This window comes from Lampris incognitus, chromosome 6, assembly GCF_029633865.1.
Source record: "Lampris incognitus isolate fLamInc1 chromosome 6, fLamInc1.hap2, whole genome shotgun sequence".
Taxonomy (NCBI): Eukaryota; Metazoa; Chordata; class Actinopteri; order Lampriformes; family Lampridae; genus Lampris; species Lampris incognitus.
The window spans coordinates 1,856,778-1,918,666 of NC_079216.1; the positions used below are offsets into that span (position 1 = coordinate 1,856,778).

Sequence of the window (61,889 nt, forward strand, 5' to 3'; positions counted from 1 at the left end):
TTACTCTGTTCTGTTCAGACACCAGAAACACACTGCTGTTACTCTGTTCTGTTCAGACACCAGAGAGACACTGCTGTTACTCTGTTCTGTTCAGAAACCAGAGAGACACTGCTGTTACTCTGTTCTGTTCAGACACCAGAAACACACTGCTGTTACTCTGTTCTGTTCAGAAACCAGAGAGACACTGCTGTTACTCTGTTCTGTTCAGACACCAGAAACACACTGCTGTTACTCTGTTCTGTTCAGACACCAGAAAGACGCTGCTGTTACTCTGTTCTGTTCAGACACCAGAAACACACTGCTGTTACTCCGTTCTGTTCAGACACCAGAAAGACACTGCTGTTACTCTGTTCTGTTCAGAAAACAGAAAGACACTGCTGTTACTCTGTTCTGTTCAGAAAACAGAAACACACTGCTGTTACTCTGTTCTGTTCAGAAACCAGAAACACACTGCTGTTACTCTGTTCTGTTCAGACACCAGAAACACACTGCTGTTACTCTGTTCTGTTCAGAAACTATAAAGACACTGCTGTTACTCTGTTCTGTTCAGACACCAGAGAGACACTGCTGTTACTCTGTTCTGTTCAGACACCAGAAACACACTGCTGTTACTCTGTTCTGTTCAGAAAACAGAAACACACTGCTGTTACTCTGTTCTGTTCAGAAAACAGAAACACACTGCTGTTACTCTGTTCTGTTCAGAAACTAGAAAGACACTGCTGTTACTCTGTTCTGTTCAGACACCAGAAACACACTGCTGTTACTCTGTTCTGTTCAGACACCAGAAAGACACTGCTGTTACTCTGTTCTGTTCAGAAACCAGAGAGACACTGCTGTTACTCTGTTCTGTTCAGACACCAGAAACACACTGCTGTTATTGTGTTCTGTTCAGACACCAGAGAGACACTGCTGTTACTCTGTTCTGTTCAGAAACCAGAGAGACACTGCTGTTACTCTGTTCTGTTCAGACACCAGAAACACACTGCTGTTACTCTGTTCTGTTCAGACACCAGAGAGACACTGCTGTTACTCTGTTCTGTTCAGAAACCAGAGAGACACTGCTGTTACTCTGTTCTGTTCAGACACCAGAAACACACTGCTGTTACTCTGTTCTGTTCAGAAACCAGAGAGACACTGCTGTTACTCTGTTCTGTTCAGACACCAGAAACACACTGCTGTTATTGTGTTCTGTTCAGACACCAGAGAGACACTGCTGTTACTCTGTTCTGTCCACTTACTGCAGCAGCATGACGAAGGAAATATAAATCACAATCCATCAACACACACATGCACACACACACACATGCACATACGTACACACACACATGCACACACACACACACATGCAAACACACATGCACACACACAACACACACATGCAAACACGCTTGCACACACACACACACACACACATGCAAACACGCTTGCACACACACAACACACACATGCAAACACGCTTGCACACACGCACACACAGACACACACACACATGCAGGCACACAACACACACATGCAAACACGCATGCACATGCACGCACACACACACACACACACACACACACACACACATGCAGGCACACAACACATGCACATGCACACACACAAAATAAACGCACACAGGACACACACGCACATGCACATACACAACACACATGCACATACATATACATGCACATGCACACACACATGTGCACATGCAGATGCACAGAATGCAATGATACACACAGCCACCTCCAAACACTTCAACTCAGAGCCACACAGTTGTAGCCAGCTACAACCACACACATGCAAACACACAAACCAGCCCCTGGTCCGCAGGGACCCTGACTACTGCGATGGGGTGACATTAGTTCCCCTATCACATCCTCTGTCTGCTGCTGGGGAGGTTGGGGGGGGGGCACCCCCATTGTCACCGTGCACAACAGGCCCATTGGCACGCCAGCAGCAGCTTACCACCCTGAGGCTGCTGGGACACAATGGACGGCAGGGCTGCTGCACGGTGAAAGAGAGACCTCTGAACGTCACACACACACACACACACACACACACACACACACACACACACACACACACACACACACACACACACACACACACACATCGGGGCTAATCCTCCTGCCCCGTACATCTGCACCCCGAATCACAAGGCAGACCCCCACTCTTTCTGTTCCTCGTAAAATCACCGCCTTTGTTTTCTTTCACAGTAGTTGTGTTGTGGAGAAAGCACCGGCTTTGAGGCACCAGGGCCACAGTGCCACGTAGACACTGTGTCTGCGTAACACTGTGTCTGACTGTGTCTGTGTGTCTGCGTGACACTGTGTCTGACTGTCTCACTGTGTCTGTGTGTCTGCGTGACACTGTGTCTGAGTGTCTGACTGTGTCTGTGTGTCTGTGTGACACTGTGTCTGACTGTGTATGACTGTGTCTGCGTGACACTGTGTCTGACTGTGTCTGACTGTGTCTGACTGTGTCTGTGTGTCTGCGTGACACTGTGTCTGACTGTGTCTGTGTGTCTGTGTGTCTGTGTGTCTGCGTGACACTGTGTCTGACTGTGTCTCACTGTGTCTGTGTGTCTGTGTGTCTGCGTGACACTGTGTCTGACTGTGTCTGACTGTGTCTGAGTGTGTCTGCGTGTCTGCGTGAAACTGTGTCTGACTGTGTCTCACTGTGTCTGTGTGTCTGTGTGTCTGCGTGACACTGTGTCTGACTGTGTCTGTGTGTCTGTGTGTCTGCGTGACACTGTGTCTGCGTGACACTGTGTCTGACTGTGTCTGTGTGTCTGTGTGTCTGCGTGACACTGTGTCTGCGTGACACTGTGTCTGACTGTGTCTGACTGTGTCTGCGTGACACTGTGTCTGTGTGTCTGTGTGTCTGCGTGACACTGTGTCTGACTGTGTCTCACTGTGTCTGAGTGTGTCTGTGTGTCTGCGTGACACTGTGTCTGACTGTGTCTCACTGTGTCTGTGTGTCTGTGTGTCTGCGTGACACTGTGTCTGACTGTGTCTGTGTGTCTGTGTGTCTGCGTGACACTGTCTGCGTGACACTGTGTCTGACTGTGTCTGACTGTGTCTGTGTGTCTGTGTGTCTGCGTGACACTGTGTCTGCGTGACACTGTGTCTGACTGTGTCTGACTGTGTCTGCGTGACACTGTGTCTGTGTGTCTGCGTGACACTGTGTCTGACTGTGTCTGACTGTGTCTGTGTGTCTGCGTGACACTGTGTCTGACTGTGTCTGTGTGTCTGCGTGACACTGTGTCTGACTGTGTCTGACTGTGTCTGACTGTGTCTGTGTGTCTGCGTGACACTGTGTCTGACTGTGTCTGTGTGTCTGCGTGACACTGTGTCTGACTGTGTCTGACTGTGTCTGACTGTGTCTGTGTGTCTGCGTGACACTGTGTCTGACTGTGTCTGTGTGTCTGCGTGACACTGTGTCTGACTGTGTCTGACTGTGTCTGCGTGACACTGTGTCTGACTGTGTCTCACTGTGTCTGTGTGTCTGCGTGACACTGTGTCTGACTGTGTCTGTGTGTCTGCGTGACACTGTGTCTGACTGTGTCTGTGTGTCTGCGTGACACTGTGTCTGACTGTGTCTGACTGTGTCTGCGTGACACTGTGTCTGACTGTGTCTCACTGTGTCTGTGTGTCTGCGTAACACTGTGTCTGACTGTGTCTGTGTGTCTGCGTGACACTGTGTCTGACTGTGTCTGTGTGTCTGTGTGTCTGCGTGTCTGCGTGACACTGTGTCTGCGTAACACTGTGTCTGAGTGTGTATGTGTGTCTGCGTGACACTGTGTCTGCGTAACACTGTGTCTGTGTGTCTGTGTGTCTGCGTGACACTGTGTCTGACTGTGTCTCACTGTGTCTGTGTGTCTGTGTGTCTGCGTGACACTGTGTCTGACTGTGTCTGACTGTGTCTGCGTGACACCGTGTCTGACTGTGTCTGTGTGTCTGCGTGACACTGTGTCTGCGTAACACTGTGTCTGAGTGTGTCTGTGTGTCTGCGTAACACTGTGTCTGACTGTGTCTGTGTGTCTGCGTGACACTGTGTCTGACTGTGTCTCACTGTGTCTGTGTGTCTGTGTGTCTGCGTGACACTGTGTCTGACTGTGTCTCACTGTGTCTGTGTGTCTGTGTGTCTGCGTGACACTGTGTCTGACTGTGTCTGACTGTGTCTGCGTGACACCGTGTCTGACTGTGTCTGTGTGTCTGCGTGACACTGTGTCTGCGTAACACTGTGTCTGAGTGTGTCTGTGTGTCTGCGTAACACTGTGTCTGACTGTGTCTGTGTGTCTGCGTGACACTGTGTCTGACTGTATGTCACTGTGTCTGTGTGTCTGTGTGTCTGCGTGACACTGTGTCTGACTGTGTCTCACTGTGTCTGTGTGTCTGTGTGTCTGCGTGACACTGTGTCTGAGTGTGTCTGTGTGTCTGCGTAACACTGTGTCTGAGTGTGTCTGCGTGTCTGCGTAACACTGTGTCTGACTGTGTCTGTGTGTCTGCGTGACACTGTGTCTGACTGTGTCTCACTGTGTCGGTGTGTCTTCGTGACACTGTGTCTGACTGTGTCTCACTGTGTCTGTGTGTCTGTGTGTCTGCGTGACACTGTGTCTGACTGTGTCTCACTGTGTCTGACTATGTCTGTGTGTCTGCGTGACACTGTGTCTGACTGTGTATGTGTGTCTGCTTGACACTGTGTCTGACTGTGTCTGTGTCTGCGTGACACTGTGTCTGACTGTGTCTGACTGTGTCTGTGTGTCTGCGTGACACTGTGTCTGACTGACTGTATCTGTGTGTCTGCTTGGCACTGTGTCTGACTGTGTCTGTGTGTCTGCGTGACACTGTGTCTGACTGTCTGTGTGTCTGCGTGACACTGTGTCTGTGTGTCTGCGTAACACTGTGTCTGACTGTGTCTGTGTGTCTGCGTGACACTGTGTCTGACTGTGTCTGTGTGTCTGCTTGGCACTGTGTCTGACTGTGTCTGTGTGTATGCGTGACACTGTGTCTGACTGTGTCTGTATGTCTGCTTGGCACTGTGTCTGACTGTGTCTGTGTGTCTGTTTGGCACTGTGTCTGACTGTGTCTGTGTGACACTGTGTCTGACTGTGTCTGTGTGTCTGTGTGACACTGTGTCTGACTGTGTCTGTATGTCTGCGTGACACTGTGTCTGACTGTGTCTGTGTGTCTGCTTGGCACTGTGTCTGACTGTGTCTGTGTGTCTGTGTGACACTGTGTCTGACTGTGTCTGTGTGTCTGTGTGTCTGTGTGACACTGTGTCTGTGTGTCTGACTGACACTGTGTCTGACTGTGTCTGTGTGTCTGCGTGACACTGTGTCTGTGTGTCTGCGTAACACTGTGTCTGACTATGTCTGTGTGTCTGCGTGACACTGTGTCTGTGTGTCTGAGTGACACTGTGTCTGACTGTGTCTGTGTGTCTGCGTGACACTGTGTCTGTGTGTCTGCGTAACACTGTGTCTGACTGTGTCTGTGTCTGCGTAACACTGTGTCTGACTGTGTCTGTGTGTCTGCTTGGCACTGTGTCTGACTGTGTCTGTGTGTCTGCGTGACACTGTGTCTGACTGTGTCTGTGTATCTGCGTGACACTGTGTCTGACTGTGTCTGTGTGTCTGCGTAACACTGTGTCTGACTGTGTCTGACTGTGTGTCTGCGTGACACTGTTTCTGACTGTGTCTGTGTGTCTGCGTGACACTGTGTCTGACTGTGTCTGACTGTGTGTCTGCGTGACACTGTGTCTGACTGTGTCTGTGTGTCTGCGTAACACTGTGTCTGACTGTGTCTGACTGTGTGTCTGCGTTACACTGTGTCTGACTGTGTCTGACTGTCTGTGTGTCTGCGTGACACTGTGTCTGACTGTGTCTGACTGTGTCTGTGTGTGTGCGTGCCACTGTGTCTGACTGTGTCTGACTGTGTCTGTGTGTCTGCGTGACACTGTGTCTGTGTGTGTGCGTGCCACTGTGTCTGACTGTGTCTGACTGTGTCTGACTGTGTCTGTGTGTCTGCGTGACACTGTGTCTGACTGTCTGACTGTGATTCGCACTGTGTCTGACTGTGTCACGCAGACACATGGCCACTGCACTGAGCCGCCAGCTGCTCTGCGGCTCTCAGCTCTCTTTGCTCAGTCTCTTATTCCAGGCTTGGTTGTAAAGCAGGCTCTTATTCCAGGCTTGGTTGTGGAGCAGGCTCTTATTCCAGGCTTGGTTGTAAAGCAGGCTCTTATTCCAGGCTTGGTTGTAAAGCAGGCTCTTATTCCAGGCTTGGTTGTAAAGCAGGCTCTTATTCCAGCCTTGGTTGTAAAGCAGGCTCTTATTCCAGGCTTGGTTGTGGAGCAGGCTCTTATTCCAGGCTTGGTTGTAAAGCAGGCTCTTACTCCAGGCTTGGTTGTGAAGCAGGCTCTTATTCCAGGCTTGGTTGTGAAGCAGGCTCTTATTCCAGGCTTGGTTGTAAAGCAGGCTCTTATTCCAGACTTGGTTGTAAAGCAGGCTCTTATTCCAGGCTTGGTTGTGGAGCAGGCTCTTACTCCAGGCTTGGTTGTGAAGCAGGCTCTTATTCCAGGCTTGGTTGTAAAGCAGGCTCTTATTCCCGGCTTGGTTGTGAAGCAGGCTCTTATTCCAGGATTGGTTGTAAAGCAGGCTCTTATTCCAGGCTTGGTTGTAAAGCAGGCTCTTATTCCAGGCTTGGTTGTGAAGCAGGCTCTTATTCCAGGCTTGGTTGTAAAGCAGGCTCTTATTCCAGGCTTGGTTGTGAAGCAGGCTCTTATTCCAGGCTTGGTTGTGAAGCAGGCTCTTATTCCAGGCTTGGTTGTAAAGCAGGCTCTTATTCCAGGCTTGGTTGTAAAGCAGGCTCTTATTCCAGGCTTGGTTGTAAAGCAGGCTCTTATTCCAGGCTTGGTTGTGAAGCAGGCTCTTACTCCAGGCTTGGTTGTGAAGCAGGCTCTTATTCCAGGCTTGGTTGTAAAGCAGGCTCTTATTCCAGGCTTGGTTGTGAAGCAGGCTCTTATTCCAGGGTTGGTTGTGAAGCAGGCTCTTTTTCCAGGCTTGGTTGTGAAGCAGGCTCTTATTCCAGGCTTGGTTGTGAAGCAGGCTCTTATTCCAGGGTTGGTTGTGAAGCAGGCTCTTTTTCCAGGCTTGGTTGTGAAGCAGGCTCTTATTCCAGGCTTGGCTGTTGTTCCTTTTTTGTCTTTTTTTTCAGGCACCTGGAAAGACTTGAGACGCACATGGACGCTCTTCACAGTGGACACAAGTGAGTTGGAAAGCCGGCGTGTGAGCAGCCCGGCTGCAGGTGTGACGTCACACATCTTCTCACAAGACCAACGCTGCATCGCAATACTGCATTGCGTCATCGCAGCGCTGTCTTGGCTTAAACACGCGGGTGCGAGGACGTGATGGACGCGGTGCAGGGGAACAGTCACGATCAGCTGATCACCACTGGCCACCTCACTTAAAATCCACCAAAATGCATCCAGGGAAAATATGAAGGCAAACAATTTTCCCTGACTTGGAATCACATAACCCTGAAACAAAGCCAGGACACTACTGTGTGTGTGAGTCAGTTTTATTTGTGTAGCCCAGTATCACAAATTACAAATGTCCCTCAAGGAGCTTTACAGCAACACAACATCCTGTCCTTAGACCCTCACATCAGATAAGGAACAACCCCCTAAAAATCTTTCACAGGGAGAAGAAGACGGAAGAACCCTCGGGGAGAGCAGCAGAGGAGCATCTCTCTCCCAAGACGCACAACGTGCAGTGATGTTGTGTTGACACAATTTATACAATACAACACTGAAAGAGGATAACACAATTATAATGGAATTATAAGATATATGAAGAACATGATGAGGAGGATGTCAGGCAGTGTCCAGGCGCCACCAGAACAGCCCAGGACCTGAGCCATGTGACCACCATCACCATGGAGACCTGACAGGAGGACAGACTACACATGCACACAGGGAGACTCACACCACACCATTCACATTCACTTTTTTTGGATAATGACCTCAAAATGTGTGTACGTAGAGCAGCCAATGCGAGCTGAAAACTAGCAGCAGTCAGAGTGGAGAGGACGTGGACATCACAGATACGAGGCCTTCGGTCTTCAGGAAAACTAGCAGCAGTCAGAGTGGAGAGGACATGGACATCACAGATACGAGGCCTTCGGTCTTCAGGAAAACTAGCAGCAGTCAGAGTGGAGAGGACGTGGACATCACAGATACGAGGCCTTCGGTCTTCAGGAAAACTAGCAGCAGTCAGAGTGAAGGGGACGTGGACATCACAGATATGAGGCCTTCAGTCTTCAGGAAAACTAGCAGCAGAGTGGTGTTCAGTGTGGAGGGGACGTGGACATCACAGATACGAGGCCTTCGGTCTTCAGGAAAACTAGCAGCAGTCAGAGTGGTGGTCAGTGTGGAGGGGACGTGGACATCACAGATACGAGGCCTTCGGTCTTCAGGAAAACTAGCAGCAGTCAGAGTGGAGAGGAAGTGGACATCACAGATACGAGGCCTTCGGTCTTCAGGAAAACTAGCAGCAGTCAGAGTGGTGGTCAGTGTGGAGGGGACGTGGACATCACAGATACGAGGCCTTCAGTCTTCAGGAAAACTAGCAGCAGTCAGAGTGGTGGTCAGTGTGGAGGGGACGTGGACATCACAGATACGAGGCCTTCGGTCTTCAGGAAAACTAGCAGCAGTCAGAGTGGTGGTCAGTGTGGAGGGGACGTGGACATCACAGATACGAGGCCTTCGGTCTTCAGGAAAACTAGCAGCAGTCAGAGTGGTGGTCAGTGTGGAGAGGACGTGGACATCACAGATACGAGGCCTTCGGTCTTCAGGAAAACTAGCAGCAGTCAGAGTGGTGGTCAGTGTGGAGAGGACGTGGACATCACAGATACGAGGCCTTCGGTCTTCAGGAAAACTAGCAGCAGTCAGAGTGGTGGTCAGTGTGGAGGGGACGTGGACATCACAGATATGAGGCCTTCAGTCTTCAGGAAAACTAGCAGCAGTCAGAGTGGTGGTCAGTGTGGAGAGGACGTGGACATCACAGATACGAGGCCTTCGGTCTTCAGGAAAACTAGCAGCAGTCAGAGTGGTGGTCAGTGTGGAGAGGACGTGGACATCACAGATACGAGGCCTTCGGTCTTCAGGAAAACTAGCAGCAGTCAGAGTGGTGGTCAGTGTGGAGAGGACGTGGACATCACAGATACGAGGCCTTCAGTCTTCAGGAAAACTAGCAGCAGTCAAAGTGGTGGTCAGTGTGGAGAGGACGTGGACATCACAGATACGAGGCCTTCGGTCTTCAGGAAAACTAGCAGCAGTCAGAGTGGTGGTCAGTGTGGCGGGGACGTGGACATCACAGATACGAGGCCTTCGGTCTTCAGAGATCCCGGAGGAACAACAACCACCAAGTCTCGTGTTCTCCGTGTAGAAGAAGAGAAACCTTTACAACTCTTGATGGATGTGAACTGGTCACAGTGCTTATCTGAGAACCGTGAGTAAACGTGCCAAGGCTCGTGTAAAGCGTCTGTCAGTCTGACCATCAGGCAGCGCCCCCTCGTGGTGTCTACTGCCGCCTACAGCCTGAGCTCTGAACATCTGCAGCCCATATAACTAACCGCTCTGTTTCATACTGAAGCACATTATGTTGCTGGGCGAGAAACGAAGCGATTTAGAAGAATCTACAAATATCTCCATATTAGTAGAGTCTTTATTTACATTTTTAATCATTTCCCACAGCTACAATCCAAAATACACTGGTGAGTGTGGGCTGAGCTTCATTCCAAATGAATGAGAGTCAGCAGGGCTGTTGTGTCAGAAACAAACATAAAACCTGGTGGAACCTGAGTTGGACTTATGGATGCAGTGCTGGTATGTGTTGATGAAGGTCTTCTACCAGCTTGTTCTGTCATATCTGCTGGTTAGACACAACACCTTCACTTCTTCTTCTAACTCAACACTACCTGCCTTCTTCTTCCTCATCTGGCTGCTATGATGAAGATGGAAACACTATGCACCCTGTCAAGTTTCCTGGTAAAGTCCTAGCAGACACCAGCCGTCCACATCACACACCGCTGCAGTCTGCAGGATGTGGGCAGATTAAATGAGGTGTTGTGGAAGTTGGGAGAAAACATAGATGAACAACTTCTCTCTGTGATCACATGAACATATGTGTCGTTTATTTTATCATTTTACAACCCTGTTTCAACCACATGCTGCTCCTTTACCATGGCTACACCCTGAGTCCTTAAAGTGAGCACGTTAACTTAATACAACAACAAGCTATGGTGAATTATGTCCATACATCCAGTCCACCTGTCTCCCCAGGATTCACCACAGGAAGAGTTACCGTGGCGGGGGCGGATGGCCCAGGCACAATGGCTCTGCCAAACAGGAGCAGGGGCCAGGGCTCCCGCTGGAGGGGCCTTAGGGACCCTGCGGCGGTGTGGGGGTAGGGTGGGGGTGGAGGAGCCTTGGGGGCCTTGTTGGGGGGTGGGGGTAGGGTAGGAGGGCACCCCCGTGGCGGGGACTGGGCCAGTCCAACAGGTCGGTCCTAGTCCAGGTGAGCCGGTTTGTGCGCCAACCTGCCACCGACGTCCATGACAAAATGCTTGTTCTTGGTCTCCAGGACGCGGAACAGGCCATCATAGGGAGGCTGCAGCAGACCATGGTGGACACTGTGGAGGATGAAAATGCAGTCTGCTGACTGCAGACTTGCGGGGACGAGAGAATGTGGGAGGCCATGTTGCAAAGTAGGGACTGGTGCGAAAACTCTGGCATTATCCAGAAGCGTGGTCCGTTGATGGGCTGCAGACCAGGGGGCCGTGGTGCTGGGGATGAGATCCTCTGGCACCTGCAGCAGCTGGCCGTAAACCAGGTCAGCAGATGAGGACTGGAGGTCCTCCATAAGGGCGGTCCTGAGGCCCAGCATGACCCACGGGAGCCTGTCGACCCAGCTGCTGTCCTTGAGGCTGATAGAGCGATAGAGCGATGAACCCACTTAGAATGTTACAGGTGCATGTCACGTATTTGTTTGTAATTTGACAAATGTTTTTTGTTAAAAAGATGTCAAATCTGTTTTTGATTATTTTTTTGTTTAATAAACACTTGTTTTAAAAATTCAAAATTCTGTCTCTCTGTCTCTGTCTCTCTCTTTCTCTCTCTGTGTCTCTCTCTCTCTCTGTCTCTCCAATGTTTGTCTTTTCTGCAGGGCAAAAGAAACAGTTTTACAGTGTGGACGATTTGAAATGCTGCCTGGTTTTATAAATACTTTGTTGAACCACTCAGTGAGACGGTTGGGTGGTGGTCAGCAGGTGGACCGGTCAGTGAGACGGTTGGTTGGTGGTCAGCAGGTGGACCAGTCAGTGACACGGTTGGGTGGTGGTCAGCAGGTGGACCGGTCAGTGACACGGTTGGTTGGTGGTCAGCAGGTGGACCAGTCAGTGAGACGGTTGGGTGGTGGTCAGCAGGTGGACCAGTCAGTGACACGGTTGGGTGGTGGTCAGCAGGTGGACCGGTCAGTGACACGGTTGGTTGGTGGTCAGCAGGTGGACCGGTCAGTGAGACGGTTGGGTGGTGGTCAGCAGGTGGACCGGTCAGTGACACGGTTGGTTGGTGGTCAGCAGGTGGACCAGTCAGTGAGACGGTTGGGTGGTGGTCAGCAGGTGGACCAGTCAGTGAGACGGTTGGGTGGTGGTCAGCAGGTGGACCAGTCAGTGAGACGGTTGGGTGGTGGTCAGCAGGTGGACCGGTCAGTGAGACGGTTGGTTGGTGGTCAGCAGGTGGACCGGTCAGTGAGACGGTTGGGTGGTGGTCAGCAGGTGGACCGGTCAGTGACACGGTTGGTTGGTGGTCAGCAGGTGGACCGGTCAGTGAGACGGTTGGGTGGGGGTCAGCAGGTGGACAGGTCAGTGAGACGGTTGGGTGGAGGACTTGAGCTGTGGGACTTACCGCAGGGCATGATTACTGCAGTCTTTTTACTGCAAGCAACTCACAGCCAGGGATTCACACTGAGAAGCCAACTGTCGCCTGCTATATATACCTGAGGATTGTTGTTGTTGTTGTTGTTGTTGTTGTGTCGTAGTGTTGTTATTCTACGTGAAGTACACTGAGCGAACCAGTCACATTCCAGACCCACATGGCCAGTAAACATGGTTCTGATTCTGATTCTCTGAGACTGTTTTTTGTTTTCTGGGCTGAACTGTGTGCTGACAAACTGAAGATGGCAGCCCCGAAAGCTCAGAGGGCGCCCCTGAAAGGTGCTGGCTGATGTCTTTAGAGACAGTTTTCGTGTCTCTGAGACCCTCCAGAGAGGTGCTGTTGTCCTGCTGATCTCCCTGTGTGCGCTCTACCAGCAGCTTCTCCATCTCCTTTAGACGGGACTCCACTTTAACCAGGAATTCCCTTCTGCCGCCCTGGCTGTAGAAGTTCTTCATAGGCAGCGCATGGCGGGCGGCGTCAGCAGCTGTGGCGAAGGACTCGCAGTTCTCCGTGAACTGCCGAGAAGCTTCGGCCGAGGGACTTAATGCAGCAATCTGCAAATCCAGAAGCTTGTGCATCTGCTGACGATCCTTCTCCATTACGAGATACTGCCGTTTCTCCTCCTGGACTTCTGCATGCAGCCTCGTCTCCTCCTCCATCACCTCCAAGTTACTGGCCTCTGCCTTGGCTTTCAGTGTCTTGGTGCTGGTCTCCATCCTAGCTGTGAAGTAGGCCAACAGGAGCGCTTGCATTTCAACGATACCTCTGTAACTTTCTGGTTTTCTCTCTAGTTCAGCTGCTTTCTGACTCACTTCTTTGTCTTTAATGACTGAAATGTCAACATCGGGGCGAATGCAGGATCCATCAGAAAACATGGACTGCAGGAAACTTTCCCCAGTACTGATGGTTCTAGAAAACTAGAGGTGGACTTTTCACCACATGTTGGTAAAGCCTAATGAATAAATTTGAATAGTTTGACTGGACCTTCAGTTCTCTTTCCTCTTCTCTTCTCCTCCTCCCATATCCATCCACAAGTCTTTGGATCCTCAGGCTTTCCCCCCTCAAAGGTAGTAAACTTGTTGTTTACCGTCATGTCCTGAATCCACTTCCCAGGCCGGTTCAGACCTGCAGCAGCACAAACAGACCGGACGGGAGGCGAGGTGGTGTTCTGAAACTGTCTCCAACTCTGCACATGCTGCGTTTTATATAAACCCCCAGCTGGACCACATCCTGCACACAGTCACAAACAGTCTCACACACACACACACACACACACATTCTGCACACAGTCACACACACACATTCTGCACAGTCACACACACACACACACACACACACACACACACACACACACACACACACACACATCCTGCACACAGTCACAAACAGTCTCACACACACACACACACACACACACACACACACACACACATTCTGCACACAGTCACACACACACATTCTGCACAATCACACGTGTTCTACACACACAGTCTAACACACACACACACATACACACACACATAAACACACAAACACACAGTCCGTGGTGTCAAGCAGAAAATAGAAACATCCCAGCAACCTCACCAACCATTCAGACCCAGAGTAATGACGTCACACTGTGTGTGTGTGTGTGTGTGTGTGTGTGTGTGTGTGTGTGGTCCCATGGCTCAGGCACCTGGGGATGTGACAGAGCTCCTGTCAAGTAAAGACTTTCCTCTTGGACAGTCAGCAACAATACCGGACTTGTTTCAGCGGAACTGTCTCCATGCAGGGGAGCTGGATGTTGGATGCTGGGGAGCTGGATGTTGGATGCTGGGGAGCTGGATGTTGTATGCAGGGGAGCTGGATGTTGCATGCAGGGGAGCTGGATGTTGGATGCTGGGGAGCTGGATGTTGGATGCTGGGGAGCTGGATGTTGGATGCTGGGGAGCTGGATGTTGGATGCTGGGGAGCTGGATGTTGGATGCAGGGGAGCTGGATGTTGGATGCAGGGGAGCTGGATGTTGGATGCTGGGGAGCTGGATGTCGGATGCTGGGGAGCTGGATGTTGTATGCAGGGGAGCTGGATGTTGGATGCTGGGGAGCTGGATGTTGTATGCAGGGGAGCTGGATGTTGGATGCAGGGGAGCTGGATGTTGGATGCTGGGGAGCTGGATGTTGGATGCAGGGGAGCTGGATGTTGGATGCAGGGGAGCTGGATGTTGGATGCTGGGGAGCTGGATGTTGGATGCTGGGGAGCTGGATGTTGTATGCAGGGGAGCTGGATGTTGGATGCTGGGGAGCTGGATGTTGGATGCAGGGGAGCTGGATGTTGGATGCTGGGGAGCTGGATGTTGTATGCAGGGGAGCTGGATGTTGGATGCAGGGGAGCTGGATGTTGGATGCAGGGGAGCTGGATGTTGGATGCTGGGGAGCTGGATGTTGGATGCTGGGGAGCTGGATGTTGGATGCTGGGGAGCTGGATGTTGTATGCAGGGGAGCTGGATGTTGGATGCAGGGGAGCTGGATGTTGGATGCAGGGGAGCTGGATGTTGCATGCAGGGGAGCTGGATGTTGTATGCAGGGGAGCTGGATGTTGGATGCAGGGGAGCTGGATGTTGGATGCAGGGGAGCTGGATGTTGCATGCAGGGGAGCTGGATGTTGTATGCAGGGGAGCTGGATGTTGGATGCAGGGGAGCTGGATGTTGGATGTTGGATGTTGAAAACTTTGCGCGGATACTCAACACGCGTATTTTTACAAGTTTTTAAAACACTTTTTCATCCATATGAACAAAACCACTCACAGCAGCCCCTTATTTCACGCAGTGGACCGGAGAGATGCCACACCATGTCCAGTGGACCGGAGAGATGCCACACCATGTCCAGTGGACCGGAGAGATGCCACACCATGTCCAGTGCCATCTTACACTGGTCTTCTCAAGCACGAAACGGGTTGTACTGCTATGAATTAAAGTTCTTTTCCTTACATCCATCTTAATATTCTGCTCCTCATCTGTTGAGCACTTTCATCAACACTGCTGACGGTTTCCGAAAAAAACCTCTGTCTGTCTGTCTGTCTGTCTGTCTGTCTCTCTGTCTGTCTGTCTGTCTGTCTCTGTCTCTCTCTCTCTCTGTCTATCTGTCTGTCTCTCTGTCTGTCTCTCTCTGTCTGTCTGTCTCTCTCTCGCTCTCTCTCTCTTTCTCTCTCTCTCTCTCTATATATATATGTATAACATTAGCAGCTGACGAGTGCACGACGCACGAAACAAGCTTGTACTGCCATGTACTGAAAGTTTTTTTCTTACATTATCCTGAAAGATGATATTGCTAATTTAAGGTTACTGACAGCTGACGACTTTGCTTATGATTTTTCGTTTTGTTTTGTTTTTTTATTCATTTTTTATCTTTAATTTCTTTTAACTCTACTTCCTCCCCCTTAGGTGAAGAGTACATGTTGCTGTTACCACAGAATAGGAAGTACGTGTTGCTGTTACCACAGAATAGGAAGTACATGTTGTTGTTACCACAGAATAGGAAGTACGTGTTGTTGTTACCACAGAATAGGAAGTACGTGTTGCTGTTACCACAGAATAGGAAGTACGTGTTCACGCCCTGTGCTCTGTATTCATCCGTTTAGTCTTGCGTCTGATTCCCTTTGACTGGGCTGGGAACAAATAACAACAACTATTTCACAACCTGTTTACCGAACGTTGGGATGACGTCATATGGAAGCGACGCAGGCTTTTTCCTGGCTTGGTAGCGAGCATGCGCAGATTGCGGAGTCCTTGGCCGGCTGAGTCGTCCTGAGAGCGGACAGATTCAGAATGCAGAGCTGCAAACAGCTGTACCGTACCCTGGCCACGGTAAGGAAAGACCCCCTGGTCCAACTCTACCGGCTACACGGCACCAGGCAGGCTGCTGGGATTAGTTGTTGCTCATTTGATTCCAGTTTTGTGACGTTATTCGGTTTTACTGGCGCCGTGGCCCTGCTAGCAAAACGGCTAACAGTTATGGTAGCGTTAGCTCGCCAAGTTAGCGAGACGTGCTGGCTTTGCTCGTGTTGTAATTTAGGACACAGCCTGCTCTCCTTCTGACCTCTGACCATGCACACCAGATGACCTGTTACTTGCTCCACAGTGGTACTTTCCCAAAATAATGTCTACCCTTTGCTTTCGAGTAGACCCAACCTACGTCTCTACTGACAGATCAACGAAGCCTCAGTCCATGTTGATCCTCGGAAGGAATTTGTTTTGCACCATAGCAGGACAACACACTGTAGCAGAGAGCACACCACACAGTGTGACATGGCAATAGAATCATTACACAATCCTGCATTTGCAGAAAGTCTTGAAAATCCTTAAGAAAAACTAATATTCAGTTATCCAAAGGAATTGAATCAAGTGCAACTGGACTTGGTTATGTGACCTGGATCAATGAGAACATTCACAGACATAATATTCAGTTAGCAGTGGCGATCTGGTCCACAGACACTTTGTTGCATGGTGTGTTTAAAAACCCATATTCAATAGTTATTAACGTTATCCAAGTAACTAGTCAGTTTTATATTTTTCACATGGTAACCAGGCTGTGTGACCCATGACGTTAGGTTATCTGATTTGCACTCTGCTATTATTTGGTCGCCTTTCTTTTAATGCGAGTAAACGTAGCAGACCCAAAACTGGTATTTATGTCTTGGTACTTGGTTTGTTGCCTTCCTCTGATATGTCTCATTTTCCTCTTTGTTTTCCCGGCACTGCACCCACAGCGCGGCCACCTCTCCTGCAAACTCCAGGGTGCGTCAGTTCTGTCTGTCAGAACATATGCTGACAAAGCTGCAAGTAAGCTGAGATTTATGACCCCCAATCTACTTAGCTGATAGTACCAGCATCCATCTCAACATGGGTCAGAGTGTAAATGCACAGACAGCATGAAACTTCTACCATAACACAGTGTTGATTTGTAGCATTGTCTGTTCACTGTTGGGGGGGGGGCACATGTATGACAGGGAGAGAGAAATATGAATCAGGCTTTTGGCTTCAGTCATGCTGATTTGTGAGACATGTCTCGTTGTTGTCCATAACTTTTCTAACTTACATGAGCCAACCACTCGGTGAGATTCTAAGAATAGAGTAAGACGTCCAAAATTATCAATGGTTACCTGGCAAACTGGTACGTCAACAGGATGGAAGCTGTTACTAGAAAGTAATGGTAGGGCATCTGGGTAGCGTAGGGGTCTATTCTGTTGCCTACCATCGCGGAGATCATCGGATCGAATCCCCGTGTTACCTCCAGCTTGGTTGGCATCCCTACAGACACAATTGGCCGTGTCTGCGGGTGGGAAGCTGGATCTGGGTATGTGTCCTGGTCACTGCACTACCGCCTCCTCTGGTCAGTCACGGTGCCTGTTCAGGGGGGAGGGGGAACTGGGGGGAATAGCGTGATCCTCCCATGCGCTACGTCCCCCTGGTGAAACTCCTCACTGTCAGGTGAAAAGAAGCGGCTGGTGACTCCACATGTATGGGAGGAAGCATGTAGTAGTCTTCAGCCCTCCCTGAAAAAGAAAGTAATGGTAATTTTCTTTACCATACTAGCCAGTCTACCCAGCCTCACCCAGTAAACCAGAACGCATCTTTTCAAAGTGCGGTCATTCTGTTGTTGTATCAAGAGCATGCATGTGTGCCTTGCACCAACTTGTCCTTGAACAAGTGAATTAGTTGTCTGTCTGTAGATAAAGTGAATGTGTTGTCTTTCTGTAGTCGATGCTGACGTGACCGTGGTCGGCTCTGGTCCGGGTGGCTACGTCGCTGCCATTAAAGCAGCCCAGCTTGGCTTTAAGGTATGACAGATAATACAGAATAATTATGAGTCTCAGAATGTTTTAATTATGATAGGAATTCAGTTTAATGTTGACAAAGCTTCTTCTAAGATTGTCTTTTTTAAGAATTTATAAAACCACTTGAGTTGAAAAGTGGGATTGTAATGCTGTGGACCTAGTCGGCTTTATTAAATGAAAATATAACCCCCGGCACACAAGTTGATTTATTTTTAGACCAGTGATTCTTTACAACAGCAGGAAACACTGGTCAGTCGGCCATTTCAAACAAATTCCGGTAACACTTTCTATGAAGCTTGCATCCATAATGCCCTATAAGGGCATTAATAATGTCTTATAATGTAGCTATAAGTCATTATAAGATTCATTGCAACCATGTATACGCCCTCATAACACCTCATAACCACCTTATGATACATTATGTCAATTTAAATAGGATTTATGCATTATAAATGTGTCATTGTTAGCCTGTTTATCTGTCAAATGTCATAATGCATTGTAATACATATTATAGGAAAGTATGGGCGTTATAGATGCTTATAGGGCGTTGTAGATGCTTATTGGGCGTTATAGATGCAAGCTTCATAGAAAGTGTTACCCAAACTCCCATTGCCATCTCATTTACAAATCCCTTAGTGGTGATTTGTAAATACCAGCAGTCAGTACTGAGTTAGAAATGATAAATCTGTGTTCATAGGCACCACATGTGAAAATAACACAGGTGTGAAACCGTCATGATTTATATTGCACATTTTCCTGATGCTGTTTTCTGTCATAGACGGTCTGTGTTGAGAAGAATGTCACGCTGGGTGGGACCTGCCTCAATGTCGGCTGCATCCCTTCAAAGGTAATTGTGTTTATGCTGTATTTAACTGGTTAACTGTTGTGTTAGAGTGTTATGCTGTATTTAACTGGTTAACTGTTGTGCTAGTGTTTGAGCCACAGTAGTGAAGAAGGAAGGGCAGTCTGACACGTCTGTACTGAAATGTAAACTCATCAGTCCTGCTACAGACATGTCACAGTGGTATGAAGCATTTATATAGTAGGTTTGCTTCTTTAATTTTTGTGGGAAATTGAAAATTAAAATGTCACCAGCCATATGAATTTTGATAGTTATTTTATCTTTCTTTTCACTAGTAGAACTATTTGTTCAGGCACCAGTTAGATAAGTTACGTCCTCTGGAACTCAAATTAAACACAACGTTGGGTAACAGTAAGTCACTTTTTCCATCAGGTGACTGGGATTTCTTTTATTCATCATGTATCCAAATGTTTTCATACTGCAACTCTGCAGTGGGTCTGTGGATCACTGAGTCTCTGATTTTCCAGATGATCCGCTGACCTGCTGTAATTTTAGTGGGAGCTGGGATATAAAAGGTGACATTTCTGTCCTGTTTTACTCTGTAGGCTCTGCTTAACAATTCCTACCTATACCATATGGCTCACGGAAAGGACTTTGAAAGCAGAGGCATTGAAAGTAAGAAGTCTCATTAACCGGAATGGCTTTGGTTCAGCTGGTCCTGTTGGTCTCGGGGGCGACAGGCATCTGTACTTCTAGGATTACGAATTCTGTTTCTTATGTGGCGCAGAGCATGACATGAACAATGCCAAATAAGCTGTCAAAGTCAGATGATACCATTTCCCCTACTGACCCTGCCGACATTTTTTCTCAATCATTTACGACAGTGTTCTGACCTTCACACACACACACTCACCCCTGCACCAGTACACAACATGTAATGGCAGAGTGAAAGCCAGCAGAACCAGGGACACACCCCTGCACCAGTACACAACATGTGATGGCAGAGTGAAAGCCAGCAGAACCAGGGGACTTGATGACTGAGCTTATATTGAATCAGCATGATAAATCATGGTCAATTTAATTTCTTAAAGACTGAGTGTTTGTCTCTTGTCCGTCAGTCTCGGGGCTCTCGTTGAACCTGGAGAAGATGATGTCGCAGAAGAGCGGTGCAGTCAAAGCCCTAACAGGAGGCATCGCACATCTCTTTAAACAAAACAAGGTCAGACCTTTTTCACTGCACTCACATCCTGCACAGAGAGCTGGTCTTATTTACAGTTTCTTCAAAAGCATCTTTCCACCATTCCCCTTTCCTTTAGCTGTAGTATTATCTGAAGACGACTCCGGTAAAGCTGCTCTCTGGTGATTTCAGTGGGGTGTCAGAGCACATTGTGAGAGGAAGTAGAGGGAATTACTGACTGCTGGCTGGTGGATTATCACGTCAGTTCTTATTTTGCAAAAGCTCAGTTATAGAGAAAGTCTGGGGGGCAGACAGCTGCCCTGTCCTCAGTAGGGCTGTCAAAATTGGCCAAAAATGATGTTCGATTATTCCTTCTAAAAAAAACAGGTTGGAGCCCATTCGACTATATTTTTGTGCATTATGTCCATAAGAGGGCGAGCCAGTACAGCGAGAGACATGATGACTCGTAAATGTGTATTTATTTCACTGTAAACTACTACTACTACTACTACTACTTTTGGTTGCTCCCGTTAGGGGGCGCCACAGCAAATCATCTGTTTCCATCTCTTCCTGTCCTCTGCATCTTCCTCTGTCACACCAGCCACCTGCATGTCCTCCCTCACCACATCCATAAACCTCCTCTTTGGCCTTCCTCTTCTCCTCTTCCCTGGCAGCTCCATATTCAGCATCCTTCTCCCAATATACCCAGCATCTCTCCTCCACACATGTCCACACCATTTCCATCTTATCTCTCTTGCTTTGTCTCCAAACCGTCCAACTTCTTTTAAAAGATCTACATACTACACATCACAAAATAAAGAAGTAAATTGATGTCCTATACCGTAAAACTTCATTTAAAGACCATAGACACGTCCGGGTAGCGTGGTGGTTTGTTCATTGCCTATCTACACGGGGATCGCCGGTTCAAATCCCCGTGTTACCACCAGCTTGGTCGGGCGACCCTACAGACACAATTGGCCGTCTCTGCGGGTGGGAAGCTGGATGGGGGTATGTGTCCTGGTCGCTGCACTAGCGCCTCCTCTGGTCGGTTGGGGTGCCTGTTTGGTGGGGAAGCGGAACTGGGGGGGGGAACAGCGGGATCCTCCCACACGCTACGCCCCCCTGGTGAAACTCCCCACTGTCAGGTGAAAAGAAGCGGCTGGTGACTCCACATGTATGGGAGGAGGCATGTGGTAGTCTGCAGCCCTCCCCGGATCGGCAGAGGGGGTGGAGCAGAGACCGGGACGGGTGGAGTGGGGTGATTGGCTGGATACAATTGGAGAGAAAAAGCGGCAACCCCCCCCCCCCCAAAAAAAAGAAATGAGAACGGGTTGTCTTGGAGCGAGATGATGACTGGTAATTGATGATGATGTTTTTAAACAGAGTAGGTAATATTCATACTGGTTTAAACAGACAGCTTGATAGTATCTTGGTAAGCTAACTGTAGCTTACATAGCTTGCATACGACTTTATCTCAAGGTTCCACAATTTTTGGTTTTCTGACCAAAATGCGAAGTGTTTCCAAACGGGGCTTTGTAGATTGTTTGGAGTGAAAGTCACTCTGTCTGCGGCCGAGCTGGGGTGTGAAGAGTCTCTGCCGTCTTCACCACACGCTTGTTGTGGAATTATCCGCTTGTTTCAGCTTGACTTACATTTCATTTTCCACTAATGAAAGTGACGTTGTGTGACTCCTGTCCATCATGCAGCGTATTCAGTGCAGCGGCCAAGGCCCTCGCAAGTATTCATGAGGCAGACGGCCACAGTAGTGCTGCTTTTTTCACAAATGAATATTAATTTTCACACTCGAATGTCTTTTTTTTTTGTACAATTCGGTTATATATTCAAATTTGGAATATTTATTGACAGCCCTCAGCCACGCATGAGCACACATTTAAGGGTCCAGACATACCAAACTGAGCGGCGACGAAGGTTGACTGTTGTGTCGCCTCACGTCGCCTGCCGTCTCGGCCACAAAGTAGCACCTGAACACACCGCAAAGACTACAGCCCGCGGCCAACTAGCATGTACGTTCAGCGCTGATTCACTAAGCTGAACAGCCAATCAGAGTGATCTCTCTCACCGACAGGCTCCACTGATTCAACATGCTGAATCGGCCGAAAAGCTGCAGACAGGGGTCTGACTAGTGCCGACGGTGCGAGACACACCGCAAAAACTAGGGTCACAGACGCTCACCGATGGCCGACATTGGCTGACGGTCGACCGTCGGCCTGGTGTGTCAGGACCCTAATGGAGCTGTCCTGTCATTACACTTATGTGAGATTTATTTTTGTTATCTTCCTCCCAGCATGGTCAAGTTCCAGGAAAGGTAGATTTGTGACAAGGTTAACAAGACATGGTTGTAATCCAAGTGTTTGAGCTCATGTTAGAACATCCCAAAACCCCACAGAAGGTCCTGTTGGCCGGTTTAATGGAGCGCTCGTCCAATAGGCAGTCTTAACTCTGGATTTACTCTGCTGTTGGTAACCGGGTGGGTGGATCTCAGTGTAAATCTGGTCATTTAGTTTGGAAGGTTTATTACAGCAGACACAATGTGTTCTGCCAGATAAGTACGACTTAAACCAGAGACACCAAAATTACAATTTAATCTGTCTAATAGTACACAGTGATCAGTGGTGTGAAAGGCTGCACTGAGGTCCAGTAGTAGAAGCACAGAGGTGGAGTCAGAGTCCATAGCTAGTAGAAGATGGTTCACCACTCTAGTCAGAGCAGTTTCAGTGGAGTGACAGGCCCGGAAAGCCGATTGAAAAGGTTCATATAGATGGTTTTCTTCTATATGGGTGGAAAGTTGTTGATACACAACTCTCTCTAGTACTTAAGAAAAGAATGGAAGATTCGAGACTGGTCGATAGTTATTGAGAGACCCTGGATCGAGGTGCGGTTTCTTAAGTAGAGGTTTGACCACAGCTGTCTTAAAGCTGTGGGGAACAGTGCCAGCAGTAAATGATAAATTAACAATGTCTATCTAGCATTGTAGGTCCCAGAAGAGGCCAGAGGTCTTTAAACAGTTTTGCTGGTAAAGGGTCAAGTAGGCAGGTAGTTGGTTTAGAAGCTGACACGAGCTCAAAGTATCAAGAAGAGATAGTCTCAAAAGCTGTAATAACAGGACTATTAGGACTCATTGTACATGACCGCATGTAATCTGCACGTGATGGTGTGCGTCTTGTCAGTATTTATGACGTGTGTTGGTGACATCATTTCCTTCGTGAAGTTCGTTGCTCTGTCCTAGAAACACACTAGCGTCCTCCAGTGCAGGCAAATAGTCTAAACTTGATTTGTGATTATGTCCAACATGTCTGGGTACAGACGCCGTTACAGACGCACCGTGACTACCACCGAGGCCTTGCAGTATTTACAGGCATTGGACAGCAGCCATTTTAAATTGTTTAAAAATAGTATTAAAGTTGTTAAAATGTTAATTTTTGTGTCAGTTTCTTAACAGATATACTAACATATGTAATGCATTAATATCTCAACTGGGTATTAATCTTGACACAATATAGAGTTTAACACTGGCCGCCATGTTGACCACCCATGGTGGTTTTAGGTAGGAGTGAAATCCTGGTGGTTCTGGTGTTAGTGTTGATTAAGTGAGAGAGATACGCTGCTTTTACAGCAGATAAAGCACATTTGTATTTCAATAAACACTCGTGCCACGATAGGTAAAAAAAACTTCCAATTTTGATTTTCACCATTTACGTTCCAGTCTCCTGCAGGCCCACTTAAGAGCATGAGTCTCATCATTAAACCAGGGTGTAGGCCTCTTTAGTTGCCTACCTCTGGTAGCGAGAGGTGCAAATGAATCAAGGAGACTAGAGAGGGCCACATTTAAGTCACTAGTGAAATTTTCAACAGAGTCAGTCACTACAGTGAAAGGAGCCAAGACTCCATGCAGCTGCTGGCCAAATGCAGCTACAGTGGAGGGACCGATATGGCGAGTGGTAATTACATCTGTGCTGACATTAACTGGACAGGCCATAATGCTTCACATGTGATGAGAAAATGATCTGACACAGCAGATGTGGTTGGCAAGACATCAGATCAGAAACAGCTATCTCTTTAGATAAAACCACATCAAAGGCGTTACCACTGCAATGAGTTGACTCTTGAACAAACTGAGTGAACCCAAAAGTACCAGCTAGTGCCGGAAAGGCTTTACTTAGAGGATCAGCAGCCTTATTCACATGAATACTGAAATTACCAAGAATTAGAATCTCATCAGAGGGAGTAACAAGACCTGAGACAAATTCTTTCAAGAAATAGTAACAGCCAGGAGGCCGATAAGAGTATCACAATCTGGACTGAGCCGAGACACTACAGAAACACTTACACTCCACAGCTTCGGTCCTCGGCCTTTGCGAACATGTATACTGAGTTTACTCCGTGTGACGTGAGAATACGGATATTAGTGCTTTCGCTCAGTGTCGAGAGAAAGCTCGAGCTCTCCACTCCTGGTCACGTGAAAGTACGAGGATACTGCAACACTACCAGAGGGGCACTCCATCACCATTTTAACCCTTTGCTTCCTGTTCTGTCTCAGTCACTCCAGTAGCAATAATAAACGACATTGCATTTCATTAAGTGTTTTGTTTAACTACATGTCTACCCAGGTAACAACAGGTTCTTTTCTTAAGCTGGTTTAATGGCTGTATTCTTATCATGGATTACACGTGTTTTATTTCACATGTAAAAACTGTTTCAGCCTGTGAGAAGATGGAAGGTGAGTGTATTGATGGACTTGAATGATGTTGTAGATCTTATTTGTTGCTGTATGGTAGAAAGTGCTGTGACTGCTAACCACAAAGTCCTGCAGTGTTTTGGAGAAGAGAAGTCTGGGTTGATGCTCCACAGGGCTGGATTAGGATGTCTCTGCATGGCTAGTCCTCATAGTCTGCTGTCCCTCCACTCAGGTGACTCACGTCAATGGCTTTGGGAAAGTGACGGGGAAAAATCAGGTGACAGCTATGTCAGCCGATGGCAGCCAACAGGTCATCAACACCAAGAACATCCTGATTGCCACAGGGTCAGAGGTCACACCCTTCCCCGGGATCGAGGTACCACTCATTTGGACAGTTTATACCAGTAGCCCCTTCACTGAGTAGCACAGTGTGTATTCAAGTACGTGACTGGCTGTTAATGGGTCTTCCAGAGTACAGCTGTGTGTTAATCTGTGCCAACAAGGTGACAGTGGACAACAGAAACTTCTAGTATCTGCTTCCTGAACTTGCTGGCAGTGTCAACATTTTAAAAACAAGCCAGTCATAGAATGACTGTAAATGTACTTTCAAAACCAAGTCAAAGCTGCACAATTAATATTGGAACTTGATGCCCAAAGAGCACATGGTGAACATTGCTGTCATATTTACACACCTGTACACACTTTTACACACCAGTTTAAACTCAGTTTCAGCGATATTTTGCCATACAACAATTGAGAGATTTTGAGATACTTTTATTGATCCCGTGGGGAAATTCCTCTCCGCATAAAACCATCCTAGCTGTGTAGCTAGGAGCGGTGGGCAGCCTCCATGCAGCACCTGGGGACCTACTCCAGTTATTTCTTTCCATTGCCTTGGTCAGGGGCACAGACAGGAGTACTGACCCTAACATGCATGTCTTTCTGATGATGGGGGAAATCGGAGCACCCAGAGAAAACCCACCACAGACACGGGGAGAACATGCAAACTCCACACAGAGGACTGCAGGACATTATCAGGTTATATTTCAGTTTTTGAAAGTGATTTTTGTCTTTTTTCTCTCAATCTAGATTGATGAGGACACGATTGTGTCATCTACAGGTGCTCTGTCTCTCAAGAAAGTTCCAGAAGATCTCATCGTCATTGGAGCAGGAGTCATCGGTGTGGAGCTGGTCAGTATGACAGATCTCCACATGGAACCATCTGCTGTGACTTCCGGCTTTTCAACCATAAGAATTTACTTTTAAGGGGGCGTCCGGGTAGCGTGGCAATCTCTTCTGTTGCCTACCAACACGGGGATCGCCGGTTGGAATCCCCGTGTCACCTCCAGCTTGGTGGGGCGTCCTTACAGACACAATTTGCCGTGTCTGCGGGTGGGAAGCCAGATGTGGCTTTGTGTCCTGGTCGCTGCACTAGCGCCTCCTCTGGTCAGTCAGGGTGCCTGTTCAGGGGGGAGGGGGAATTGGGGGGGAATAGCGTGATCCTCCCACGCACTACTTCCCCCTGGTAAAACTCCTCACTGTCAGGTGAAAAGAAGTGGCTGGTGACTCCACATGTATGGGAGGAGGCATGTGGTAGTCTGCAGCTTTCCCCGGATCAACAGAGGGGGTGGAGCAGCGACCGGGACGGCTCGGGAGAGTGGGGTAATTGGCCAGGTACAATTGGGGGGAAAGGGGGGGTATTTACTTTGAGGCATCAAGGTGACTCTTAAGGCCTTTACACACTGGGGTTGTGACTAATAAATGACAGGAAAATGCGCAATACTCGCCTGCGAATATTTCTTATCAAAACTATTCATACCGGCACCAACACGAATGTGCCCGTAATTCTGTCAAAGCAGGAAACACTGCATCCAGCTGCGTACATATCAGAATACTTTATTAGGCTCAGTTGGCTCTGAGACTTAGAACAGATCTGATTTTAGGAGGAGGAAAACTTCTTGAGATGAACATAAATCCAAATCTTTTCTACCTGGCTGTCCACAAAAACATCTTGTTACATGGCTGTGCCACCGCACACTGTCTTACTCTGGGTGCCACCGCACACTGTCTTACTCTGGGTGCCACCGCACACTGTCTTACTCTGGGTGCCACCGCACACTGTCTTACTCTGGGTGCCACCGCACACTGTCTTGCTCTGGGTGCGTGCATGTGTGTAGGAGCTGTGTTTCTCCTGCATGTAAGGTGTAAACGTATAGGCCATTTATTGTGACTGTCTTGTCTGTTGTCCGTCTCTGCTCATCATTAGTATGCAGGCTACAACAAGGCTGTGTGTGTAGGTTGTGTGAATGCCTTGCCTGGCTCAAACCTCAACAGGCCCACCCGCCATCGTCATTAGGATATGTGACATGACGTCCGTTCCACAAAACAGGAATGGTTGATGCCTTTACTGGTGTTGTGAAAGCTCAGAGAAATCAATCTTGTTCCAGAAGAGAAATATGACTTTTTCACCGTGTAATATTCACATTTTGTGTTAAAGTAGTTTTGACAAAACCGTTCGAAAAAATATATTGACATGTGAATTAATCGCACAAAAAATGCCCCAGGTGTATAAATAATAATAGTAATACATTTTATTTGTGGGCGCCATTCAGAGCACTCAAGCACACCTTATAGAACACAGTAAAAAACAAAACAAGCAGCACTGTACCAGACAGCACAAGATCAAAACAAAGCAGGGTTGACAATAAAAAGTTAACACAACAGATGAGTATAAAATCATCATCTGCACAAAACCCAATGGAGCATGGATCAGACTGAATATGGCAGTTTGATAAAGGCCTTTACCCAGAACACATTGATCAAATGGAATTCCTCTGCTGACATAATTTGATTGAATTATTGTGAGAGAAAAGAAATACATAACAGATTTTGATTTTTAAAAGTTGTCATATTTCTAAATAACTACTGTAAAGAGCTGTAGCAACTCCAGAGGTATAAAGTTGATCAGCCACAGCATGAAGATATGGGAAAGAGTGATAGAAACTAGGTTAAGAGGAGAGGTGGTGATCAGCGAGCAGCAGTATGGTTTCATGCCTGGAAAGAGCACCACAGATGTGATGTTTGCTTTGAGAATGTTGATGGAGAAGTATAGAGAAGGTCAGAAGGAGTTACATTGTGTCTTTGTAGATTTAGAGAAAGCATACGACAGGGTGCTGAGAGAGGAGGTGTGGTATTGTATGAGGAAGTCGGGAGTGGCAGAGAAGTATGTAGGAGTGGTGCAGGATATGTATGAAGGCAGTGTGACAGTGGTGAGGTGTGTGGTAGGAATGACAGATGGGTTCAAGGTGGAGGTGGGATTACATCAAGGATCGGCTCTGAGCCCTTTCTTGTTTGCAATGGTGATGGACAGGTTGACGGACGAGATCAGACAGGAGTCTCCGTGGACTATGATGTTTGTGGATGACGTTGTGATCTGTAGTGAGAGTAGGGAGCAGGTTGAGGAGAGCCTGGAGAGGTGGAGGTATGCACTGGAGAGAAGAGGAATGAAAGTCAGTAGGAGCAAGACGGAATACATATGTGTGAATGAGAGGGAGGACAGTGGAATGGTCAGGATGCAAGGAGTAGAGGTGATAAAAGGTGGATGAGTTTAAATACTTGAGGTCAACTGTCCAAAGTAATGGGGAGTGCAGAAGAGAGGTGAAGAAGAGAGTGCAGGCAGGGTGGAGTGGGTGGAGAAGAGTATCAGGAGTGATTTGTGACATAAGGGTACCAGCAAGAGTGTACTTGTGACTTTGGTGGTGTTCTCTGATGTCCTGGGTGTGTATGTCCTCCTGTCCTGCAGGGGTCAGTGTGGCAGAGACTGGGCTCCAAGGTGACAGCGGTTGAATTTCTGGGTCATGTGGGTGGTATGGGTATCGACATGGAGATCTCTAAGAACTTCCAGCGCATCTTGCAGAAACAGGGCATGAAGTTTAAGCTCGGCACCAAGGTCCTGGGAGCCAAGAAGAGGCCCGACGGAAAGATCGATGTGGCGTGAGTAACGCTCCAGAACTTTCACGACAAGCCTGGAAAGTTCTGGAAAATTACTTTTATCATTTCAGATATGAATCTGTTGAAGTTTGGAAAGCTTGTGGGGATTTTTATTGCTTGTGTTTGTTTTTGAGATGCAGGTGACTACACACTGAATGTAGTTGTGGATTCAGTGTCATCTCACAGTCTATCTGAACATGATGCTACACCACCACTAATGAGTGGTCGTGTAGCATAGGGCTGTCACAATCATGACATTTTAGGTGACGATTAATTATCATCCAAATAATCACAATTAACGATTTGTTTATTTTTTTATTTGTTTGGCCCCCCTTTTTTTGTCTCCCCAATTGTACTTGGCCAGTTGCCCTAGTTTCTGAGCCGTCTGTCTTTCCAAGTTCAGCGAATTGGGTGGGGTGGTGAATCTGTAGATGGTTTAAAAAAAAAAAAATGTGTGGTAGTAGCGCTTTTGACCCCACCACCTTTTTTCTGCAAATCTGACAAATCGCCTCCTCCAAGTTATTGGGCTCTCCTTTTTCATTTGGCTTAAAACCAACATGTGCCACAGCGCTGCTGTGGTTGGTGTTTGGCTTCGCAAGGTCTGTGAAGTCATTCTTGTTTTTAATGCTCTTTTTGTTTTAAATATCTATTGTGTGCTATTTGTTTTTATGTGGCACTGAGGTCCTTGTGAAACGTAATTTCATTCCCTTGTATGTCTGAGACATGCATATGAGGCAATGACAAATAAAAGCAGTCTAAGTGTAACTACGTTTGTATGTCCATGATGTTCATGTCAGCAGATGCTCGTCCAAATGCAGTCGTTGAATATTATATGTAGAATATTCAAGGCTCAGCGTTTTCGGTTTTTATTTTTCAAAGCCATCCAGCATGCCAAATTTTGCCAGAAGAGGACACTGTTACATAACCTCACATGAACAGGAACAACTTTTGGATCCGTGGAAACATAAAATCTGGGTGAAAATCAGTTTAAAAATCTGGGTATTTTTCGGTGAAAATCGGTAAAAACCGAAAACGCTGAGCCTTGAGAATATTATATATAGAATATTATAAAATAATATAGAATATTATAGAATATTATATATAGAATATTATAGAAGAATACATACTATTATATAAAATATTATATAGAATATTATAGAATATTATATATAGAATAATATAGACTATTATATAGAATATTATAGAATATAGAATATTATTCATGATAGCATTTCTGTTCTCCTGTTACCCATCAGGGTGGAGGCCGCAGCTGGCGGGAAGAATGAGACACTAACCTGCGATGTGCTGCTGGTGTGTATCGGCAGACGGCCCTTCACCATGGACCTGGGCCTGGAGTCTGTGGGCATTGAACTGGACAACAGGGGTCGCATCCCCACCAACAACCGGTTTCAGACCAAAGTTCCCAGGTACACCATCTTAGCTGGAAGAAAAGAATACCTGGGCTACAGTACACTTACTACAGTGGTGTCGTTTAGTTGCTGGTGCTGCTACCTTTTAATATGGCTGGTAACTGGTATTACCACCTCTCAGCACTACATGGTGTCGCTGACCTTGTTCATTTGTTCATTGTTAATCCTCCAACATCATGTTGCACTTGGACCCTGAAAGTTTGGACACTCTTCTGCTGGTGTTGCACTAACTGATCAAATTCTAAACACTGATAATCTAGACAGACAGATGGGTGTATTACTGATATTCTTGAGAGAGAAAGAGAGAGAGAGAGAGAAAGACGGGTGTATTACTGATATTCTTGAGAGAGAGAAACAGGTGTATTACTGATATTCTTGAGAGAGAGAGACAGATGTATTACTGATATTCTTGAGAGAGAGAGAAAGAGAGAGAGAGAGAGAGACGGGTGTATTCCTGATATTCTTGAGAGAGAGGTGTATTAATGATATTCTTGAAAGAGAGACAGGTGTACTACTGATATTCTTGAGAGTGAGACAGGTGTACTACTGATATTCTTGAGAGTGAGACAGGTTTATTACTGATATTCTTGAGAGAGAGAGATGGGTGTGTTACTGATGTTCTTGAGAGTGAGACAGGTGTATTACTGATATTCTTGAGAGAGAGAGATGGGTGTATTACTGATGTTCTTGAGAGTGAGACAGGTGTATTACTGATATTCTTGAGAGAGAGAGAGATGGGTGTATTACTGATGTTCTTGAGAGTGAGACAGGTGTATTACTGATATTCTTGAGAGAGAGAGAGAGATGGGTGTATTACTGATGTTCTTGAGAGAGAGAGATGGGTGTATTACTGATGTTCTTGAGAGTGAGACAGGTGTATTTCTGATATTCTTGAGAGAGACGGGTGTCATTTTACTGCATGATGTTTTTCAACAAGCCTTCCATAACAAGCCTTCCATAGGTATTCAGTCATGTGTCTACAGGTTTTCAAACCAGCCTAACGCGTACAAGGTGCTGTCACTTACTAGTCTTCCTCCACCTGGTTACTAGTTTTCCTCCGCCTGGTTACTAGTCTTGCCTGGTTACTAATCTTCCTCTGCCTAGTTACTAGTCTTCCTCTGCCTGGTTACTAGTCTTGCCTGGTTACTAGTTTTCATCTTCCTGGTTACTAGTCTTCCTCCATCTGGTTACTAGTCTTGCCTGGTTACTGGTCTTCCTCTGCCTTGTTACTAGTCTTCCTCTGCCTAGTTACTAGTCTTCCTCTGCCTGGTTAACACTACAACAACCATGGCGGTCATTTTGACGGTTTGGGATTTTCAAAGTTTAACAGCTTTGTGATAAAAAAGATGCAGACCTGCTGCTCCCTGAATTCTCCTAAAACTGCACATATTTGTATTAAAATTAGTTTTAGATCAGTCGCACAAAAAAAGTTATAAGATCTCCTAAAACGACCATCAGCGGTCAACATGACCGTCTCATAATCTGCGTGTGATGGTGTGCATCATGCCAGTATTTATGACACGTGTTGGTGACATCCTTTCCTGTGTGAAGTTTGTTGCTGTGTCCTAGAAACACACTAGCGCCCTCCAGTGCAGACAAATAGTCTACACTTGATGTGTGATTATGTCCAACATGTCTGGTTGCAGACGCACCATGACTACCACAGAGGCCTTGCAGTATTTACAGGTGTTGGACGGTGGCCATTTTAAATTGTTTAACAATAGTATTAAAGTTGTTAATTTTGGTGTCAGTTAGTTTCATAACAGAGATACTAACATATGTAACGTATTAATATCTCAGCTGGGTATTTATCTTGACACAATATACAGTTTAAACACCGGCTGCCATGTTGACGCCCATGGTGGTGTTAGGTAGGAGTGAAGTCCTGGTCGATGTAGTGTGTTAGTTAAACCAGCTGGTTTAGTGTTGGGTTGGAATGAAAACCTGCATACATGTGACCTTCCATGACCTACATGTGACCTTCCATGACATACATGACATACATGTGACCTTGTGATCTTGCATGACAAGTGATCAGACATCACTGCTCTACACTGATAGACACATTAGTAAAGGACTTGTGTCTCTGTCCTCCAACTTCTCCACCCCCCCCCCCCTTCCAGTATCTATGCCATTGGAGACGTGGTGGCGGGTCCCATGCTGGCCCATAAGGCCGAGGATGAAGGCATCATCTGTGTGGAGGGCATGGCGGGTGGAGCTGTGCACATAGACTACAACTGTGTTCCCTCTGTCATCTACACACATCCCGAGGTCGCCTGGGTGGGCAAGACGGAGGAGCAGCTTAAAGAGGAGGTTTGTGTGTTCTTGTGTGGTGATACTAAATATTAGTAAGTAGTAAATGATGTAGTAGTAGTACACAATATAGAATTATAATACCAGAAACCTGTCAGGTATGTGTTTCTCTTTTCTCCCGAGATGTCCACATTATTTTAAGATCAGACCAACCAAATCATCAGTCTGTCAGCTGTTGTGTACGAGTCTGACAGACTACTGTGTCAACACAACTGTTGTGTACGAGTCTGACAGACTACTGTGTCAACACAACTGTTGTATACGAGTCTGACAGACTACTGTGTCAACACAACTGTTGTATACGAGTGTGACAGACTACTGTGTCAACACAACTGTTGTATACAAGTGTGACAGACTACTGTGTCAACACAACTGTTGTATGCAAGTGTGACAGACTACTGTGTCAACACAACTTTCATCTCTAAAACACAAGCAGTAACAATATTATGACATAATGCGATAAAACATGTTTTGATATAAATGGAAAGAAAAAAAGTCGTTTTCCAAAGTTTTTTCCCTCTAACATAAGGACTGAAGTGTTTAGATTCACAGCTTCGCCCAAGTTGCTGTGCAGACTTCAGACACGGGGTGGCGACATTTCACAGTGTTCGTTTGGAGTTATTTTTCACTCTGTAAAAGTGACCCAAGTTATGTGGTCCTTCATACGTGGTGACTGATAAGTAATGTGTCCCTCACCTCTCTCCTCTTTCTCCCCTCTTCTTTCCTGCCTCCCTTGCTTCTCCAGGGCGTTCCCTACAAGGTGGGAAAATTCCCCTTTGCTGCAAACAGCCGAGCCAAGACCAACGCGGACACAGACGGCCTGGTGAAGATCCTCAGTCACAAGGAAACAGACAGGATGCTGGGATCACACATCCTGGGATCTGTAAGAACCATCCCTCTCTCCAAAGATACTAGAACAGACAGACAGGAAAACGTTTATTGTCCTTGTGAATTTATTTGATGTGATATTTTTTAAGTTTGCTTCCCTCATTGAGAGCATCAAGAGGTGTAAACAGTTAAAGTACCACACACGCTCCATAATCCAGGTAATAAAACCACAGAAGGTTGAATCAGTTCATCTGGACACAACGTTTACTGACAGATACGTTTCATCATCATCTAAGTGACCTCTTCAGTCTCACCTGACTGCAGGTACCCCACCCTTATAAACAATACAGTGACTGCAGGTACCCCACCCTTATAAACAATATTGACTGCAGGTGTCCCCACCCGTATAAACAATACAGTGACTGCAGGTACCCCACCCTTATAAACAATACAGTGACTGCAGGTACCCCCACCCTTATAAACAATACAGTGACTGCAGGTACCCCCACCCTTATAAACAATATTGACTGCAGGTGTCCCCACCCGTATAATCAATACAGTGACTGCAGGTACCCCACCATTATAAACAATACAGTGACTGCAGGTACCCCACCATTATAAACAATACAGTGACTGCAGGTACCCCCACCCTTATAAACGATACAGTGACTGCAGGTGTCCCCACCCTTATAAACAATACAGTGACTGCAGGTGTCCCCACCCTTATAAACAATACAGTGACTGCAGGTACCCCCACCCTTATAAACAATACAGTGACTGCAGGTACCCCCACCCTTATAAACAATACAGTGACTGCAGGTACCCCCACCCTTATAAACAATATTGACTGCAGGTGTCCCCACCCGTATAAACAATACAGTGACTGCAGGTGTCCCCACCCGTATAAACAATACAGTGACTGCAGGTGTCCCCACCCTTATAAACAATACAGTGACTGCAGGTACCCCCACCCTTATAAACAATACAGTGACTGCAGGTACCCCCACCCTTATAAACAATACAGTGACTGCAGGTACCCCCACCCTTATAAACAATATTGACTGCAGGTGTCCCCACCCGTATAAACAATACAGAGACTGCAGGTGTCCCCCACCCGTATAAACAATACGGTGACTGCAGGTGTCCCCCACCCGTATAAACAATACAGTGACTGCAGGTGTCCCCACCCTTATAAACAATACAGAGACTGCAGGTGTCCCCCACCCGTATAAACAATACAGTGACTGCAGGTGTCCCCCACCCGTATAAACAATACAGAGACTGCAGGTGTCCCCACCCGTATAAACAATACGGTGACTGCAGGTGTCCCCCACCCGTATAAACAATACAGTGACTGCAGGTGTCCCCACCCGTATAAACAATACGGTGACTGCAGGTGTCCCCACCCGTATAAACAATACGGTGACTGCAGGTACCCCCACCCTTATAAACAATACGGTGACTGCAGGTGTCCCCACCCGTATAAACAATACAGTGACTGCAGGTGTCCCCACCCGTATAAACAATACAGTGACTGCAGGTACCCCCACCCTTATAAACAATACGGTGACTGCAGGTGTCCCCACCCGTATAAACAATACGGTGACTGCAGGTGTCCCCACCCGTATAAACAATACAGTGGCTGCAGGTACCCCCACCCTTATAAACAATACAGTGACTGCAGGTACCCCCACCCTTATAAACAATACGGTGACTGCAGGTGTCCCCACCCGTATAAACAATACAGAGACTGCAGGTGCCCCCACCCGTATAAACAATACGGTGACTGCAGGTGTCCCCACCCGTATAAACAATACAGTGACTGCAGGTGTCCCCACTCTTATAAACAAGACAGTGGTGTAACGACCCAAACCAACCACCAGTTTCATATGCAAATATGGGCGTGACCATTAACTAGAGTTACAGTGGTCATGTTTAGTATTCACAGAGGATTGGGGAATAGTTGCAATCACAGCATTGTAAGATGGTGACAGATGTACTCTTACCCCCCCCCCCTACACACACACACACACACACACACACACACCGGTTCAGGGTTAGGGTCATTCCCTCATCATATAAACATAGATGGCCTCTTTGACTTCCCGTTAAGGTTAGGGCTATCAAGGAAGTGCACATCCTCATTCCTGACAGATTGGCCACTGGTCTGTAGATGGTGTGGACTGTGGAGTCCTGGTCTGTAGATGGTGTAGACTGTGGAGTCCTGGTCTGATGTGTTAGCTCTCCTGTGTTGTGTCATCCTCTTGGCCAGCATCTGTTTAGTTGGGGGGTATCTGCAGTCACTGTATTGTTTATAAGCTTCGGGTACCTGCAGTCATTGTATTGTTTATAAGGGTGGGGATACCTGCAGTCAGGTGAGACTGAAGAGGTCACTTACATGACGATGAAACGTATCTGTCAATAAACGTTATGTCCAGATGAATTGATTCAACCTTCTCTGAGTTAAAAGTACCAGAATGTCACCTTGCACCACCTCAAATATCCAAGATGCTTCTGGTAGTGAATTGCCAGTGAGACGTAATTAAAAGCCCCAGTGTTCGTTTCTAGAACAGTGCTATAGCGGGTAGAGCTGTCCAAACACGATTCAAAATGATTTGTTCTGCTTTTTGACTCACACAGTCTGTTAAACGTCCATCCATCATCCAAACCGCTTATCCTGCTCTCAGGGTCATGGGAATGCTGGAACCTATCCCAGCAGTCACTGGTCAGCAGGCAGCGACACCCTGGACAGGCCGCCAGGCCATCACAGGGGGACGTAGCGCGTGGGAGGATCACGGTGTTCCCCCCAGTTCTCCCTCTCCCTCAAACAGGCGTCCCGACTGACCAGAGGAGGCGCTAGTGCAGCGACCAGGACAATTACCCACATCTGGCTTCCCACCTGTAGACACGGCAAATTGTGTCCGTAAGGATGCCCGAGCAAGCTGGAGTTAACATGGGGATTCGAGCTGGCTATCCCCGTGTTGGTAGACAACAGAGGAGACTGCTACGCTACCCGGACGCCCCCTTAACAGTAAATTCGTATGGCTGAAAAGCCTGAACTCAGAGCAGCTGGTTCCGTGTGGAGATCTGTCACACTGACCAGCTCCACACCGATGACTCCTGCTCCAGTGATGATGAGATCTTCTGGAACTTTCTTGAGAGACAGCGCTCCTGTAGACGACACAGTTGTCTCCATTAAACGTGTTTCTGAAAAACACTGAGGGGAGATAGCAGCAGTACAGTTTCTGAATGTGACACAAGGCTTCATTTTCATTGTTGTTCTGCGTACCAGTGGAGAGGAGGTGTTGGCTAACTTGGATTCTAGACAGATGTGCAGCAACTTCAGCTAAACTGGCTGATGAAAGAGTCAGACTGACTGAAGTAGTTTCTGGTAGTTGGAAGCTTTAGCTATGTACCCTCTCCCTACGTACATCTAGCTTTCAGGAGCCAGCACTCTTACACACACTGAGGTTTCTGTGCTGAATAATGCATAAAAATGAGTTGTATTTTCTCCCCCTCTCCTCCAGGGGGCAGGAGAGATGATCAACGAAGCGGCGTTGGCTATGGAATATGGGGCTTCCTGTGAGGATGTTGCTCGAGTGTGCCACGCCCATCCCGTGAGTAGAGATGCAACACATACAGGGATTTCTGTGTAAATAGACAAACTGGAATGTATTCATGTGCCCCCCACTGACGGACCGGGATGGGACTAATACTAGCTTACACCAGTCAAGCTCAGTACTTTTTAAAATGAACTGGTAACAGAACCACTGCACTCAAATGTGGACCAGTAAAAGAAGGACTGGACTGTTTGATATGAACCAGTAACAGAATCACGTGAAGTCCAGGGGCCGTATTCATGAGACATATCAAGGTTAGAAGTAGTTCATAACTGGCTGATTTAGTAGCAAATCCTGTAAATAACAGACACGTCAGTCTGAGTCCTAACAGTCACACCAGTGTTTTTTGGTTTGGTTTTTTTTTTTACCCCCTTTTCTCCCCAATTGTACCCGGCGAACTACCCCGCTCTTCCGAGCCATCCCGGTCTCTGCTCCACCCCCTCTGCCGATCCGGGGAGGGCTGTAGACTACCACATGCCTCCTCCCATACATGTGGAGTCACCAGCCGCATCTTTTCGCCTGACAGTGAGGAGTTTTACCAGGGGGACGTAGCGCGGGGGAGGATCACGCTATTCCCCCCAGTTCCCCCTCCCCACTGAACAGGCGCCCCGACCAACCAGAGGAGGCGTTAGTGCAGCGACCAGAACACATACCCACATCTGGTTTCCCACCCGCAGACACGGCCAATTGTGTCTGTAGGGACGCCCGACCAAGCCGGAGGCAACACGGGGATTCGAACTGCCCGTGTTGGTAGGCAACGGAATAGACCACCACGCTACCTGGACGCCTCACTCCTGTGTTTTTTGGCTAAGAATGATTCATGAAGCATGTTAGCTCTAGAACTAGCTCTTACATGTGCCAGATGTTAGGAGACCAGATCAGTGGTCCCGGAAGGGGGAGCTGCCATCAACACAGCTGCTGCTGTTGGACTGGAAGCTGATCCCAGGTCCAAATGTGTTACTTTCTTCCATGGAAAGAAAGTAACATTTATGGTTTCCATTTATGTTAGTGATGTGTCAGGCTCATGTCTGTCAGCCGTGGTCGTTCCACATTATTAAAAGAAAAGGCAGTATTTTTAAGACAACACAGGCTATCTAAAACTTATTTAAGGAAGTGCCAGACCCCAAATTAAAGCTATGCCTTTTTTTCATCCATGTAATAAGTGGCACTTAAATGTTCTTTATAATTAATGTCTTTATTTGACTATGACAACATGAGTTGTCCTTTCTGCCATTCCACTGTTAGTCTACAGTATAGACCACATTGTTAGTCTGCCGTATAGACCACATTGTTAGTCTACCATGTAGACCACACTGAAATCCCAAGAGTTTCAGGATCCCGTCCAATCAAAACTTCCGTGTTTTTTTTCCCACATTCCCTGTCAGCCAGTCACTGTGGGCATAGCAAGTGAGCAAACCCATGAAATACTGTCTCCATGGCAACGGGGTCAACCCCACTCTCTCCTCTTAGCTTAAGACTTCACCCAGTTCTTCACTAAAAGTTTGTCTTGACAGCTTCTTGCATCAGTTTTAAAACGTAACTTTTAGCTAGGAACTTTCAGTACCATCTGGGGGTTCTCTCTGTGTCTCTCTCTCTCTGTCTCTCTTTATTCATCTTTGTTCATCCCCCCCTCTGTGTCTTTCTCTCTCCAGACTGTGTCTGAGGCCTTCAGAGAAGCCAACCTGGCTGCGTCCTTTGGGAAAGCCATCAACTTCTAAAGCTCTCGGCGCTCACACACCGTGTACATAGCCGCTGTTTTCCATGCCAACACTGGCCCACAATCCTCTCTGTCTGCACATTTTAGTGGGGCCTCAGCCTACATTTAACCTCGCTGACCTGCAACCAGGACTCCTCTGCACACACACACACACACACACACACACACACCCCACACACACACACACACCAAACAAAAGCTGTACTGCATTTAGTTGTCTTATTTAACTGTTCTCAATAAAGAAATAAAGGGGTTTGGGTGGTAAATACTGACTGGAGATCAGGTGTTTTCATTATCTTGGGGGGGGAAATTACTTTCTGTGGAGTTTGTTGTTTAATGCTAACTTAGGTTCATATGGATGGTTTTCTTCTATATGGGTGGAAAGTTGTAGATACACAACTCTCTCTAGTACTTTAGAAAAGAATGGAAGATTCGAGACTGGTCGATAGTTATTGAGAGACCCTGGACCGAGGTGCGGTTTCCTAAGTAGAGGTTTGACCACAGCTGTCTTAAAGCTGCAGGTAACAGTGCCAGTAGTAAGTGATAAATTAACAATGTCCAGCATTGTAGGTCCCAGGAAAGGCCAGAGGTCTTTAAAAATGTTTGCTGGTAAAGGGTCAAGTAGGGAAGTATTTGGTTTAGAACCTGACACGAGCTTAGTCAAAGTGTCAAGAGAGATAGTGTCAAAAGCTGCAATAAGAGGGACTATCAGTGACTCAAGTTTATACTAGACTCGGTTGCATTAGTGCAAGGGTCCGCCTTGAGGCTGCACATCTACAGACTGACAGGAGAAACGTTATTCGGTAGATTTTTTTTAGCTTGCGCGCTGCCTATTAAAAACTTTTTCCTCGTATTTCTGGTTTAGTCAACTTGGGTGCTGTGCATAAGTCTTATAATGGCAGGAAAAACAGTTGTGTATTTGTTTTAATCTCACATACTACTACTGGGCCTGTCAGCCTAATAACTTTTGTGCACAATTACTGTATGATCAAGGACCTCGTGGTTGCAGTGATTCAAAACCTGTTTTATACTGCAATTGAGGGCTAACTCCTCAGCTGGGGTTTTGCCTAACAGCACCGGAGAAGGGGAAATACGCCTGGCAGAGATCTGCACTCGACTGAGTGCACTCTTGTACTACGTTTCTCTTTCTGGTTGGTAACCGTAGGTTGCAGGTTCTATTCTGTTCTGTTCTTGAACTCTAACATGCTGCTGCTGGGTTTTGAGGAGGACCGTCCTCTGGTTGGTGAACACAAGTCCTTTTCTTGCTCTGATTTGAAAGTTTGAATTTCACATTGTTTTCTGTTCTGTGGTGTAAACTCATGCTAAACTCCACACGACCACAAATAAACACAATACCCATTTAAATTGATTCAGTGCCCTGCAGCCTGAAGAAAACTGTTCTATATGGATCAAAGACAGTTGAATTGGTTCATCTAGACGTAACGTTTATTAACAAATGTTTCATCACTCATCTAAGTGACGTCTTCAGTCTAAACTGACTGCAGGTTTCCCCACCCTTATAAGCAATACAGTGGCATTACGACCGAAACCAACGACCAGTTTCATATGCAAATAGGCGTGACCATTAACTAGTTACAATAGCCATGAGTACTATTCAGAGGATTTGGGAATAGTTGCAATCAGAACATTGTAAGATGTACTCGTACAGCTGTCGCCACCTTACAATCCTGTGATTGTAAACATTCCCAAATCCTCTGAATAGTACACATGGCCATTGAAACTCTAGTTAATGGTCATCTTCCTCCTTCCAAATCAAGAAAGATCAGCGCCATTTTTATTACATTGTGGGACATCCCAGGGCTGTCCCATCAGCCCATTGCTCTTTGCAGTCGCTATTGAGCCCCTCGCCTTTAGTATTCGGAATCACCCTTCTATTGAACCCATCCGATTGGGTAATGTGGCTCATCAATGTGGATGATTCTGTCTTCTTCCTATCACAACATGAGAAGTCTGTTCCCGTTTTGCTAGATCTTTTAAGGTCATTTGGTGAAGATCTAGTCAGCAGGCGACAATGCAAGTAAGTGTAAAAAAAAAAACTAGGTTCAAGTCCCATAGGACATAGGTATCAACAGGCAGTACACAAAGGCAAAGGTGCATAGAAGTGAATGTTTTAATCTTTTAATACCATCAGGTGTGGAGGTGTTGGAGAAAGAGCTGGGTCTTCAGCTTCTTCTAAAAGATGGAGAGGGACTCAGCAGATCAAATGGAGTTTGGTAACTCGTTCCACCACTGGGGAACTACAGAAGAGAGAGTCTGGCTAGTGACTTAGGGCCCCGTTGTGGCAGAAGTGTCCGGCGCCTTTCATTGGCACAGTGTAGTGAGTGTAATCGGCAGAAGAGTGACAATGTAGCCTATAAATTTTATCAGGGGTACAAACCTTGATAAAATCTATAGGCCACATTGTCCTTCTTAATAACTCTGTGACTGTGTGGACATTAAAGCAGCCGTCAGGTGTGCTGCGCCAAGGTAAACTGCGCCCCCCCCCAAAAAAAATTGTTAGCACCAGCCGCCACTGGAAGGCTCTCTGACCCACTGTTTCTGGACATGCCCAAAGCTGTCATTTTTGGTGTGACGTATTCAAGTGGTTCTCTGACATGTACGGCTGTGTGTTTGAAGCGGATCCAGAGATGGCACTATTTGGGTTTTCTCTTTCTCTACCAAACCACTATTATGTAAGGAATGGTAATTGCAAAGAAAGTAATTTCAAGGCTCTGGTAGTCAGATACTGTGCCTCAGTTTAAGACCTGGTTAACTAAGCTCACTGGTATATGACATATGGAGAAAGTTCGATATGGCATGATGGCCAATCTTAATGCATTTTCTGACATATGTTAGCCATTTTTGGATCACCTTGCTCAGTACGACACTGAACCTGACCAGCAACAAAATACATAGTGTGCCGTCCACCTCTCTCATTGATGCGATGTGCTAAGATGTGTTGTGCTAGTGATGCAGCAGTGCAAGTCATTATTTTCCTTAAATTCACTGTTTCTTCTTTGCGCTTGGTTTCTAATTTGTTTGTTGTTTTAAATATGGGTCTCTGTTTTCTGTACTGTACACTGGAAGATCCCAATAAAAATATTGTAAAAAGGAAGGTAGGGAAAAAAATACCCCAGAATATATTTAATTCTTGTTTTTCCAGCCTTGATGTTATTTTTTTTATAGAGTCAGAATCTATCTTTTGCTAAGTATGACATGCAAACAAGCAGTTTGCCTAAAGAGCAGCGACCATAACATGTAAGTCTAGTCTAATAGAAACTGAAACTCCTCCATATCACTCTTACACCACCACTTTCTTACCAAAGCAAGACAGCCTCAAGATTACTGTACAATGATGAGTCATAAAAAAAGACGTCTGATACTTTTCAGCTGGAAGATCTCAAAAGGTCCATCCCATGTCAGATGGACCAGGGATATCATGTTTCATCTTACACTGGAGGAGATCAAATTCACCTTAAGGGGTGATAAGGATGCGTTCAAGAAACTGGACGCCATTCCTGATTTACTTGGATAATCTAACCGGTGTAACAAACTGGGACGCCTCTTGATTTGTCTGGAACGGCCCAACATGTGTGAGTTGTAGAGTGAGAGTACTTCTATGTGTGATGCTGTTTGTTTGTTTGTTTGTTTTCCTTATTGATTCATTGCTCTTACTGTCTTGCTGTTTTTTATGTTCTGTTTGGCTTTGATTTGAGCTTGTGTAATGTATTATTTTTCTGAATTATATTTCATCTAGAGAATCTGGGAGTGAGGGGATTTAAAAAAAGAGAAAATGTGATGGGGGCGGGGGTGTTGGAGCTGGATGCCGCTGCAAGTCAGCACATTTATATTTCTACTGATGAGGCTAGCTTTAACCCAGCCAAAAGAAGGGGACGAGGACGGAACATTATTGGCCACCGTACCACTGTGTAAGTCCCTGGAGGGAATATCACCATGTGGACAGTCATTAGCCAGCAAGGCGTCCTCCATCGCCATGCCAACCCTGGGCCCTACAACCTGCCCTCCTCATCCAACGTATCTGCCAAGTTTGGGAACTGTAGCTGTTAACGATTTCTGAGGCCCAGATACTTTTAGGGCAGAAGAAGAAGAAGAATCCCAGCAGACACAGCAGGGTTCCAGCAGTTTCACTACTTGGACCCCTGAAAACTCTAAAAAGAGACTTTTCTATAAAGTGGACACAAACCAAAGGTTCATCCATACAACTGTGAATTGTTCCTGTGACTCAGGAAGGAATGCTGAACTGTTCAGCTCGACAGACCCGTGAAATTCTCTGCTGATGGTAAAACTGTTTACCCAACTTTTGTTTGACGCCACAGCAGAATTTAAATATGCAAACACACACACACACAAACACACACACACACACACACACACACACACACACACACACACACACACAGACACACACACACAGAGAGAGAGACAGACAGAGTGAGAGGAGGGCTGGTTTGTGTGCAGAGGAGGTGTGGTGCTTCAGACGTATGGAGTCCCTGCTGGCTGAGGTGAACTAGTCTGCTACACTGCTCAGTCTGGATTAAACCACAGCCGAGAGAACAAACAGGGAAGTAATGGCAGTTCAGACCAACTAGTGGGAACACAGGTACTGTTAAGTTATCTCTTCTTATATGTCTCAACATTTAGTGCCAGTGGGAAGTGAACCGCTTTCAGGGAATAACTTGAAGGTGAATTACAGAGAGGCAGAACGCAGCACGAGTATGTAAGACGTGAGAAGAACAGGGTCAGGCCGAGGGCTGTCTCTCTGACACCCTCATACTGAGACCGGCAAGCCAGACTGCAAACCCGTTTCTTGTTTTTCATCCTCACTGAGGTCAGATAATTCTTCTTCACCTTGGGCTTTCTCGTGTATTTATGTCGTTCTTTTGCTCCGTCTTCAGCTCCAGGGTCACAGAATACCATCAGACGGTTTAATGTGGGTCATCTGCTCATGTCAGCTGTATTCAGCACATGATAGTTCTGTGCCCTTTTATTTCCTCACCTCTGGATATCTGCAATCTGATGTGTTCAGGAAACTAACTGGTTTGTCTGTGGATCATTCTGGACGTTATGTCCACAGAAGAACAGGAAAGACTCCAAATTGATTTCCTGTTAACGACTACTTCCTTCTAAAATTGCTGTTGGAGGAGGAATTTTTAGAGCATGCAGTGGTAGATTACCAGAAAGAAACAATCCAGAAAGAATCAACCCAGGGAGCATGTTTGGTTTGGTTCCTGGACTGAGCAGGGGCTGTTAGGAGCAGGACCTCAGATGTGACCGTTCTGACAGTGACCAAGGCACTTCATCCACATGGCCCCAGTCAGGCTTCCTACACGTCCTGGAAATGTGTTAACTTATTTTCCAGTCATGGAAAACACCTGGAAGATGATCAGATGGATCAGATGTCCTGGAAGTATCGCTGAGGTCATTGAAAACTGTAAAGTTGGGGTGTAAAATGTGATATTGCATATGTGTAGTTTTTAGTGGAGATGTGATGTTGTCTCCATAGCTTTGTGTTGAGACGTGACATCAGTGTGTGAAGTCTGGACGGTTTGTTCAGTCACACAGTCCATGTAGAGACTGATGAGACTTCCACTGATAGTCATCACTGACGCTGTTATTATCAATATTACTACACACTGATGTTATCAACACTGAATAATATGACCTTCTGTCACCTTATTAAGTGTTATTATCATTATTACTACACACTGACTGTTATTAACACTGAATAATATGACCTTCTGTCACCTTATTAAGTGTTATTATCATTATTACTACACACTGACTGTTATTAACACTGAATAACATGACCTTCTGTCACCTTATTAAGTGTTATTATCATTATTACCACACACTGACTGTTATTAACACTGAATAATATGACCTTCTGTCACCTTAGTAAGTGTTATTATCATTATTACTACACACTGACTGTTATTAACACTGAATAATATGACCTTCTGTCACCGTATTAAGTGTTATTATCATTATTACTACACACTGACTGTTATTAACACCGAATAATATGACCTTCTGTCACCTTATTAAGTGTTATTATCATTATTACTACACACTGACTGTTATTAACACTGAATAATATGACCTTCTGTCACCTTATTAAGTGTTATTATCATTATTACTACACACTGACTGTTATTAACGCTGAATAATATGACCTTCTGTCACCTTATTAAGGGTTATTATAGTTATTACTACACACTGACTGTTATTAACACTGAATAATATGACCTGTCACCTTATTAAGTGTTATTATAGTTATTACTACTGACTGATATTAACGCTAAATAACATGCCGTGTCACATTATTCAGTGTTATTATCATTATTACTACTAATACTGACTGATATTAACACTGAATAATATGACCTTCTGTCACCTTATTAAGTGTTATTATCTTTATTACTGCTGACTGATATTAACGCTGAATAACATGACGTTTCACATTATTCAGTGTTATTATCATTATTACTACTAATACTGACTGTTATTAACACTGAATAATATGACCTTCTGTCACCTTATTAAGTGTTATTATCATTATTACTACTGACTGATATTAACGCTGAATAACATGATGTGTCACATTATTCAGTGTTATTATCATTATTACTACTAATACTGACTGATATCAACACTGAATAATTACCTTATGTAACCTTATTAAGTGTTATCATTATTACTACTACTACTGACTGATATTAACACTGAATAATATGACCTTCTGTCACCTTATTAAGCATTATTATCATTACTACATACTGAATGTTATTAACACTGAATAATATGACTTGTCACCTAATTAAGTGTTATTATCATTATTACTACTAATACTGACTGATATTAACACTAGTGTTATTATTGTTAGTTAGTAATAGTGTTATTATTGTTAGTAACAGTGTTGTTAACACCGAATAGCGTGACAGGTCACACTATTCAGTGTTGCTATTGTTAGTAACAATGTTATTATTGTCTATTACAGTCTGCACATTTACATGAGCTAAACAGTCTGTACATGTACATGGTCTATACAGTCTGTACATTTACTGGATCTATACAGTCTGTACATGTACATTATCTATACAATCTACACATTTACATGAGCTATACAGTCTGTACATTTACATGCTCTATACAGTCTGTGCATTTACTTGATCTATACAGTCTGTACATTTACTTGATCTATACAGTCTGTACATGTACATGATCTATACAGTCTGTACATTTACTTGATATATGCAGTCTGTACATTTATATGATGTATACAGTGTGTACATTTACATGATCTTTACAGTCTGTATATGTACATGATCTATACAGTCTGTACATTTACATGAGCTATACAGTCTGTACATTTGCTTGATTTATACAGTCAGTCTGTACATGTACATGATCTATACAGTCTGTGCATTTACTTGATCTATACAGTCTGTACATTTACTTGATCTATACAGTCTGTACATGTACATGATCTATACAGTCTGTACATTTACTTGATCTATACAGTCTGTACATTTATATGATCTATACAGTGTGTACATGTACATGATCTAGACAGTCTGTGCATTTACTTGATCTATACAGTCTGTACATGTACATGGTCTATACAGTCTGTACATTTACTTGATCTATACAGTCTGTACATGTACATTATCTATACAATCTGCACATTTACATGAGCTATACAGTCTGTACATTTACATGCTCTATACAGTCTGTGCATTTACTTGATCTATACAGTCTGTACATTTACTTGATCTATACAGTCTGTACATGTACATGATCTATACAGTCTGTACATTTACTTGATCTATGCAGTCTGTACATTTATATGATATATACAGTGTGTACATTTACATTATCTTTACAGTCTGTATATGTACATGATCTATACAGTCTGTAAATTTACATGAGCTATACAGTCTGTACATTTGCTTGATTTATACAGTCAGTCTGTACATGTACATGATCTATACAGTCTGTGCAATTACTTGATTTATACAGTCTGTACATGTACATGATCTATACAGTCTGTACATTTACTTGATCTATACAGTCTGTACATTTATATGATCTATACAGTGTGTACATGTACATGATCTAGACAGTCTGTGCATTTACTTGATCTATACAGTCTGTACATGTACATGGTCTATACAGTGTGTACATTTACTTGATCTATACAGTCTGTACATGTACATGATCTATACAGTCTGTACATTTACATGCTCTATACAGTCTGTGCATTTACTTGATCAATACAGTCTGTACATTTACTTGATCTATACAGTCTGTGCATGTACATGGTCTATACAGTCTGTACATTTACTTGATCTATACAGTCTGTACATGTACATGGTCTATACAGTCTGTACATTTACTTGATCTATACAGTCTGTGCATGCACATGGTCTATACAGTCTGTACATTTACTTGATCTATACAGTCTGTACATTTACATGAGCTATACAGTCTGTACATGTACATGGTCTATACAGTCTGTGCATTTACTTGATCTATACAGTATGTACATTTACTTGATCTATACAGTCTGTACATGTACATGATCTATACAGTCTGTACATTTACATGCTCTATACAGTCTGTACATTTACTTGATCTATACAGTCTGTACATTTACTTGATCTATACAGTCTGTGCATTTACATGGCCTATACAGTCTGTACATTTATTTGATCTATACAGTCTGTGCATTTACATGAGCTATACAGTCTGTACATGTACATGGTCTATACAGTCTGTACATTTATTTGATCTATACAGTCTCTACATGTACATGGTCTATACAGTCTGTACATGTACATGGTCTATACAGTCTGTACATTTACTTGATCTATACAGTCTGTGCATTTACATGAGCTATACAGTCTGTACATTTATTTGATCTATACAGTCTGTACATTTACTTGATCTATACAGTCTGTACATTTACTTGATCTATACAGTCTGTACATGTACATGGTCTATACAGTCTGTACATTTATTTGATCTATACAGTCTGTGCATTTACATGAGCTATGCAGTCTGTACATGTACATGGTCTATACAGTCTGTACATTTATTTGATCTATACAGTCTGTACATGTACATGGTCTATACAGTCTGTACATGTACATGGTCTATACAGTCTGTACATTTACTTGATCTATACAGTCTGTGCATTTACATGAGCTATACAGTCTGTACATTTATTTGATCTATACAGTCTGTACATTTACATGAGCTATACAGTCTGTACATTTATTTGATCTATACAGTCTGTACATTTATTTGATCTATACAGTCTGTACATTTACTTGATCTATACAGTCTGTACATTTACTTGATCTATACAGTCTGTACATTTACATGAGCTATACAGTCTGTACATGTACATGATCTGTAAATTAGAACAATAAGGTGGTGGTCTCTGGGCTGGTGACTGCCGTCCCTGTTGGTGCAGATGTGGCTTTAGGATGGGTGGAGGTCAGAAGACATTTCCTCTTCTTGATTAAACGTCTTGTGGCTGAGAGCCGCTCCAGCTCCCTCCATTTCCCTCGTCCTGTTCGCTTTCCTCCGTCTGCTCGATGCCTCCACAACACCGGATTTCCCTCTGAGGCTCGTGTGTTTCTGTAAAGACCTTCACCAGTGAGTAAAACACTTCAGAAACGAGTAATGTTTAGTTGATGTGTGTACCTGTCATGGACACGGCCCTGGTAGAACTGTCAAAGTTAGTCCAAATGGAAACGGTTCAGTTTCCTGTGGGATGGTTTCACTTCATAACGTGCTCATGGAAAGTGGCTTTGTTTGCTTCCAGAGTGAAAGACTTGTTTGTGTGTTTGTCATGCTGACGTGGGAGCCGGCGTGTTAGTCAAGGGTTTTGTGTGGGGCATTGTAGTGAAGGGGCAAATAGAGAATGTTATCAGGGGAGCTTTAATAGATGTTGTGTCATCACACCCTGCTCCTGTTTAACTATGGAGGAGCCATGGAGGCCACAGGTTCCTTATCTGGACTGCAGCAACTGGACTTGCAACACAATCCACCTGGTAGTTAGTTCACTGGCTGCTCTGGCTCCATTACCCAGTCACGCTGCTGTGTGTGTGTGTGTGTGTGTGTGTGTGTGTGTGTGTGTGTGTGTGTGTGTGTGTGTGTGTGTGTGTGTGTGTGTGTGTGTTTGGGTTATTGTATTCAGTACTACCAGCATGCTTATGCCAGTTGTCCTCTGGCATGAATAAAGTCTGATCTGTTGTGATGCAGGTATTGATAGCAGCATGTTGGAGTAAACTCAGCTCTAGTCCTCAGGTAAAGACAGTAACGTTGGGACAGTAAATTGGCACAAGAGGAGACCATAGATCCCATCATCTCATGCCGCTGTCACTTGTATCCGCCATCCCACCCTTTGCAGTCACTACCCAAAGCTCATGACCATAGGTGAGGGCTGGAAGGAAGACTGACTGGTAAACCGAGAGCTTTGCCTCCCGGCTCAGCTCCCTCTTCACCACAACGGTCCGGTACAACGTCCCCATTACTGCTGATGCTGCACCAATCTGCCTGTCAATCTCCCGCTCCATCCTACCCTCACTCGTGAACAAGACCCCGAGATACTTGAACTCCTTCACTTGAGGCAACAACTCATCCCCAACCCGGAGGGAGCAAGCCACCCTTTTCCGGTGGAGGACCCTGGCCTCAGACCTGGAGGTGCTGACTCTCATCCTCTCAACCAATTATCCAATGACAATTGTCCACCTGGCCTGGGTTGACTACGTGTGTTGTTCACCTCATGTGTTTGTCCACTCTGATGAAGACACAGTCGTGATGAAGACACAGTAGTCTGTCTGTCCCTGTTGTCCTCTGGGACTTTGCTGTCCTCGAGCTGAGTAGCACCTGATTCAGCTCTAATGTGCTGGGAGATGTGGAGAACGCTGTTCCTTTTCTCTGTTTTGGGATTTCCCCCCTTTTCTCCCCAGTTGTACTTGGCCAATTACCCCACTCTTCCGAGCCGTCCCGGTCGCTGCTCCACCCCTCTGCCGATGGAGGGAGGGCTGCAGACTACCACCTGCCTCCTCCCATACATGTGGAGTCACCTGCCGCTTCTTTTCAGCTGACAGTGAGGAGTTTCACCAGGGGGACGTAGCGCGTGGGAGGATCACGCTATTCTCCCCAGTTCCCCCTCCCCCCTGAACAGGCGCCCCGACCGACCGACCGACCGACCGACTGACCAGAGGAGGCGCTAGTGCCGTGACCAGGACACACACCCACATCCGGCTTCCCACACACAGACACGGCCGATTGTGTCTGTAGGGACGCCCGACCAAGCCGGAGGCAACACGGGGATTCGAGCCGAAGATGCCTGTGTTGCCAGGCAACGGAATAGACCGCCACGCCACCCGGACGCCCCTGGAGAAGGCCGTTTGAACAGTAACTGGGATGCCACTCGAGTAAAGCGCTGAGGGCCATGCTGTTGAGTTGGCAGTCAGCCAGGTTCAGATGAGGTTTATATTTGAACGTTAGGGGGGAGCATCCTGTTGTTTTGTCTTCTCTGAAGACTGGTGATGAGGGTCTGTCTGAGGTCTTCTTCTCATGTATGCTGCTTCTCTCTCCTTTGCAGAGCTCATCTTTCCATCCAGTTCACCATGCACCCCAACCCCCCCATACCTAACAGCACCCCCCCTCCCCCCCCAGCTACCCACCACTACACTAACGCCACCAGCGCTGCTGCCACGCCACAACCCGACTTCTTCACCAAGCTGCTGGATCAGATTCCCTGTGAGTCCCCTTGACCCCTTACCAACCTCTCACCAACCTCAGTGAGCCTGACCTCTGACCTCTAGTCTGTCTCCAGCTGTGGTCAGAGAAGATGGATTTTTGTTCCATGTCTGATCCGATACATGAGAAGACACCATGTTAACCTGCTGTCTGTTCATCTGCTATCCTGAAACCTTCACCTGTCTCACCACTGACTCTCTCTCTCTCCCCCCTCTCTGTGTCTCTCTCCCCCTCCTCTCTCTCTCTCTCTCTCTCCCCCCTCTGCCTCTCTCCCCCCTCTGTGTCTCTCTCTCTCTCCCCCCTCTCTGTGTGTCTCTCTCCCCCTCTCTGTCTCTCTCTCCCCCCTCTCTGTCTCTGTCTCCCCCCCTCTGTCTCTCTCCCCCCTCTGTGTCTCTCTCTCTCCCCCCTCTGTGTCTCTTTCTCCCCCCCTCTGTCTCTGTCTCTCCCCCTGTCCCCCCCCGTCTCTCTCTCTCTCTCTCCCCCCTCTCTGTGTGTCTCTCTCCCCCCTCTCTGTCTCTCTCTCCCCCCTCTCTGTCTCTGTCTCCCCCCCTCTGTCTCTCTCCCCCCTCTGTGTCTCTTTCTCCCCCCCTCTGTCTCTGTCTCTCCCCCTGTCCCCCCCCCGTCTCTCTCTCTCTCTTTCTCCCCTCTCTCTCTGTCTCTCTGTCTCTCTCCCTCCCCCTCTCCCCCCCCTCTCTGTAGTGCCCAGATGGGCAGTTTACTGCATCTTCGCAGTGGGGGGGTTGTTGATCTTGGCCTGCTGTCTCTGCATCTGCATCAAGTGCTGCTGTAAAGGGAAGAACCGCAGGAAGATGAAACCACACCAGCAGCTGAGCCTCAAGAGTCTGAACAGCTCCACCACCACCGCACTGGTGACACTTCACACACACACACACACACACACACACTCACACTCACACTCACACACAAATAGATAGATAGATTAGATAGATAGATAGATAGATAGATAGATAGATAGATAGATAGATAGATAGATAGATAGATAGATAGATAGATAGATAGATAGATAGATAGATAGATAGATAGATAGATAGATAGATAGATAGATAGATAGATAGATAGATAGATAGATAGATAGATAGATAGATAGATAGAAAGACAGACAGACAGACAGATAGATAAAATCACTGTGCATATGAATAAACCTAAACCAGCTGATGGTTCCTCTTGTGTCCCGGGCTCCTGATGGTTCCTCCTTGGTCCTGGGCTCCTGATGGTTCCTCCTGGGTCCTGGGCTCCTGATGGTTCCTCCTGGGTCCTGGGCTCCTTATGGTTCCTTCTGGGTCCTGGGCTCCTGATGAGCAGGTCCAGCCAGATGCAGGAGATGTGGAGTACGGCTCAACCCAAAACCAACACGGAAAACTGCTCTACTCTCTGGAATACAGCGCTGCTCAATCTGAGGTACAAGTCCTGAAACACCCACATACCCTCCATACCCACATACCCCCCACATACCCTCCATACCTCCCACATACCCACATACCCCCCACATACCCCCACATACCCTCCATACCCACATACCCCTCCCATACCCTCCATACCCACATAACCCCCTCTAACCCTCCATACCCCCCACATACCGAGTGTGTCATTGTGATCTTCAGCTCACAGTGGGGATAAAAGAAGCTGCTGCTCTGAAGGCCATGGATGTGGGAGGAAGCTCTGATCCTTATGTTAAAGTCTACATCTGCCCTGACAAATCCAAGACCTGCGAGACCAAGGTGTTCAGGAACACCCTCAACCCCGTGTTCAACCAGCAGTTCACCTTCCCGGTACAACTCACACAACAACACAACGTCCACAACAACAGCACGCCACGCCACACCACACAGGTGTCAACGTTGTATGACAACATAAACAACAAGAACAGGTTTTGGTTTTTTGTGGGGACTTCAATATTGATTGATTTGTTAAACCCACTTGAAAATAATACAACTAAAATCAACAACTACAAAATAACAATTAAAAAAATACAGCTAAAATTAATAACTACAAAACAACTAAAATACAATACAAGTAAAAAACTAACAGCTAAAAATAACAACTAAAATATAATACAACTAAAAATAACAAAGAATAACAATTAGAAAATACAACTAAAATGAACAACTAAAACAAAATACAAATAAAAAACTAACAACTAAAAATAACAACTAAAATATAATACAACTAAAAATAACAAAGAATAACAATTAGAAAATACAACTAAAATGAACAAATAAAACAACTAAAATAGAATACAAGTAAAAAACTAACAACTAAAAATAACAACTAAAATATAATACAACTAAAAATAACAACTAAATATAACAACTAAAAATAACAATTAAAGAAAAACAACTAAAATATGATACAACTAAAAATAACAACTAAAAATAACAACTAAAATATAATACAACTAAAAATAACAATTAAAGAATAACAATTAAAAAATACAACTAAAACGAACAACTAAAAAACTGAGATATAATACAAATAAAAAATAACTAAAAATAACAATTAAAATATAATACAAGTAAAAATAACAACTAAAAATAACAACTTAAATATAATAAGAGTAAAAATAACAACTAAAATATAATACAATTAAAAATAACAACCAAAAATAACAACTTAAATATAATACAACTAAAAATAACAATTAAAGAAAAACAACTAAAAATAACAACTAAAATATAATACGACTAAAAATAATAACTAAATATAACAACTAAAATATAGTACAACTAAAAATAACAATTAAAGAATAACAATTAAAAAATACAACTAAAAAAACTAAGATATAATACAAATAAAAATAACTAAAAATAACAACTAAAATATAATACAAGTAAAAATAACAACTAAAATATAATACAACTAAAAATAACAATTAAAGAATAACAATTAAAAAATACAACTAAAACGAACAACTAAAAAACTGAGATATAATACAAATAAAAAATAACTAAAAATAACAATTAAAATATAATACAAGTAAAAATAATAACTAAAAATAACAACTTAAATATAATACAAGTAAAAATAACAACTAAAATATAATACAATTAAAAATAACAACCAAAAATAACAACTTAAATATAATACAACTAAAAATAACAATTAAAGAAAAACAACTAAAAATAACAACTAAAATATAATACAACTAAAAATAATAACTAAATATAACAACTAAAATATAGTACAACTAAAAATAACAATTAAAGAATAATAATTAAAAAATACAACTAAAAAAACTAAGATATAACACAAATAAAAATAACTAAAAATAACAACTAAAATATAATACAAGTAAAAATAACAACTTAAATATAGTACAAGTAAAAATAACAACTAAAATATAATACAACTAAAATATAATACAAGTAAAAATAAGAACTAAAAATAACAACTAATACAACTAAAAAGAACAACTAAAATATAATACAACTAAAAATAAAAACTTAAATATAGTACAACTAAAATATAATATAACTAAAAATAACAAAGAATGACAATTAGAAAAATAACTAAAATGAACAACTAAAACAACTAAAATATAATACAAGTAAAAAACGAACAACTAAAAATAACAACTAAAATATAATACAATTAAAAATAACAACCAAAAATAACAACTTAAATATAATACAACTAAAAATAACAATTAAAGAAAAACAACTAAAAATAACAACTTAAATATAATACAACTAAAAATAACAATTAAAGAAAAACAACTAAAAATAACAACTAAAATATAATACAACTAAAAATAATAACTAAATATAACAACTAAAATATAGTACAACTAAAAATAACAATTAAAGAATAACAATTAAAAAATACAACTAAAAAACTAAGATATGATACAAATAAAAATAACTAAAAATAACAACTAAAATATAATACAAGTAAAAATAACAACTTAAATATAATACAACTAAAAATAACAATTAAAGAATAACAATTAAAAAATACAACTAAAACGAACAACTAAAAAACTGAGATATAATACAAATAAAAAATAACTAAAAATAACAATTAAAATATAATACAAGTACAAATAATAACTAAAAATAACAACTTAAATATAATACAAGTAAAAATAACAACTAAAATATAATACAATTAAAAATAACAACCAAAAATAACAACTTAAATATAATACAACTAAAAATAACAATTAAAGAAAAACAACTAAGAATAACAACTAAAATATAATACAACTAAAAATAATAACTAAATATAACAACTAAAATATAGTACAACTAAAAATAACAATTAAAGAATAATAATTAAAAAATACAACTAAAAAAACTAAGATATAATACAAATAAAAATAACTAAAAATAACAACTAAAATATAATACAAGTAAAAATAACAACTTAAATATAGTACAAGTAAAAATAACAACTAAAATATCATACAACTAAAATATAATACAAGTAAAAATAAGAACTAAAAATAACAACTAGAATATAATACAACTAAAAAGAACAACTAAAATATAATACAACTAAAAATAAAAACTTAAATATAGTACAACTAAAATATAATATAACTAAAAATAACAAAGAATGACAATTAGAAAAATAACTAAAATGAACAACTAAAACAACTAAAATATAATACAAGTAAAAAACGATCAACTAAAAATAACAACTAAAATATAATACAGCTAAAAATAACAACTAAAATATACTACAATTAAAAATAACAACTAAAAATAACAACTTAAATATAATACAACTAAAAATAACAATTCAAGAAAAACAACTAAAATATGATACAGCTAAAAATAACAACTAAAATATAATTCAATTACAAATAACAAATAAAAATACAGCTAAAATATAATACAATTAAAAATAACAACAAAAAATAACAACTAAAATATAATACAACTAAAAATAACAATTAAAGAATAACAATTAAAAAATACAACTAAAACGAACAACTAAAAAAACTAAGATATAATACAAATAAAAACTAACTAAAAATAACAACTAAAATATAATACAAGTAAAAATAAAAACGAAAAAATAACAACTAAAATATAATACAACTAAAATATAATACAACTAAAAATAGCAATTAAAAAATACAACTAAAATGAACAACTGAAAAAACTAAAATATAATACAAGTGAAAAAATAACAACAAATAAATAACCGGCCCACGAACCATCTGGACACAACGTTTATTGAGAGAAACATTTCATCATCATCTAATTGACATCTTCAGTCTCACCTGACTGCAGGTGTCCCCCCCTTATAAACAATACAGTGACTGCAGGTACCCCACCCTTATAAACAATACGGTGACTGCAGGTACACCCACCCTTACAAACAATACGGTGACTGCAGGTACCCCCACCCTTATAAACAATACGGTGACTGCAGGTGTCCCCACCCTTATAAACAATACAGTGACTGCAGGTGTCCCCACCCTTATAAACATACAGTGGCCTAATGACCCAAAGCAACCACCAGTTTCATATGCAAGGGGTGACCATTAACTAGAGTTACAGTGGCCACGTTTACTATTCACAGAGGATTTGGGAATGTTTGCAGTCACAGCATTGTTATTGATTGACAGTTATTGATTGCAGACTGAAATAAATGTCAAATTTCAAAAATTCAAAGTTACAGCAGCAAAAACTGTTCAAACACATCAACACAACACAAGTTTACTACGAACTAGCAGAAGAGTGTTTAATACATGAGAGATGTTTCTATGACAACCATCGGACACAATACCAACACGGGATGGATGTTACCATGACTACCACTTTGTACTGTAGCCAAGTAGTGCAGGATAGACAGAGGGATTGTACAATAAGGGTTTCCATGGTTACAGCAACCTTGTATTTCTTTTTAAAAATCCTTCCCATATTAATTTGTATATAAATCATTGAATCATCCACATCTGTTCACTGTACCAAACCCCTTCCTCTGAGGTGGGAGCAAACACGACCTTTGACCTGGTTTCCTTTTCATTCAGATCTCGAACGCATCACTCAGCGAGTCTACAGTGGTGATGCAAGTCTTCGACTTCAACAGATTCACCAAACACGAGATCATCGGCGAGCTGCGGCTGCAGCTGAGCACTGTGGACTGGAACCACGTGATGGAGGAGTGGCAGGACCTGAGCCAGCCCGCCAAGTTTGAGGTGAACTTACCGCTTTGATCAGCTCTTAATGACGGTTTCCAGTACAGTGACTGGATTCATTTCTACTCCGCTTCACACATTCAACTCTCGCTGTCCAAGAGACACAGGACCAGCAGCCTTCATTCAGCTGCATTAGTCTAATGTATTTCTTTTTTTTATTATTATTTCTTTTTTTCTCTGAAACGTTTTGATTTTTTCTTCCACGAAGTTCTTTACGTCTGTTTTGTTATATTGTCTGTTGTAAGTCTGTTGTGTTGTTGCTGCAGGAGGAGAACCTCGGTGAGATCTGCTTCTCTTTGCGCTACGTTCCAACTGCCGGAAAGCTAACTGTGGTGATCCTGGAGGCCAAAAACCTGAAGAGCATGGACACAGGAGGGTTGTCAGGTCAGTCACCCCTCAGCCTGAACGCTAACCAACACACCGGTCCTGAACAAACACACTGGTCCTGAAACAACACACCGGTCCTGAACAAACACACTGGTCCTAAACAAACACACCAGTCCTTAACCACAACAACAGTCCTTAACCAACACACCGGTCCATAGTCCACACCGGGCTGTCCTGTGTCTCTTACCTGTTGGTGGCCTTGTTGTTCAGTGAAAAGTGACGATGGTGTGTTTTGTCCCTGTAGAAGAGGCCAGGATGGTTTTCTCTTGAATGTTCCACTGTTCATTAATTTCCTCCTCTGTTCTGGAATGACAGATCCCTATGTGAAGGTGCAGCTGGCCCTGGACAAGAGGAAGTGGAAGAAAAGGAAGACATCTATCAAAAAGAAGACTTTGAATCCTTACTATAACGAATCCTTCACGTTCGATGTGTCCTTCGACCAAATACAAGTGAGTCGAATCTCTCTCTCTCTCTCACACTCTCTCTCTCCCGACTAATGAGAGTGGTTCATGTTGTTTTTCTCTTTGTTCATTTAGTCCTCAGCAGTTCTTCACACACAGCTCGTGTTACACAGATTGACTCTCAGCACACAAAACTAATCTGTGCAGATGCCTTTAAAGTTGAAGCATCTTCTTCTGCTACATCACACTGATATATCACATGGATACATCACACTGATACATCACACCGATACATCCCATGATACATCACACTGATACATCCCATGATACATCCCATGATACATCCCATGATACATCCCATGATACATCCCACCGATACATCACACTGATACATCACACTGATACATCATACTGATACATCACACTGATACATCACACTGATACATCACACTGATACATCATACTGATACATCACACTGATACATCACACTGATACATCCCACCGATACATCACACTGATACATCCCACTGATACATCCAATTGATACATCACACTGATACATCACACTGATACATCACACTGATACATCCCACTGATACATCCAATTGATACATCACACTGATACATCACACTGATACATCCAATTGATACATCACACTGATACATCCCATGAAACATCATACTGATACATCACACTGATATATCACATGGATACATCCCATGATACATCACACTGATACATCACACTGATACATCCCATGAAACATCATACTGATACATCACACTGATACATCCCATGAAACATCATACTGATACATCACACTGATACATCACACTGATACATCCCACCGATACATCCAATTGATACATCACACTGATACATCCCATGAAACATCATACTGATACATCACACTGATATATCACATGGATACATCCCATGATACATCCCATGATACATCCCATGATACATCACACTGATTCATCACACTGATCCATCCCATGATACATCACACTGATACATCCCATGATACATCCCATGATACATCCCATGATACATCCCATGATACATCACACTGATACATCACACTGATACATCCCATGATACATCACACTGATACATCACACTGATACATCACACTGATACATCACACTGATACATCACACTGATACATCACACCGATACATCACACCGATACATCACACTGATACATCACACTGATACATCACACTGATACATCACACCGATACATCACACCGATACATCACACTGATACATCACACTGATACATCACACTAATACATCACACTGATACATCCCACCGATACATCACACTGATACATCACACTGATACATCACACTGATACATCACACTGATACATCACACTGATACATCCCACCGATACATCACACTGATACATCCCATGAAACATCATACTGATACATCACACTGAAACATCACATTGATACATCCCACCGATACATCCCACCGATACATCACACTGATACATCATATTGATACATTACACTGACACAGATACTATACACCTGAACTTACACATCTTTACTGTTTTTACTCATCATTCAGCCCTCCAAAAGCCAGACCCTCAACACACACACACTCTCTCTCTCTCAGAACTTTCACACCAGATGAATTGAAAGAAACCATTAAAATCCTTCATTCCTCAATTTCCCTTATTTGTTCCCATCCTCTTTATTAGACATCAGTTATTTCATTAAACCAGACTGAACCTTTGCTGGTGGTCCGTCCAGTGGTGGGGCAGCAAACAGTTAATAAACAGTTTGAAGTCACAGAAAGTTGAATTAGTTCATCTGGACACAACGTTTGTTGACAGATATGTTTCATCACTCATCTAAGTGACCTCTTCAGTCTAACCTGACTGCAGGTGTCCCCACCCTTATAAACAATACAGTGACTGCAGGTACCCCCACCCTTATGGACAATACAGTGGCATAACGACCCAAACCCAACTATTCCCCAATCCTCTGTGAATAGTAAACATGGCCGTTGAAAGTCTAGTTAGTGGTCACACCCATATTTGCATATGAAACTGGTCATTGGTTTCAGGTGGGGTCCCTGCAGTCAGGTGAGACTGAAGAGGTCACTTAGATGAGTGATGAAACGTTTCTCTCAGTAAATGTTGTGTCCAGATGAACGGCGTCACCGCTCTGTGGCAGATGGTGTAGTGTTGGTTTGAATGAAAACCAGTACACATATGGTTCTCTATGAGTCATTGATGTGTTCTATTGTCTGATCCGGGCTTTCCTGTGTATGTGTCCGCAGCGGATTCACCTGGTCATCTCTATCTGGGACCATGATGCCATGACCCGGAACGACGCCATGGGGAAGATTTTCCTGGGCTGCGATGCCTCGGGGAACCAGCTGAGGCACTGGGCCGACATGCTGTCCAACCCAAGACGACCCGTCGCCCAGTGGCACAACCTGCTGTCCGCCCAGCAGGTCAACGCCACACTAAGCCTCAAAAACAAGCTTTCCTTCACCAACAAGATCTTCTGAACAACCACTCGTCTTTAAAGCTAGAGTCCTGAATATGGTGGTTTTAGTGAAGCAGTGTGTCTCTATGAAGGTGGTGGTGAGGTGTGTGTGGTGGGCTGAGCTTCATTCCAAAAGAATGAGAGTCAGCAGGGCTGTTGTGTCAGAAACAAACATAAAACCTGGTAGAACCTGAGTTGTACTTATTGATGCAGTGCTGGTATGTGTTGGTGAAGGTCTTCTGCCAGCTTGATGAAGATGGAAACGACGCACCCTGTCATTGTTCCTGGTGAAGTCCTACCAGACACCATCATCCACATCACACACTGCTGAAAGGTCTTCATGGATTACTTGTTGTCTTATAGAGACAGAAAGTTTATTATGATGATGATGATGATGATCATCATCATCATCATCATCATTATTATGATTATTATTGTTATTGTTACGGGTCGTTTGTTTGTATGTAACTCTTTAGGATTGTAGCTTTAAGAAGTAACAGTGGAAAACCTTCATGATCAAAACAGGTTTAAGTCTTAAATAGTCTGAATCCTTGTTGCTAACAGCTGCCGTTATTGTGGCAGTTCATACACACTGGTTAATAACATGGAGTCTGTGTTATAATCACACACTGGTTATTAACATGCAGTCTGTGTTATAATCACACACTGGTTATTAACATGGAGTCTGTGTTATAATCACACACTGGTTATTAACATGTAGTCTGTTATAATCACACACTGGTTATTAACATGTAGTCTGTTATAATCACACACTGGTTATTAACATGGAGTCTGTGTTATAATCACACACTGGTTAATAACATGGAGTCTGTGTTATAATCACACACTGGTTAATAACATGTAGTCTGTGTTATAATCACACACTGGTTATTAACATGTAGTCTGTGTTATAATCACACACTGGTTATTAACATGGAGTCTGTCATAATCACACACTGGTTATTAACATGGAGTCTGTTATAATCACACACTGGTTAATAACATGGAGTCTGTGTTATAATCACACACTGGTTAATAACATGGAGTCTGTTATAATCACACACTGGTTATTAACATGTAGTCTGTTATAATCACACACTGGTTATTAACATGGAGTCTGTGTTATAATCACACACTGGTTAATAACATGGAGTCTGTGTTATAATCACACACTGGTTAATAACATGTAGTCTGTGTTATAATCACACACTGGTTATTAACATGTAGTCTGTGTTATAATCACACACTGGTTATTAACATGGAGTCTGTCATAATCACACACTGGTTATTAACATGGAGTCTGTTATAATCACACACTGGTTAATAACATGGAGTCTGTGTTATAATCACACACTGGTTAATAACATGGAGTCTGTGTTATAATCACACACTGGTTAATAACATGGAGTCTGTGTTATAATCACACACTGGTTAATAACATGTAGTCTGTTATAATCACACACTGGTTAATAACATGTAGTCTGTGTTATAATCACACACTGGTTAATAACATGTAGTCTGTGTTATAATCACACACTGGTTAATAACATGGAGTCTGTGTTATAATCACACACTGGTTAATAACATGTAGTCTGTGTTATAATCACACACTGGTTAATAACATGGAGTCTGTGTTATAATCACACACTGGTTAATAACATGGAGTCTGTGTTATAATCACACACTGGTTAATAACATGGAGTCTGTGTTATAATCACACACTGGTTATTAACATGGAGTCTGTGTTATAATCACACACTGGTTAATAACATGTAGTCTGTGTTATAATCACACACTGGTTATTAACATGGAGTCTGTCATAATCACACACTGGTTAATAACATGGAGTCTGTTATAATCACACACTGGTTATTAACATGTAGTCTGTTATAATCACACACTGGTTATTAACATGGAGTCTGTGTTATAATCACACACTGGTTAATAACATGGAGTCTGTGTTATAATCACACACTGGTTAATAACATGTAGTCTGTGTTATAATCACACACTGGTTATTAACATGTAGTCTGTCATAATCACACACTTGTTATTAACATGGAGTCTGTTATAATCACACACTGGTTAATAACATGGAGTCTGTGTTATAATCACACACTGGTTAATAACATGGAGTCTGTGTTATAATCACACACTGGTTAATAACATGGAGTCTGTGTTATAATCACACACTGGTTAATAACATGTAGTCTGTTATAATCACACACTGGTTAATAACATGT

At 44.0% G+C, this 61,889-nt stretch overlaps 3 protein-coding genes across 3 annotated transcripts; 2 read left to right on the top strand and 1 right to left on the bottom strand.

Annotated features, from left to right (window-relative positions):
- Positions 1-12,008: 12,008 nt before the first annotated feature.
- On the bottom strand, positions 12,009-13,139 carry LOC130114744 (HAUS augmin-like complex subunit 8). The gene is made up of 2 exons (XM_056282644.1): positions 12,970-13,139; positions 12,009-12,706 (listed from the first exon to the last, which is right to left on the bottom strand). The coding sequence occupies exons 1-2, from the start codon at positions 13,076-13,078 to the stop codon at positions 12,126-12,128; spliced, it is 690 nt and encodes a 229-aa protein (XP_056138619.1). The 5' UTR covers positions 13,079-13,139; the 3' UTR covers positions 12,009-12,125.
- Positions 13,140-15,661: 2,522 nt separating this feature from the next.
- dldh (dihydrolipoamide dehydrogenase) lies at positions 15,662-38,640 on the top strand. The gene is made up of 14 exons (XM_056281336.1): positions 15,662-15,828; positions 16,731-16,803; positions 17,722-17,801; positions 18,577-18,645; positions 19,206-19,275; positions 19,719-19,819; positions 24,706-24,849; positions 25,563-25,664; positions 28,276-28,466; positions 29,720-29,890; positions 32,017-32,206; positions 32,952-33,089; positions 36,562-36,651; positions 38,307-38,640. Exons 1-14 carry the CDS (start codon positions 15,790-15,792, stop codon positions 38,370-38,372), a joined length of 1,524 nt encoding a protein of 507 aa, XP_056137311.1. The 5' UTR covers positions 15,662-15,789; the 3' UTR covers positions 38,373-38,640.
- An 11,400-nt stretch (positions 38,641-50,040) lies between these two features.
- Positions 50,041-59,970, top strand: syt8 (synaptotagmin VIII). The gene is made up of 8 exons (XM_056281612.1): positions 50,041-50,173; positions 50,873-51,042; positions 51,497-51,592; positions 51,796-51,963; positions 56,175-56,342; positions 56,609-56,726; positions 57,045-57,178; positions 59,435-59,970. The coding sequence occupies exons 1-8, from the start codon at positions 50,041-50,043 to the stop codon at positions 59,666-59,668; spliced, it is 1,221 nt and encodes a 406-aa protein (XP_056137587.1). The 3' UTR covers positions 59,669-59,970.
- The last annotated feature ends 1,919 nt before the right edge of the window (positions 59,971-61,889 follow it).

Bases quoted from the DNA above. Each gene is read 5' to 3' on its own strand.
- LOC130114744 (XM_056282644.1), bottom strand. From the start codon at position 13,078: ATGACGGTAAACAACAAGTTTACTACCTTTGAGGGGGGAAAGCCTGAG. The intron at 12,707-12,969 runs GTCCAGTCAAAC...CCTACTTCACAG, and splicing joins AAGAGGAAAGAGAACTGAAG to CTAGGATGGAGACCAGCACC.
- dldh (XM_056281336.1), top strand. From the start codon at position 15,790: ATGCAGAGCTGCAAACAGCTGTACCGTACCCTGGCCACG. The intron at 17,802-18,576 runs GTATGACAGATA...TTTCTGTCATAG, and splicing joins CAGCCCAGCTTGGCTTTAAG to ACGGTCTGTGTTGAGAAGAA. The intron at 32,207-32,951 runs GTTTGTGTGTTC...TTGCTTCTCCAG, and splicing joins AGGAGCAGCTTAAAGAGGAG to GGCGTTCCCTACAAGGTGGG.
- syt8 (XM_056281612.1), top strand. From the start codon at position 50,041: ATGCACCCCAACCCCCCCATACCTAACAGCACCCCCCCTCCCCCCCCA. The intron at 51,964-56,174 runs GTACAACTCACA...CTTTTCATTCAG, and splicing joins ACCAGCAGTTCACCTTCCCG to ATCTCGAACGCATCACTCAG. The intron at 57,179-59,434 runs GTGAGTCGAATC...ATGTGTCCGCAG, and splicing joins TGTCCTTCGACCAAATACAA to CGGATTCACCTGGTCATCTC.